General features: G+C 43.2%; 1 protein-coding gene across 2 annotated transcripts; it reads right to left on the bottom strand.

The window, feature by feature from the left end:
* Window positions 1-20,213: 20,213 nt before the first annotated feature.
* Window positions 20,214-66,288, bottom strand: PIN1AT (peptidylprolyl cis/trans isomerase, NIMA-interacting 1). Of its 2 annotated transcripts, none has more exons than XM_086528619.1 (2): window positions 66,024-66,288; window positions 20,214-20,478 (listed from the first exon to the last, which is right to left on the bottom strand). In XM_086528619.1, the coding sequence occupies exons 1-2, from the start codon at window positions 66,256-66,258 to the stop codon at window positions 20,354-20,356; spliced, it is 360 nt and encodes a 119-aa protein (XP_086384745.1). In that variant the 5' UTR covers window positions 66,259-66,288; the 3' UTR covers window positions 20,214-20,353. The 2 variants fall into 2 exon arrangements, with proteins under 2 accessions (XP_086384745.1, XP_086384746.1); XM_086528620.1 differs by lacking the exon at window positions 20,214-20,478 and adding an exon at window positions 28,309-28,466 and having other exon boundaries at window positions 66,024-66,286.
* Window positions 66,289-72,089: the final 5,801 nt, after the last annotated feature.

The following is a 72,089-nucleotide window of genomic DNA, read 5'->3' as shown; positions in this document are numbered from 1 at the left end:
TACGTTTTGTTTGCGGATGATACAACCTGTAACCTTTGCTTTCAGCACTATAACCAACAAAAATACATTTGACAGCCTTATCATCCAATTTTCTGCGCTGCACTTGTGGCACCAAAGCATATGCCAAACAGCCAAAAACACGCATGTGCTCAATAGAAGGTTTTCTATCATGCCATGCTTCATATGGAGTAATAGACTGCAAAGCTTTCGTAGGACACCTGTTAAGTACATAAGTGGCACACATGATGGCCTCAAGCCAAAAAGAATGCGGCAAAGCTTGACTTTTGACCATACATCGTGCCATTTCCGTTAGTGACCTGTTTTTCCTCTCAGCAACACCATTTTGCTGAGGTGTATAAGGCACTGTACATTGGTGTTTTATCCCACGACTAGCCAGAAATGCATTAAATTCATGAGACATATACTCCCCCCCTCGATCGGAACGGAGGGTGCCCATAGTACATTTTGAGACATTTTCAGCCATAGCCAAAAATTGTTTGAAGCACATAAAAACTTCGGACTTCGCTCTAAGCGGAAATACCCATGCATGCCTGGAGTAATCATCAATGAAAGTCACGAAGTGCAGGCAATTGCCCAAGGACGGAGTTTGCATGGGCCCACAAACATCACTATGCACAAGTTGCAACCTGCATGTGGCCCTAACTGAACCCTCCTTTGGAAACTTAGAACGCTGCATTTTACCCAGAATACAGCCTTCACAAACATGTTTGACAGGTGCTTCAAGAGGCGGCAAAGAAGCAACCACATCAGATTTCTGCAAACGCAGCAAACTGGCAAAATTCAGATGACCAAAACGTGCATGCCAAAGTTTTGCATCTGAAATAGCCCTTGAATCTGCAACAACATTTGCAAAATTTTGTCCACACTTGTCATACAAAGTGAGCTTATACAGCCCACGGCACAAAAGCCCAGATGCAACAATTTCATCACCAAAACTGAGATCATGAACTGTACATCTGTCATCCACAAATTGGACTACAAGTCCAAGTCTAGCAAGTGCGGATACAGACAAGAGATTCTTCTTGATCCCAGGTACATAAAGTGCATCAACAAGTGTGAAGGAACTGCCATTAGCAGCAGTGAGCACAATCTTTCCAACTCCCTGAACTGGATAAGAGGCGTTGTTGGCATAAGTGACTGAATTCCCATGAGGGACAAACTCGAGAGAGGTAAACAATTCACGATGTGAGGTAATGTGCTTTGTAGCACCACTGTCGAAATACCACACATGTGAATCTGCAGCAACTGACAAGCATGCATCATGGACAGCAGGATTGTAAGTGCACTCTGCGCTAAAAGCCCATTCTGCATCAACATCAGCATCACAATCTCCTTTCACAGAAGACTCAACAATGGCTGCATTTGTAGTGGAACCAGCAGTTGCAGTGGAACCACCCTCTTTCTTCTTAGCCTCTTTGGCCTTCAACTTAGGACACGACTTGATCAAGTGATCATTGGCTTTACAATAATGGCAACGCATCTTCTTTTTGCCCTTATCACCAGAATTGCCAGACGAAGTGCTGCCACCAGAAGCATTAGGAACAGAATTATTGCCACTCGCAGCAGAACCATAAGAAGTGGCTGCATTACTGTTACCACCCTTTCTTTGAGAAGCAATAAAAGCCTGTTCAACTGCACGCTACCTAGTCCTGTTTTTTCTAGAAAGTGACTCTTGCAACAGCAATGTGCATAATGCATCAAACTTGACAACTTCAGGATTTCCTTGGGTCATCAGTCTCCAAGTACTAGCAAAAGTCTGGTAGGAATCTGGTAAGGCATCAAGAACAATCTGCACAAGGGAATTGTCCGAAATGACTTCACCTGCAGAAATGAGTTGCTCATTGATATCCTTGACACTAGCAAGGAAAGTGTCCATATCATCTTCCTCATGCATAATCTTCGACTCTAGCTCTTTACGCAGCAAAGCAATTTTAGCCTCATTGCGGCTTGCATAAAGACCTGCTAGAATATCCCAAGCCTGTTTTGCAGATTTTGCTGAACGGATGTGAGGAATAACGGTGCGCTTCACAGACAACGCAATCAATGCATGAGCCTGCGCATCCTTAACATCCCAACGAGCTTGTTCTGCCGTAGGCAAAACAACTCTAACAGCTGCAATCCTTGCAGCAAGACCTGCAACATCCTCAACATCGCCTACATCTTCAGAACCAGGACGTACATCAATGCCCTGCACAATGTTTCAGACACCTTTTGACACAAGAACATGTTGCATCATATAAGCCCACATAGGGTAGTTGTCCCCATCCAACCTGTCCTCAGCAGCAAACATCTTGAACACATCTGTGTTGTTGTTGTCAGCCATGGTAAATGCTGCACCTAATGTGAAAACTGCCCGAAAATAGGAGAAATGGAGCGGGAACAACTTGTGCTATATAGCACAAACCGTAGAAGACTATAAGGCACCTGTTATGCAGAAAACGGTACTGACAGAAAATCTACACAAAATGACGAAATAGCCTGTGCAGTACTGCCTGTAGTGGAAACGGAGGCCGAAATGAGCCCAAATCAAAATTCCGAGCAGACCGAGGTGTTTGAGCTCTCCCAAAATATTTGTCGACCTGCGAACGCTCGCCAAAGCTCACTGAAATCGGAGAAAGTGAGCAGGCGTGTGCTGGAGCAGCTGGCGACTAAGCCCGGGAGGACGTGACCTGCTCTTATACCAATTTTTGGAATTAGGGTTGCAGAGAAACACACACAGCTTGGAGAAGACGAAGGAAGCTCAAGGCACACAATAGAGAGTATGTTACTTAGTGTGCAATGGAAAGATAGATAGCCCTAGAGTGATGGGCGTATATACAATGCACGGGGGAAAAAACCTCCTAAAGAGGGAAAAAATGCCCCGGCGGTCCTAGTGTGTTCACACACATCACTACCACATGTATATGGTAACAGAACCAAGGCGTTGAGAATTGACATACTCGGCCATTTCTTCAGGTAATCCTGCACAAAATTGTTGCTTTTTCTCAACAAAGTCTATCTTTTGAAAGATAGTATCCTTGAGATGTAAATCCCAAAACTTATCCACATATTTGTGGATAGACTCGATGGAGAGCAGATTCAAACTCCGCCATTCGGTAAGCACTTTGTCCTTTGCATCGCTTGCAAGAAATTGTTGCATGATGGAAACTCGTAGAGTTTTCCATGTCTTTGAGGCTTCATCGTTGCCACAAAGTCTAGCCCACCGTTGACGAGAAAATTTTTGGAAGTGCATAGCGACATGATGTAGCCTGCAGGACTCCGTGAAGCCCTCGTCTCCAAAGGCCGCATCAAACTACTGGATGAAGGCCAATACTTTGTCGGTGGCACCAAAGGTGCCATCGTAGGTGAGAAAAGAGATACTCTTTCCTCCCTCTTTGAACTTATTGAGCTTTTGGGACCTTTGCCATGCAGGGTAAGATTTGCGATGTCCTCTCCTCTTGTATTCTCTAGGAAAATAGCTATAGGTTTCGTCGAAAGAGGAGGAAGGTGAAGAAGAAGGAGAAGAGGGTGACCTCTCTCTTGCCCTTTTCTTCTTTTGTTTCCTCTCTTTCCTTTTGGAGTGACGAAGAGAGGGACGGTGGGTTGACCGTTTCCTCTTGGGAGGAAATGGCTACCGTCTAGACCGCCGTCTTTGTGGAGCCACATCTTCAGAGGAACTTAGGGATTCGCTTCTTTCTTGTTGTTTGTATTCCTCCTCTCTTATGGGAGAGAGTATTATTTTGGGAGTTTCATCTAGAGGCCTCCTAAGATCTCTCTCCTCTTGGAGAGGAAGGGAAATCCCATAAGCACGAAGTTGCTGGGGTAGCTTCCATTTGCAAAGTAGGGTTGCCCATAGCTTGATGCAACCTAGTAACAAGATAATTGACAAACATGGGGGCATCATCATTAGCACCTTCATGTGCAAAATCAAAGCTATCAATTTTCATTCTACTCTCTTGGTTATTGTCAGCCATGCTAATTAAACTTATGTATAGAATTACTTGGTGCTTTGGTACCCACAAAAATCTTAGTCGCTTCTCTTCTTTACCTTTGAAAATTAGTTCTCAAGCAGCCACACCCGTGGTTTAGAGTTTGTTGATTGCAAAGACTAGTGGAGAGGGTCTAGCATTGTGGTTGATTATGGTTCCTGTTGAGCTTGCTCGTATAGCTCAATAATGGTTAAGCCAAAGGCAATCCTCGAGAGACTCCATTATTAACATTATAGTTCCAAATGATGTACCTCAAACTCAGTCCATCTCAACCAAGATAATAGATCCATGTCCCACTTACCCTATTGCAATGAACAGGTCCAACATTCATGGACAACTTAAGGACCTCTCTTCTTAAGTAAGAAAAGAGAAACCAATAGCTCTGATACCAATGTAATGGAAATGGCCTAGAAACTTTAAGAATAGCAGAATTAAGAGAATTATAGTGAGCATTTTTATGAGATTGATAACATAGGGGGTGAACTTAATTAGCGGTACCAACAAAACCATTATACTTAATTAACTTGGCATGAACAATACTTTTGCAAGAGAGAGCATTAGAGAACATGATAACAGTTGAGGGCTCAATTTTTGTGGATCTGGTCCCCCCACCAAGGCTTTCGTATCATAGATTCTCCCACCAAGAGAGACACTTGGTACAAAACAATCTTTGTGTTCCTTGTGACCTAGGTGATGCAATGAAGATGGGAAACTTCATGCATCACAAGCATAACATAATCCTTTGTAAACGCATTAACCATCCCCAGTCTCAGCCCCAAGGCCTCAAACACTTTCAAAGGTGGAGAGAGCTAGCGGGGAATGAGGGTAGGGAAGAGGAAGAAGAAACATTCATAGGAGAAAGAAACAGTTTCTCACTTATCATCACTCTTCTTGCTTAGCATACATAATAGCATAGCAATGAAGATGGAGAATGTTGCAAGCTTTAAGCATTGGAGCGTGGCCCTTGGTTGGATTTGCATTCCATGGCCAAGAGTGTTGGTGTAGGCTCTCAACTTCTTAACAAGCTTGGAGAAGGAGATGGAGCTCTTTCACTTTGCACCTCACACATTAAGTGTGTGTGTGTGTGTGTGTGTGTGTGCGCGCGCGCGTGCGCACGCGCACGTGCACGTGCGTGCATGTGTGTGTGTGTGTGTGTGTGTGTGTGTGTGTGTGTGTGTGTGTGTGTGTGTGTGTGTGTGTGTGTGTGTGTGTGTGTGTGTGTGTGTGTGTGTGTGTGCGCGCGTGCGCGCGCGCGCACGTGCGTGCACACGTGTGTGTGTGTGTGTGTGTGTGTGTGTTGGGGGGGGGGGATATACCCCCCAAGCTAGCTCCTTGCTTTGGTTGACCCCCTCTTCTAGCTCATGATGGAAGCTCATTGGACCCCTTGAAGCCTAGCCAATCACATGCAGAGTCCATATCAAGCAAGCATGCTAGCCTTGGGACAAGTGTCCTCCTTTCCCCTTTGAGAGAGAGGGCTTGGAAAATGTTTTAGACAAATAACTAAATGCTCATTGGACCCCTCTTTAGCCTAGCCAATAGGATTCAAGCACCCCATGTGGCTAAGCATAGGGAGAGCTTGACATGTGTCCTTGTGTCCCTTCAGGAAGGGGTGTCCTTTGGGTGAGTGGGGGGTTGGTCAAATCATTCCCCTAGCTTTGGGGCTCGCCCCCTCCTTTGTAGGGCACTTTTTGACTCAAGCTCCTCAAGCACCTCCCCCCCCCCCCCCCCCTCAAGCATGGGAAGCTTCTTAAGCACCTTAGTCATCAAACGCAATCTTTGCAAGAATATGTGCTCTCTCTCACTCATGCCCCTAGCTTCAAGGGCTCTCCCCCTCCTTGTAGGGATTGATTTGACTTTTCAAGCTCATGCCTAGATTAAGCATGCACCTTAGTTATCAAGCATCACATGCATTTTAATCATCAAGCACCTCAAACATAGGCCTAGCTTAACCTAAGTACTGAGGACTTTTACACTAACCATTGGAGGTCTTTAATGAAGCTAACCCTAAGGTCTTCAAAGCTCCATTATGCAAGCATTTCTCTTTGACAGACCATCTCTCATTTGGACCCCTTTAACCTTGGCCCCGTGTTGAAATAGATCCATAAGCACATGTCTATATTCTAACCCTTGTTCCCATTTATTCTCCCACATTAAATGACCAATTTAATATGAGAAAATCATTCGGGTTGGTTAGATATTATATTTTATGACATTGGGTAACCATGATGGTAAGAAACTTTATGCAGTATGGGGAAGGATCTTTGTCTCACTATTAAAAGTGTTAAGAGTAAACAAGATGTAGCCAAAAGGATAATGGAAGTGTGGAAGATCCTTGATGAATTCTTGTAGATTTTAAGACAACAAGCTAGTACAACCACATACACACAAGACTTCAAGAGGACAATATAGAATTTGATAGCAACAATCAAAGAATCTTGGGTATCATTATATAGCACTTACTACTTGGTAAGCTTTCAACATCACTTCTTTAAGGTTATAATGAACAATTTGAATTCCTAAACTTACACTTTTTTGTTTCTTATGCAACATATACTCTACCTACATGGAATACACGAGGAATGGAGAAATCACATTATCAAGCAAAGACATAATATTTTAAATGTACAAGACATGAAATTGGTAGAGTAAGAAGCAATGCATTTGTAGAATTATTCAACTAGTTTTACATGAGACAACTACAGAGGATGAAGAAAACAAGAAATACATGGACACACACTACAAATAACCAAACCTCATCCACAAAAGATCTTGAAACCACTATCATTGGCTTTATCACCTTGTAGTTGTCACCTTTGCTTCAATAGATCATCAGCTCTTGAGTCTCTTTACATTACTTTCTTCAGGCGTGTCTCCTCTATATCTAAGGTATTTTCTCCTCTTGTATCCACCCAATAGCTTCACATCTTGGTCTTTGGAAGCCAATGAATAGCTAGAATAACAAAGAAAGTATATTGACCTAGAGGCATTAAATCCAGAAGCCTCACTAAGTATTCTAAGAGCAACAGTAGAAGCTTTATCTATTAACAAGATTTTGCTGGCATTCATTTGGAGAGGAATGTATCCACTAAATTTAGCAATAACCTTAAGCACGAACATAGGTAACTTAGAGTGTTTGGAAGATTGAGCCCTAAAAACACTAATAAAATCTTGTCAAGCTTGGGTAAGTAATGCATAAGGACATGGCCTTCCATTATAAAAGGACCTTTGCTTGACTTTTCCCTTGACCCTCTTGCTGTTCCAAGAAAGTTATCCTCATCAAGAAGTTAAATCTACAAAGAGAATAAACGAACTAATTAGCATCCAATAAGTAAATCAGTTCATGGAATGGATGTTTGAAAGAAAATAACTCACCTTTTTTAGTTTGTTCTCTTTAAGAATTGTACTTTTTAGCAAATTACATGATCCAAATCTTTCTTTGTTATCATCCCACTTGTCTTGATTTTCAAATAAAATATCTTCCAAAAGAGTCGACCACCAACTCCTTGAGCTTTGCTTCAATATCCTCATCTTTGAGGGTGGGTGCTTCCTCTTCACACAAAGCAAAAGCATCTCAAGCCTCAAGGAAAGAATCGTTCCATAGTTTGTAAATCAAGACCTAATTCTCCCTCAGTGTAAACCCTTGGCAACTTCACAATCTTCTACAATGATGGCAAGACAATAGTTTTCCCTTGGATATTTTGAAGGGCGATGTAATATTTTTCATTGAAATGGTAGAAGGGAAGAGTTGGAATAGTCAAAGAGGACTCTATGATAGGGACATTGTTGTTGGGTTCTTCAAAGATTGTTCTGCTTTGAAGAAGGAAACATCAAAACTCTCAATCTCCTCTTTTCAGTCTGGTCATCAATCTCCTCTTCTTTTATAACTTCTACTTCTTCAATTTGAGAAAATGTGGTCACATTGGCATTCATGAGAGAGAGAGAGGGGGGGGGGGGGGGGGGGGACCACTGAAAATGAAGGAGCCAATAGATCTGACTCTATGCTGGTGAGGAGAAAATCAAGGTCAGGACTATGTCCCATTGTCCATCATCCCCACCGTTCTAGGTACTACAGACACGTGCGGGGGTTTGAGAGTGCCCGGTAACGGGAGTGTCCCCCTCCACTTCATCACGTGGAGGTAATTGGGGGAGTCCGCCATGCACGGGGACTCCATGACCCAGTTTCGGGGCCGTCGGCTCGTAGCCAGCAGGTCTCATCGGCGAGCGTCGTCAAGGCGCTACACGCGGACGGGTTGTCCGTTTTGGACATTCAAGTACTCCACGTGGAGGTCTTGACTTTCTCTTCAAGCTCAGCCATGTACATTCACAAACGCGCGCCCAAGGCGCTCCTCTTTCGCAGACAAAGGCTGTCAACAGATTCATAGTCGGTTTATTTCAGCGAGCGTCGGCTCGACACTACACGCGGACGGCTTTGCATTCCATCTACTTTGAGATTTAGAAAAAATAGGAAAGCAATAAGCTTAGTAAGATTACAAGGTTTAAGATGCTTGGGACACCTTAAATGAGATGGATGGAGAAAATCATTAAACTTGTAAACCTTTTTGTGATTTTACCCTTTTCAACAACATCCTTGGAGAATTCCATGAGATGGACATATTGTTAGTCTTCTAGCAATACGATTTGATCCATGATAGAGTTTTCAAACTCTAACCACTCTTCTAAAACCATGTCCTTGCAGTCTTCAATGAAAGAAGAAATTTCAAAGAGAGTGTTGAATATCTTAACAGCATTTGCAAAGATATTTGTCGCCCTTCGAGCTTTCAAGATGGCATCAAGCAACTTTTAACTTGGAGACTCTTCCAAGATCTCTCCATTGTTTATAATTTTCAAATCAAATAATAACTCGGATGACTTAAAAAAGTAGCTCCTTGTGTTGAAATATGATATTTATATCAAAAAATGACCAAACAAATTAAAAATTTTAAAATATTCTAAACATAATACTCAAAATGAAACATTGAAAACACATGATGTCGATAACAAAATAACGGTTCTATCATTAGGAGAAACTTGGACTCACTTTTGGGCCAATGACTACCTCTCAAAGGCCGATCAGTACCTTTGACTCTGTTAGAATTTCTAATAGCTATACTCCAGATGATCAAGCATGGATACCATCTAAAAAAACTATCGGAAGTTTGTTACTATTGGACACAAGGAGGAGGAAGAGAAGGCAACACAATGATTTTGTGGAGTCTTTCAAGGGACAAGTTAAAGAGATTAAAGTGAGTGCACAAAGCAAGCGGGTGAAAGAGGTCCTCATACAATATGCAAACTTAAGGTTGCAAACATCTCCTCCTAGTTTTCCATGGCATCGACCCAACTATAAGTTTTTTTGAGCATATCTCATTTAGTGCATGATTATGTTCGCAGGTTTAGGGTTGATATCATGTTTGGTATGTTACAGATATTTATCCATTGAACAGGACGGATTGGCAACCAATTGAGAGCATAGTTGGGACTTTATATGCTTTCCATGCATTTATTGATGAGAAAATGTACCGAGGAAGATAGCACAAGGAGCTTGCAGATAATGGAATATTCTTTTATGATATGGCATATTTGAAACACTGAATATCCTCTGGTTGGGGTCATGTAATTCCTTTGCCACTTCCATCCTTTGATAGCAAGGATTGGTCTTTGCCAACTATTCAAACTAGTAAAAGCTTCAAGAATAGGTTGTTTCAGGATATATAAAAGTCCCTCAAGTATTCAATTGCTACAAAGATTGTTAGGCTCAATCTATTTATATTTGTTGAAGTGTTTGTAGATTTCTTCTTCAATGAGAAAATAAGAACTACCACAACAATGTTCATTTGCAAGTTTGAGAGCTGTTTGGACTTTTTAGATGATAATTGGGATAAGAAACAGTCACATGAAAAAATTTGTATTTTGCAAAAGAAGTCCATAATTTTGCAAGTGCATTATAAGCTCTCAAACTTTCATAGTGTCATTTTACTATTTTAGATATCATCTTCTTAGTGGGCAACTTATTTCACTCGACCAAGATATAAAGTCTAACTTTGAGAACAAACCTTTAGCAATGGAGATCTACTTTCGAGAGAGCTTACTTATTGTGATGCAGACAATGTCAAGTACAACTCTTGCATTGTACTTCACAGCTTAGGATAGATCTTACATATGAATACCTTCCACTTCTGCCAAAAGTGTATGCATTCAGTCTCAACAATAGAAAGGTACTTACTAAATGGATAAATTTCATTTGTCTTTAATGCATTAATATATAGATACTAACTCTTTCTTTTTCTCAAATTCCAAGACGCAGGGAGAAAACAACATTGTGCGCGGAGTCCCTCTCAAATACACTTCACTTGATTGCTTCTATCAAAAGCTAGGTCACATACATTGTGCACGCAATGAGTTTTAATGCCATGCAATCCAAGATGTACACTTTGAAATGACTAATACAAAGACATTTTGTGCCGCTCAAACATTGTTTCAAAAAAGTACAATTTTCATTGTTTCAAAACTTTACAAATTGTATTGTTTCTTTCAAAATGTATACAAAAGGGTGGTAATTATTGCTTCCTTCCCCTGCTACTGCTTTCTTGCCCCCTCCCCCGGTTGCTGCCACTACTTCCCTTCCCTCTCCGCCAATTGCTGCCACTCCCTGCCCTCTCCCCCAGTTGCTACCACTACTCCGCTGCCCTCTCCCCCGGTTGCTGCCATTACTCCCCTACCCTCTCCCCCAGTTGCTACCACTACTCCGCTGCCCTCTCCCCCGATTGCTGCCATTACTCCCCTACCCTCTCCCCCAATTACTGCTCCTTCTGCCTCGTCGGATGCTGGTCTTGACTACCCTTTTGTGTCATTCAAAGGCGTGGGCCTCCTCCTTGGCTTCCCATGCATCTTGCACCTGTGAAGCTTCCCTTTCTTCTCGCTCTTGCTACTGACGTATAACCCAATCCTCTACTTCTGTGGAGTGCCAATAATATTGATGGATTGCTTCTTGCCCCCTTCTTGCATGTTTTGAACCTCGTCTTGAGTCTGTTGGTTCTTCTGCATCATTTTGTCAATGCGGGCTTGTTCATACTCCTCAACTCAAGCGCTTTCCTCTCTTGACCGTCTGTGCACTGAGACTATAATATGTTGAATGGCCATTACAAAAAATTTGTGCACGTTATAGGGGCTTTAGTTATGTAATGGAAGGTCCTGTAGAAGCATGATAATAAGAAAGTAAGTAAAGAAGTTACTTCTTTCAATACAAACATTGCAGCAATACAAGCATTGAAACAACATGTGTACTTATGTTTGGTACATCCAAAATTTGGCTAACAAGGAGCGTAGCATTCATACACGTATGCCAGCCATAGTTGTAGTCATCAACTTGCATGGACACATTGACCCGTTGGTGCTGAGTGGCAGTCCCTAGATCATGTTCTAACAATATATGCTCTACACAGCATACAATTTTTTTTGCGGCACTACATACATAAGTGCTTGCTTCAATAAGGCATTACAAATAGATACTACTAGCAAACGCATAAAGATGTGCCTTATGTCTTTACACACCCATGAAACCCCTGCTTTGCTTGGAGTTTTCATAGTAGACAATCTTATCTTCCATGTCGATAACAACAGACTCCAATGTTCGCTACACAAAAAACACCAAAACCATCAAGGATGAGGAAAAAGAAGATCCTAAATTCAACATAGTTTTTACTTTTCAAGATGAAACTCATGATTGATTGTATGCAGTGACCAGAAAGCGCACTAGATCCCAATTTACTCTGCTAAACCATTCAACCAGCAGTGCCAAAAAGGAAACTCCGTTGTTCTGAAGCATAGGCAAGATAAGCAGGTCTATTAGGACAAATGTCCGCGGGTAGAAGAGAGATAGCATGCCTAGCATGAATAAATGTTAGTGATTAGATTGCTTAGTGGATTTAGGTTGGAACCAAGCAAAACGATGCCTTGAAAATTTCATTAGGGTCCCTATTCGCTTGAGTCTGGTCCTCACTGCCGCAAAGACATGGTTCAATATCAATCAAATCGGAGTTTCCTCTTCTTTAGGACCTTGCACTCGTCAAGCTTCAAAGCAAACTTGAGAATCCCATTGCACTCCACTTGAGTCATGTCAAAGAAGTGAATTGCATACCTTTGCAATGCTTCAAGATCAACAAAGAGATTTTTATGCTTGTTATATTGTACCTCTCTACCTCCCTTGCCTAAGAATGTTGCTTCAATATAGAATGGTGACCCAAGTTTCTCAAACACCTCATCGTTTACATGCCGACATGTAGCCTTTACAGGTGATGGCTTTGGCAGCCATAATCCTCTCTGTGGTTTATTTTGAGACATTTTAGCTAATTCTTTGAAGAGTGCTATGTATCCCATCTGCAAGATGCCACTCTCATCAATTATTTCTTGCACTTCCATTGGTTCTAGTTGGTTCTTCTTCATGAAGGAGGTAAGGAGCCTCCCTTTAAATTTATGAATTTTTTTCTAAGCTATCATCTCTTCAACTGCTTGTTTTGGAACTAGACAGTTATAATGTACTCAAGTTTGGAGGTGGTAAAGACCTGCAAAGATAGCACCATGTGTCATGATGAAGAGTAGGCAGTGTAACTCATATATAGGATACAAAAGTAGAAACAAGCTTTGAGTTACCTTAAAGCACTATTCTTTTTTTTAGACCGCCACTACCAGCCTTCATATTCTCTATGTTGCATAGATATCGTTTTCTTTTTTGACTCCCAAGCATGGTGTCTTTCCCACGCAAACTTATGATCTTCTTCTCAAGGCTTTGGATTGTCTCTATGTTTGATAAAATCTTCTGAGCGCAAGCCTCATCATGTTTCTTCAGCTACATGTTCTCCATCGCTAGAAATTCTCTTTGCTTTTTTGCATTCAATCCTCGCATTTTCAAATGTTGAGTGTAGCCCAATAGCCCATCCTTGCCATCGCCTGTGAAATGTAAAAGTTAGTGATATTAGCAAAGGGAGGTGGGGCATTTGTTGTAGGATATTTTGAGCAAATAGACCCATCGGTCCACAAATCCAAATGATGTTCCTTGTTTGTCCTTCTAAGTTCTTTCTCCCATTGAAAAAAGAAATACTCCCTCCTACGTTTCTGCAATGGTGCATACTCTTGCAATACATCAACGTGAAGATGATGTGTGTTCTTTCTTTGGGTAAGTGTTGAAGATGAAGGGGTCGAGGATTGAAAATTCAAATTGGTATTTCATCAGAATAAGAAGCGTTTTTTATTCCTAGAGTTGATAGAGAGACAAACAGCCACTCAAGATTGATTAAATATCTCAAGTTTTGGGAGGAAAGGTTATAGTCCCATGTTTAGAGTTGATAGAGTTCATGTAGCTTAAGTTTTTGGAGGGAACGCTTGTAAGTTGGCATTTCAAATCATTAGTCATACGGTTAGTTGGATTCTAGACAAGAGAATGAAGGATAAGAATGATAAAGCGGCAGCTACCTAACAAAGAATGTCATTTTGGCTTTTTGTTGACGCAAAAAAGTATCACGTAAAATGTATTATTTAACATTTTTATTTTCTCTTTCTGAGTTGGCGCGGAACTTCTTACAGGGTCCAAAAGTGAGTCCAAGTTTCTCCTAATGTGAGCAGTGTTGCAAAAAGTCTTTTTTAACGGTTATCTAATGTCTCTAAATAACGGTCATCTAATGGTTTAAATTTTAAAATCCGAGTTTAGACTATAAATTATGTACTTACTTTTGGTTGAAATTGCACAGTGGAGTATAGTTAAGTGCTATCTCTCTCTCCCCTTCTCTCCCTACTGGATGCAAAATTCTCTCTCTCTCGACACCATCTTCTCTCTCTCTCTCTCTCTCTCTCTCTCTCTCTCTCTCTCTCTCTCTCTCTCTTTGTGGCACCCACACAAGTGTCTCTCTCTCTCTCTCTATCTATCTATCTCTCTCTAAGCAACATTTAAAGCCTAAATAATTATATTAAATTTTGCATAAGGTAAGATAAAAATTACATTTATAATGCTATCCCGTATGAAGCGAGAGAACACAAAGCAAGATTCTCAAAACTCTATCTCTCGCTTCTTGTAGGAAGAGAAGAGGGAGGTCTCAACTGCATTCTCATTTGGCCCCCCTTTTGCATTAAAGCTGGTGTTTTTGGCAATCTTGCAGATTTTTGCATCATTTGCGCTCAACCCTTGAGCGTTTTTCCTCACGCACGGCTACTCGGAGGTTTTAATTGTCTCTCTGTGGCTGCTCTTGACACGTTATTGCTTCTCTCTGTCGGTAAGTGCTACAGCTTTTGGAGTATTGGAGAGAGAGAGAGAGAGAGAGAGAGAGAGTATTTTTGTGTGTGTGTGTGTGTGTGTGTGTGTGTGTGTGAGAGAGAGAGAGAGAGGAAGATTTATAGAGGAATGGAAGAATCAAAGACCCTATAGTGCTCATTCATAGCCGTGTATGAGCAATAAAAAATGTAACAAAATGACACATACTTTCACCAAAGAAAAAAGATAGAGAGAGAGGAAGAGACGAAGCAGGTATAGATGGTGAGACACACACACAGAGAGAGCAAAAGCAAAAGCGTGTAAAGATGGAGAGAGAGAGAGAGAGAGAGAGAGAGAGAGAGAGAGAGAAGAGAAGAGAAGGTACCATGCATAGAGTTCAAGATAAGTTTGGGAATATCTATATATTTATAGATAGAGAGAGATTTGTGCAAATACATATACATGCATATATATATATATATATATATATATATACACATACATATATATAGCTAGAAACAGAAGAGTTTTGCGCATATTCAAAGGGGGGGGGAGGGAGAGAGAGAGAGAGAGAGAGAGAGAGAGAGAGTTTATCCACTTGAAAATATTTGTATCCTTATCCTCACATCTATTTCCAACCAACTCCTTATCAACCCATCTTTGGGGTTTTAAGTTCATGTTGACCTCAAACATATGCAAGTTAATGAAGCAAGATTTCTGAGCGCTTGTACGGGACTTGTACACCATTGGATGGGTTTATCTTTTGTAAACAAACTATTGAGTCTATGAATGCCTATTATATAGCTTATGTTTTGAATGTCATGACATTTTAGTAGAGAATTGATTTAAAGACATATAATGGTCTTAAAAAAACTTGTAGACAAAAGTAGATCAAAAGTATATGCATTGATTATTATCATTAATTAAACTAACACTATCTAACTTCGCACTTTGCAATGAAGCCACAACAATGGTATAAAGTTATAAACACTAATACATCATTCAATATCACCAAATGTTTAGCTTTTGAAAGTGTAAATCATAGTTCATCTTTGATTGGCATGACATCTTATTTAAGAAGTTAGTGGTAGACATTAGGTGTTTAAATGGACACTTGCAAGCAAAATAAAAGCAAAAGTATTTGTATTGATTCATAAGTGGAGATTACATCAAGAGAAATAATGGTATTTAACTCCTCCTTGTGGCTAGAGTATATGATTCTATAACCCCAATAGATTGTCATAGAGATGGCATTAAAAAAATGCTTTAGAGGAAGACATGTGTTGCAAGAAGATGTGTTTTGCACTCTGATATCCATTATAGTGCCATCGATTTTGAATCTATAATCTGGAATAATTTCATCTAGAAACTTAAGTGATTCTCTTACATCTTGTAAGGTCCAATCTGTAGTGACAATGATCTTTCTTAGCTCATCGAATGGATGTATCTTGATTTCTAATTCAACCTCTCAATAGTTTTTCTCAGAATCAAGGGGAACCCACTTGCCTAGCTTTCTTCTCCATCTTCTGAAATCAACGCTTAAAACTAAGGACTAACAATAAATTTGGTAGGATATAGACATAGAGTTTGAGATTACCATGCACTAATAATGTCACCAAAGTGGAAAGTTTCTTTTGAGTTCCAATCCTCTCCAAAACAATATGCTATTCAGGCACATTGTCTTTGTCTTTGTAAATCCATAGGTTTGAAACATGCGCAAACATATGGAGAGGTATAAATCATTGAATCTTGATCCGCCTTGAAATTTTCCCTTGTGGCATTGCTTTGAGTATATCCACTTTGATTTTATCTTTGAAGCTAAAAATAGTACATGCATCAAGGGTTTCCCAATCCAATGACATTTTAAAGTTGGAAATGGAAAATCTTGAAGCTTGCCATGGGCACCTTCTGTTGGTGGAACCTTATATTCTGCAAAGTACAAATATCCCAGCCACTATTTGTCACTCTAAATACAAGGATATGACATTTCCAATGGTTTTTCATTTCATCTCATTTGGTTTTCTTCACTCTGTGTGCACCTTTATAAGACAGAAGCATAGTGGGGATGGGAATGGAGAGAGATTTTGAAGGGAGAATTTTCAAGATTTTTTCTCAACTGAGCAATTCAAAAAAAAATCTCGCTTCACTTCAAAATCAATTTTTGGAACGAGTTCTTTTTCTTAATCTCTCTCTCTCTCTCTCTCTCTCTCTCTATATATATATATATATATATATATATATATATATATATTCCTCTCTCCCCCTTCTCCCTCTCTCTCTCTCTCATGTACAAGTGGACATTGGTACATGAGAAAGAGGGGAGGGGGAGGTGTGTAATACAATGGATATATGAGAGAGAGAGAGAGAGAGAGAGAGAGAGAGAGAGGGGGGGGGGGGGGGGGGGGGGGAGAGGAACATACATATATATGTATATCTATATATATATAGAAAAAAAGCTCTCTCCAGAAACTGATTTTGGAGTGAAGCGAAATTTATTTTTTTGATTGCTTAATTGAGAAAAAAAAATGAAAAGCTCCCTTCAAAAGCTCTCTCCAAACCTCAACTCAAGCATAGTTACCCGGTCATTAACATGATAAGATGTGGGTTTTCAAACTCCCTATTCTCTAGCATTGTGAAAAATACAAGAATTTATTATACTAGAAGGGTGATGAGAAGAAGCCATTAAGATGTTAAAATGGTGATGAGAAAAGGCTATGGGTGAGAAGGGCAATGAGCAAAGGAACATAGTAAGGAAGAAGAAAAATGTAGAAAGAATTAAACATTTGAGAAAGGAAAGAGGGGTGAAAATGGAATCTCTAAATCAATCCTGTCGTTAAGTGTTCGAATCTCACCATGCTCAAGATCTGAATGATTTTGTTTTCTCAAATATATAAAAAGTGCCCTTGTATTCTATGTCCATTATTTGATCTTGAAAATGATCAAAAGATCATTCAACTTAGCCGTTTCTACTAGTACAAAGAAGGACCGGAATGTTTTTTTCTCAAACCAACTAAAATGGTTGCCATTTAGAAGAGACAAGAATGTCATATTTTTGTACACGTGCCAACACATTACTGGCTAGTTCTTTAATCAAGCGATTAGAAAAAAACTCATTTTTAGTCACTTTTTGCACTAATAAGGTGCAGAAGACAACCCCAAGTAGAGCGGTATTAGTCGAGGAAGAGGGAACAAGAATCGCAAAGTGGAGAGGTAGTAGTCCAAGAAGAGGTAGTGATGGTAGGCACACTAGTCCACAACCATATTAGGGGTGTTGGGAAACACCATAATTTGGGAGAAATCTACAATACCAAGGGAGATCCGCCCATTATGCCAATATCGAAGTCAAAAAATCTCATGTCTCAAGCCGTTGAAGAAGCGTGGAAGAAGCGACTGTAGATGACAAACTCTAAGAATGATAAAAGACAAAGACCACCTAGGTCACATATACATTTTTTATCGTGGTATATATCTATCATATACCACGATCAAAAATAGAACTTTCATCCTAAAGATATAAAAATAGCCAAAATACTCCTGAAATGGCCGAAGCGCAGGTGTAAATTGTAAGTGTGCCTAAAATTCCAATCATCTTGTAGATGTATTGGTGGCGAACCCACAACCAAATGCCAATGCACATGAGATGAAAAATGTTGTTACCAATTGGAAAAACATCTAGAAGATGACCTTACTACAACAATGTACATAATTCACACGGTACACGTATCAATATACTAAACATGAGAAAGAATAGAAGTCTTTCTTATAATATGGTAATATGTAAAAGGCCCCAATATGCATGTTGAAGTTCTCCACACAATATTAATCAAGACTACCAAACAAAGATCCTTCACACGTTTCATCCACATTCAGCTTATATAGCCGTTTACATATAGTATCACACTTTTCATGTCATTCAGCTTATAAAGCCCTCTACACAAGGAATCAGATGCATTAACAATATCACCAAATCAGAGATCATAAATTGTGCATTTTCCATCCACAAATCTATAAATAGAACATAGTGTTCTAATCACTTAGTCTAAATGCAAGCAAATGATTCTCTTTTTCTCGAGTACATATAACAAATCTATCATTGTGAAAGTACTACGAGTTAAAGCCAACACAAATTGACCTTTTACAATACATTAAGTGTTATTTTCTCATGCAATAGTGCTTTGATATGAGCATAACTTGGCATACCACCACTGTACATTCAATGCACATTCTACATCTTATAAACATTAGTAGGTTGTCCAGTAGGAGGAGAGGCATCTGTAATGTCCATACCAATAAGCACACCAACTTCTTCCAAGCATTGTCCCAATCGACTTATAACAATCTTTTGTACGATTGCCATTTTCCTTACAATAAGCACACCATTACTTCTTAGGCATTTGCTTGCCCCTAGTTTTATTGTTTGTATTGTTAGTTGCTAAACCTTTATGTTTCACGATTATATACATTGCAAAATTACATAAGCTGCAATTTTTCATCATGACTAGCAACAATCAGCACAAGTCAAAATAGCACGGAACTTTGGAAAATACCCGACGCTATGTACTTATAGAGAGAGGCACCCTCAAACGTTTTGCATTTAAGGATGAGATGGGCTTTAAACGAACTTTCGTAAAAGGCGAATGAAATGACCTTAACAACAAATTCTAGCAATGAAAGTTCGTTAACTATTATAAGAATATATTGACCTGCAAAGATCTATCATGATAGCATGCCCCTTTTTTTGGGCCACCAGCACTCATAAAGGCTCAACTTGTTACATGACTAGCATTAACAATCAAAACTTGCTATGTCAAATTGAAATTTATGGGTTATGGGTTGCCTATTAGGTTATTGATTCCATAGTCTATATGAAAAACTAGTTATCATGATATCCTCCAAATTAAATAATTGGGCTTTTCTTTATTCACCTTGCAAAAGAGGCCACTCGTTTAAAAAGGATTTGATTTGAAAGCCTTATTAAATACAAATTCAATTCAAGAATCATTGAATGCATCCAAAAGGGGGTCTTTTTTATAGAGAGTACAAGAACTTTAAAACACACGCACATACCTTCTGTACACTGGCCTCACAGGTAGGGAGAGTAATAGCCTATGTGCCTAAGGTCTTGGGTTCAATACCTCCTTGGCAACCTGAAGACATGTTTTAAGTCCTTAGGGACTGTTCCCATATGCGGGTGTGTGTGTGATGGGATGCCAACCAGAAGGGGGTCTTGATAAGGTAAAACTTTCAAAAACTAGGTGAAGAATCACGTTGGCATTTTACCATTTACAAACTAAAGTAAGTCTTTCAAACACAAAAGATTAAAAGAAAGTCATCAGACTCTTCAAACTAAAAAAATACATTCAACATTCAAAAATTTGTGTGTTTCTCCCTCGCTCTCTCAGGCATGTTTCAACATGCCAAAACAGCTCGGTCACTAATCTCGTATGTCCTTCAGTGCTCTCAAACATGTGCAAGCAATTACACAGACAACCTCAGCTTTACCAAGTTCACACAAAGTCCTCAAAACCTATCTTATGAAGCATATGTGAGGCCCACCAGCAAAGAATTAGGCAGTGAACGGACGCGTGATGTTTCATTCTCCATAGACTCTGCCTATACCTATACACCTGGTAATAAATATCGATGTGCAAGCCATGGCATGTTTAAACTTGAAACCCACAACATAAATCCAACCAAACGGCATGTAAGCAAAATCACGAGTGATGCCCACAAAAGACCTACAACAGCCCACATCAACAATTTCAAAGCTAGCTATTCCAGGTGTATGTGCAGTTGCTTTTGTAGGGTGAATCATTATTTAAAGAGTCTTGAAGGGAACCACCAAAAAATGTGAATGCATATTTAAATCTCCTAATGTGAACTCCAACACTGCCAAAAAAAGACAATTCATACCCGAAGTATAAATGTTTATGCTGATAGCATAAACAGAAATGTTTTAACACCAAATCACAAGGTCCAAGAGATACACCAAAGAGAAGCCTTAAATTTGAAACATTTTTTAGAGCACAATTTATATCTGCTTGTCTTGAAATCTGTTGATATTCAAAATTTTCCACTTTACTATAGATTCACCGAAATTTGTGTAGAGAACATGTTTATTACATCAACCAGTTCTTAGAATTATATGAGCACCACTATCAGTGTCCACAATATCACTCATATCTCCCACATCCAACGCATATGTTGCATCTTCAAAGGGTTTCTGCATTTGCCCCCGAGAAAACCACCCTGCACAAATTATGGAGAAAAATCTCTCTCTCTCTCTCTCTCTCTCTCTCTCTCTCTCTCTCTCTCTCTCTCTCTCTCTCTTTGTGTGTGTGTGTGTGTGTTTTTTTTGGTGGGGGGGGGGGGGGGGGGGGGGGGGGGGGATGTCATATCCGTACAACGTACAGAAATCCCCAACGATTCTAAGAGAAGCTCGTCTCATGGGGAGTACAAAACTGTATACATGGCCATCAAAAAATAAAAGGCCTAGGCCATAATCAAGCAATACATCACATGAATGGAGTAGAAACCACCGAGGCACCAAGGTGGGAGTGTACTGTCATTGTATCTGACCTCTGCCAAAGTAAAAAAATAGACCTAATCTGCAAATGTCGCCGCTTCCTCCCTACGCTCGAGGAAAATCCGCTCCCTAACTGCTTTGGAGGAAAATTAATGTATTCTGCTGACTCCGAAGAGTGGATAATGTCAAAGCCAAATGCTAGTGTTAGGTGCAGCGGAATGAATGTTGTATTTTCTCAAGATTAGTGATCTTTATTGCTCAAGGTTCCTTTTAGTTCTTTAGGGAAAGAGAGAGCTTTCCGTCTTGTAGAGTGTTGTGGTCACGAGCAAATTGAGTGGATATTGTGCGTGCAAGTGAATGAGACTGAGAGAAAGAGAGAGAAGAGATACGACACCAAGAGGTTGTAAAACCCTCCTCCGAAGGCCCCACTCTCGTCGGCGAGAGTGGTCTACTTGATTGCACAAAGGTGTACAATGCGTATGCAATGGGACTATGCCGATGACGACGACGATGGTGACGACGGCGACTTGATGGCTGAAATCTGAGATCTTCTAATCGCTGAATTTCGGGACTGTTTCGGTGGCTGAAAATGACTGTTTTGGCTGCGTTTTCTTGGGCTAAAGATGGGGGAACTTCTGCAACCAATCTGGGATGTATCTGCTACCTTGCTAAAGGCTGAAAATGCTGTGTATCTGCGGCAGGTTGGGGCTGAAAGTCAAAACGCTGCAGCAATGCAAAAACGCTAGCAAAAAACACTAGCTTGGCTGAAATTGCTGATGTCAAAACGCTGATTCTGCTGATGCTTTGCAATCCCAAAAACGTTGGGCTTTGGGGGCTGCCTGAAGGGGGAACAAACACTAGAAAGGGTTGGACTTGATGGCGATGGCTGATGCTGAGAAAACGCTGAGGATGGGAACTTGCCCGGCGAGGATGGGGATCCAAAACGTTGGGGGTGCTGGGGGGTACTGCTGAGAAGTTGCCTGTTGAGCGGGAAGCTCCTGTTGCCTCTTCTGCCAAAAGGTGCTAACATGGGTTTGCTTATATATTAACTTAGCAAAATTGCCCTACCTACTTTTGTTGGAAAGTCACTTAAAAATAATAAGTGAAAATCCCAATAAATAGGAAAATAGGCTAAATGCACCGGAAAATTCCCCTAACTGATGCTAATGGATTCTGATGGGAATTCCGATGATCATGCTGTGTGCAACCGGAGGATTGTAATAAAAAATCATAGCGAGCGAGTCTTGCGAGAGAGGATAGAGACAAAAAAGGTGGGGGGTAGGGTGGTAGAACAAGCACAGTTATACACCAAACGCGTTTCGCTATCATTAGCTCCTCAGTGGTGTAAACAAAAAAGGAGGATATGGAGGGGTATAAATAGTGAGGTGTGGTGGGGCTCAAAAAACTGTAGTGGTACCATATTTCAAGAGGGAGAGGCTAACTTCAAGATAAGTTATTGCTCCTCCTAAGTGGGTACTTCTCTCTAACACCCCTTCTTCTTTCGCCAAACCCCTTTCCCTTCCCCCCCCCCCCCCCCCCCCCCCCCCCCCCCCCCCCCCCCCCCCCCCCCCCCCCCCCCCCCCCCCCCCCCCCCCCCCTCTTAAAAAAAAAGAATTCCACCCGTAACTGATAAAACCTTACCTCCGCTATCTTCGGCCTCAACCACTCTAAACTCCACCCATTTCCCTATACTAAGTCAAATTCCTTTGTTGACTAGTCCCTTTCTTGTACAAATTTTTCACTACTTTAAATGCCCTAAATAACTCTCCACCTTTCCCTCCTTTTTTGTAAGTACCCACTTAAGAGGAGCAATAACTTATCTTGAAGTTAGCCTCTCCCTCTTGAAATATGGTACCACTACGGTTTTTTGAGCCACACCACAACTCACTATTTATACCCCTCCATATCCTCCTTTTTTGTTTACACCACTGAGGAGCTAATGATAGCGAAACGCGTTTGGTGTATAATTGTGCTTGTTCTACCACCCTACCCCCCACCTTTTTTGTCTCTATCCTCTCTCGCAAGACTCGCTCGCTATGATTTTTTATTACAATTTTTGGTCTAGAGGAGCTTTAATAATCCCTCTATGATGTCCAGCGTAGCGCTTGCGTTTTATCAATTCCTTACTTCCTTACTTCTCTTGTCCTCTCCTTTGTTTTTCCTCCCCCCCGACAGGAACCACTCGTGGAACCCATCTCAATGGAAGTTTTTTTTTCCCGCGGGAACCACCGGCGGGAACCCATCTCAATGAAAGTCCTTAACTTTTCATAATAAGCCTTTCCCTAGGCTTTGGGTGTTTAGGACAGCTCTGACGGCTTAAAGCCTTGCTACTTCACAAACTTCAAAAAATTATTTTTTAGTAAATCTCGAGTTCTCCCCTGCGCTCGAAACCCTCCCTCCTCATCCTATGCTCCCAACACGATTACTCACTCCCCGAGTTGCTCAACTCAACAAGCTGCTCACCATAGCTCCCCTTCTCCCACTTTTGCAAACATGCTCGCTACCTGCTCCCCTTTCCAGTCAATTATGCCACCTCGCACTCCGTTTTTCTGTCCACCCCCTCCACTCTCTCTACCATCCCCCTCGCTCTGCGCTTTCCCCCACAACTAGCCGCTACTCGAAATTCTGCACCTTTCCCCCTTAGCCAGTCATTGCTCGAAATTTTGCGCACCTTCTCCCCCATAACTAGCCGCTGCTCAAGAATCTCCCACATCTCCCGGTTTGCATACTGCCTGTTCTTACAAATCTCCTACAAGCTACGTCCGTGGCGTTATTGCAGAAGCAGCGCTTGCTTCTCCCGGGTGTACCGGCCCTCTACGCGGTGGTCGCTTCCTCTTGGACTCCTCCCCGGCTTCTCGACAACTTCACACACCTCTCAACAAACTGCAACAGCAGATTGCTACGGCTCCACAGTACGACGCTACTATCTCGGGCTGCTACGCAGCTACTGCTCCGTCAAGCTACTCCACCGTCACGCTACTGTCTCGGGCTACTATGCAGCTACTGCTCCGCAGATACTGCTGTCCCGAGCTGCTCCGCAGCTACAGCTACTGCTCACAACAGCACTAACAGGACTGGGCCATGAGTGCGTTCTCATTGCCGCAACGCTACCGTGACTGCCGACTTCGCTGCAACGCTGCCGTGACTGCACTGACTGCACCGAATGCGCCGCAAGGATACATATCAAAAGGCAGTAGCGGGGCAACTCTTGTCCGAAAGGCAATAGCGGCGCTACTCTTCCCCGATACCATCCTTTACCCTGCGCTGACATCCAGTGCTGTCTTCGCGTCCCAGCGTTTCTACTAAGTATTCTACAAAGTCTCAATAACCGACATCAACTTTTTCAAGCACCCTTTAGCTAGGCCGCATTCCCACACAAACTCTCCGATCTCCCACCCTTTAGCTAGGCCGCACTCCCACCCGAACACTCCAATCTCCCACCCGTAACTAGGGTACAAGGTATTCTTCTTATCGAGCTTTTCCTTCCTTTTTAATCCTATGGCGGCTCCTTCCCCCGCTTCGGCTTCGACATCGACGTTGGGATTAAACCCTACCCCTATGACAATAGAGGGTAACCCTAATGCCTCACTTTCGGCTCCGGCTCCGTCCATTCCGGCCTCCCCTATCCCCAATATGGCGGCCCTCACCACAAATCTTACAACACCCACATCCATTTCCCCGGCCCTTGTAATTCCCTTGAAACCCAACACCCTCTCTACCGGTAAATCTACTTTCCCCGGCTTTACCACGACGGCAAACCTCATCAACCTACCCTCTCCAACGTCATCTCTTCCTACCTCCTCGAAAAAGACCCTATTTAGCTCGGAAGAAATCTTCGGCCTCACCGCTAACCTACCGCTTGAAGATCTTGATCAACTCTCCCTTCCCGTAACAAAAAACATCGGCATCACTAACCCCTCTCCCGTACATCATCCCGGCCTTACTCACTCTCCACAAAATATGCATGGTGGCGTCTTCTCCAACATCTCTCAAGGCGGTCTCCTCACTAGTCCTCCCCTTGCCTTCCCCTCCTCTTTGGGTTCTCTCTCCGCAAGCTCTTCCTCCCCGGCGTTTGCTCCCTCTCCCATTCTACCCCAAATTGAAAAACCCTTGGAATTCAATAAAATTGTTTCCCTCTCCTTGGTAGAGTTTAAAGCCCTCAATCATAAGCTTAGCAAAGCCAAAACACACCTTTCTCATTTGCAAAACCTTCACTCCTCTCAAAAAGCTCCGCATAGCCTTTGTATGAAGCCCCCTCGTCTCACCTTGGATGACTCTCAAGCTCAAGCACTCTTTAAGCGCCAAGCTTAACGCCCTCAATATCCAATTCCAACTAGATTGCACTAAAGTTTACATCCAAGCCCAAGATGTACTTTTCAATAACCTCCAAAAAACCTTTGATGAGTATCGTGATCTTGTGGAAGAGAGACTTTCGGACTTGACCAAAAAGTTGGCACCCATCTCCTTCCCAAGGGTACTACCCACAACTTGGGAGAATCAACTCTCTCTTTGGAAGCAAACCTCCCTCAATGAATTTGATGCACATCTTCAAAATGAGATACTCCAAGCTCATCTAGCCTCTTCCTTGAGCTTAGCGGCACACAATGCTAGGAAGAGGTTCCAATCTTCCATCTTGGAGGAAGTGGAGTCGCTACCGAAGGAAGAAACGATAGGAGAATTGGTACTTCATGAAGTCACCACCCAAATGAAAAAGCTTCTGTCACCCTCTCGTAAGAAGCCCTCTAACCAAACCCACTCAACCACCTACAAGCCCTCTCCTCCGAAAGTTGTTTCGCACAACACTCAACAGCCTTTCAAAAAGCCTCTCCCTTTGAATAAATCTTCCCATGTAAATTCTACCTATCAACCCTTTAAAAAGCCCAAGCTCTCTCCCCCATTAGGTCACCCTTGCACTACCTCCCCCTCCTACTATCCTCCCATTTTAACCACTCCAAAGAAATCTTGCCCTACTCCTTCCTCATCAAACATCACCCCCTTACCCTCTCTACTTAAAGCTCCCCATTACCCCCTCAACTCCTTCACACCACAACCCAAGCCTCTACACCCTAAGTATAGCTTATCTAAAGCTTCAAAAAACTTGCAATGGAGGAGGGAGAAGTAGGGAAGGAGCACCCTACCACTTGGGTCCATTTGCTCTTCTCCAAAGCCCCTCTCTTTCCGCATATTTGGACCCCTCCTCCTTGTTTGCTCCCTTTTCTTTCCCACCCCCCCTACATTGGTAGGAAGCGTTGTAAATTTTGGCTACCCCTCACTAACCTCCACCTTTTTAAGATTTTGACTCTTAGCAAAATTACCACGTTTTCCCTTGAAAACAAGGTTACTAACCTCTCCTTCCATAACCTTTCTAATCGTTCCCTCTCTCCCTCCGAACAAAGGCTAATAAGCCTTGGGCTCGATTATATTCCCCTCTCTTCCCCACCTCCCCTCTCCTCTGTTCTTCAAGCTTATTCTAATTTAGAAAGAAGTTTGCAGCTTAAAATGTTTTTTAATAAAGAACCCTCTCTTCCTCTCTCCTCTTTCTCTATTCCGAATCCTCGTTGGAATCCTCCCTCTCCCTCCACAACCCTTAACCAAACCTTTAGTCTTATCTATTCTCTCCTAAAACCTCTTCTATCCTCTCTTCCTCCTTTTCACTCGAAGCCCCTTTTAATGAATTCCATCTCTTCCTTAAAAAATGATCGTAACATCATTATTAAACCAACAGATAAAAATCTAGGACCAGTTATCCTTTCTAAATCTTGGTACTACAATGAAGCTTTTCGTCACCTTATGGATCCCCTCACCTACTCCAAAATCTCCACAACTCCTTTACCCTTTGTACAATCCCTCCTTTACTCCGTCCTCACCAATTACCCTCTCCTTCCCTACAATGAAAGAGTTTTTATCCTCTCCTCCTCGCAAAAAACCCCCAAGCCTTGCCCTTTCTTCCTTTTACCTGAAATCCACAAACCCATTCTCGTAGGCCGTCCCATTTGCTCATACAAAGGTTACATCTTAGAGAACGCCTCTAAGTGGCTCCATGCCCAACTTTACCCCATTCTTCTGTCCAAAACACAGCACCTTAAAAACTCTCACTCTCTTGTTTTAGACTTAGCTTCTACTACTTTCCCTCCCAACATTATTCTCTTCACCTTTGATGTTGAACCTATCTACCCTAGTATCCCAATCCGCGAAGGCCTCCTTGTCCTTAAAAGTTCCATCCAAGGTTTCTTCCCTTTCCCTAAGGTCAACTTCATCTTATCCTTAGCCTCTCTTATCCTCAATCACCATTATCTCTCTTTCAATGGAGAATTTTGGAACCAAATTAAGGGCACCGCTATGGGGTCAAACTTCGCAGTTGTATATGCTTGCCTTTTCCTTTGCTTCTTAGAAGAAGGCATGAATCTCCTATCTTCCCCTTCCCTTCTTTACTTCAAAAGATTTGTAGACGATGCCTTCGGAATCTGGGACGGCCCTCGCTCTAGCTTAATCAAGCTCCTCCAAGAGTATGGGCACCCTCTCCAAGAGTATATCAAAATTTCCCTTTCAATCTCCTCTCAAGAATCCATTATTCTAGACATCCACTTTTTCAAGGGACCCTATTTTACCGCTTATGGTATCCTTGATACCCATTGTCACCAAAAAAACCTAAACTCCTACAACTATATCCCTTGGCAATCTTAGCACCCTACTCACCAAAAGATTGCTTTTACTCTCTCAGAGCTTAGGAGGTACATTATTAGGGAAAGCTCTCTCTCAGGCTTTATCTCTATTCGTAACCTTTTCTATTCTAGGCTCAGAGCAAATGGATATCCCTCCCCCCTATTGAAATCTTGCTTTCTCTACCTTTCCTACGATCTAAGACCCTCTCTCCTTCAAAAACTGTCCAATACCAAACCTTCTCCTACCATCGTCAAGATTCCTTTCTCACCTTTTATCCGTCATCTCAACTTGTCTCGCTCCATTAACCAACCCCTCACTAGTCTGCTTAAATCCAACACAGACCTTGCACATTTGCCTAAACCTTTGTTATGTTGGATAAATGCACCCAATCTCGGAACCCTTCTCTCAAACCCCCCCCCCCCCGAAGGAATTCCACCCAAAAAAACCTTCTCTCTAACACCCCTTCTTCTTTCGCCTTCCCCCCCCCCCCCCAAAAAAAAGAATTTCACCCGTAACTGATAAAACCTTACCTCCGCTATCTTCTGCCTCAACCACTCTAAACTCCACCCATTTCCCTATACTAAGTCAATTTCCTTTGTTGACTAGTCCCTTTCTTGTACAAATTCTTCACTACTTTAAATGCCCTAAATAACTCTCCACCTTTCCCTCGTTTTTTGTAAGTACTCACTTAGGAGGAGCAATAACTTATCTTGAAGTTAGCCTCTCCCTCTTGAAATATGGTACCACTACGGTTTTTTGAACCACACCACACCTCACTATTTATACCCCTCCATATCCTCCTTTTTTGTTTACACCACTGAGGAGCTAATGATAGCGGAACATGTTTGGTGTATAACTGTGCTTGTTCTAACACCCTACCCCCCACCTTTTTTGTCTCTATCCTCTCTCGCAAGACTCGCTCGCTATGATTTTTTATTACAATTATATGAGCACCACTATCAGTGTCCACAATCACTCATATCTCCCACATCCAACGCATATGTTGCATCTTCAAAGGGTTTCTGCATTTGCCCCCGAGAAAACCACCCTGCACAAATTATGGAGAAAAATATCTCTCTCTCTCTCTCTCTCTCTCTCTCTCTCTCTCTCTCTCTCTCTCTCTCTCTCTCTCTCTCTCTGTGTTTTTTTTTTTTTTTTTTTGGGGGGGGGGGGGGGGGGGGGGGATGTCATATCCGTACAGCGTACAGAAATCCCCAACGATTCTGAGAGAAGCTCGTCTCATGGGGAGTACAAAACTGTATACATGGCCATCGAAAAATAAAAGGTCTAGGTCATAATCAAGCAATACATCAAGGTGGCTCATGTGATGAATGGAGTAATAACCACCGAGGCACCGAGGTGGGAGTGTACTGTCACTGTATCTGACCTCTGCAAAAGTAAAAAAATAAACCTAATCTGCAAATGTCGCCGCTTCCTCCCTACGCTCGAGGAAAATCCGCTCCCTAACTGCTTTGGAGGAAAATTAATGTATTCCGCTGACTCCGAAGAGTGGATAATGTCAAGCCAAATGCTAGTGTTAGGTGCAGCGGAATGAATGTTGTATTTTCTCAAGATTAGTGATGTTTATTGCTCAAGGTTCCTTTTAGTTCTTTAGGGAAAGAGAGAGCTTTCCGTCTTGTAGAGTGTTGTGGTCACGAACAAATTGAGTGGATATTGTGCGTGCAAGTGAATGAGACTGAGAGAAGGAGAGAAGAGATACGACACCGAGAGGTTGTAAAACCCTCCTCCGAAGGCCCCACTCTCGTCGGCGAGAGTGGTCTACTTGATTACACGAAGGTGTACAATGCGTATGCAATGGACTGATGCAATGGGACTATGCCCATGACGACGACGATGGTGACGACGGCGACTTGATGGCTGAAATCTGAGATCTTCTAATCGCTGAATTTCGGGACTGTTTCGGTGGCTGAAAATGACTGTTTTGGCTGCGTTTTCTTGGGCTAAAGATGGGGGAACTTCTGCAACCAATCTAGGATGTATCTGCTACATTGCTAAAGGCTGAAAATGTTGTGTATCTGCAGCAGGTTGGGGCTGAAAGTCAAAACACTGCAGCAATGCAAAAACGCCAACAAAAAACGCTAGGTTGGCTGAAATTGCTGATGTCAGAACGCTGATTCTGATGATGCTTTGCAATCCCAAAAACGTTGGGCTTTAGGGGCTGCCTGAAGGGGGAACAAACACTAGAAAGGGTTGGACTTGATGGCGATGGCTGATGCTGAGAAAACGCTGAGGATGGGAACTTGCCCGGCGAGGATGGGGATCCAAAACGCTGGGGGTGTTGGGGGGTATTGCTGAGAAGTTGCCTGTTGAGCGGGAAGCTCCTGTTGCCTCTTCTGCCAAAAGGTGCTAACATGGGTTTGCTTATATGTTAACTTAGCAAAATTGCCCTACCTACTTTTGTTGGAAAGTCACTTAAAAATAATAAGTGAAAATCCCAATAAATAGGAAAATAGGCTAAATGCACCGGAAAATTCCCCTAACTGATGCTAATGGATTCTGATGGGAATTCCAATGATCATGCTGTGTGCAACTGTCACAAAACGGGAGCGTACACGAGCACTTGAAAACGGGAGCGTACACAAAACGGGAGCGTACACGAGCACTTGAAAATCTGAAAATTAAAATACTTTGCAAATGTGCGAGAAGGGAGAAGATCGACACAGTATTGGGGACCAGAAGATGGGCTGGTCCCCCCCGTTAAGAGTATTCTTTTATTCAGGGAGAATTCGTATACAAGCACGAGAACCCGAGGAAACCCCTCCGTTCTGTAATCTTAGACCCAAAGGTCGTGCTTTCCCGTAAAGGGCTTGGACACAAGGCCGTTCTTTCCCGTAAGGGACTTAGGCGCGAAGCCGTACTTCCCGTGAAGGGCCTTCCCATAGGACGGGAGATTCCTGCAAAACAAACCACACAAACACGGGACAACAATTCGTATAGCGAATCCACAATAGATACCTGTCGCTCTTGCGCGGGAAAAGAGGCTTCCGTGCTTCGTAGTCTCGCGATCTCTTGCGGCAAGAGTCTTCTCTTGCTGATGTTGGTACCTCCCGTGAGTGAGGGCATGTGGTGCTTTTATAGCTCCCTCGCCACGGCACGAATAACTGCTCGCGTAGAGATCACGGCCGTTTTTTTTTTTTTTTTTTTTTTTTTGCACTGTTCTACCCGAAATAGGGAGAGAGAATTCGCTGGCTGGTTTTGTTGCTTTTATCTTCTAAGTGGCTGCCCACTTATTAAGTGGGCAGCCGGCATATTTTAAAATTGGTCTGAACCTGCCCAAAAACTCAATAAAACCTTATAAGTTAAAACCAATGCATTTAACAACACTTCACAGGCGTCCCTGGATGCAACCACATGCACGAATGCAATGCAAACATAGATTCCTCACGGGAAAGCGTCTGCCTTCCCGCGATTGTTCCTGCTTTTCGTAAAAAGCTTCATTGAACCCATCTTTATTCTTGTGCTTGCGTTCTTACGCGTATTTTCTTACTCAGTTCGGATTTCCTCCTTAGCCTACGGAATGCCCCCTTTCTGATGCACCCGTCACCCATCATGTGACGCATCAGGGGCACCCGTAACCCGGCCCTTTCCACCGAACTTACGGAAACTCCTTCGCGATGTTTACCGTCACCCATCAAATGACACATCAGAGTTGTCCGTTCTTGATGGCATTTCCTGTAGCTATAATCTTTTAACAGTTCTTAGTGTACACATTAAAATATCCTAATTTCATAAAAAGAAATTAATCATTAAAAATAAGAAATAGTCCAATTAGCAACATCCCTCTGGCTTCTAAACAGTTGACCTCAACTGTAGTGCTTGGACATATATCTCCAATATCTCGGGATAAGCTGCTAATTCCTCCTGAGTCATCCACTGAGCATCTAGTTCGAATAATTCTTGAACTTAACCAAATTCTTCCGTGTTATCTTTCCGGACTTAAGGGGCCGCTCCTGATGACTTACAATCTGCTCCGGTTGGAATTTTATTCTTGTGCTTGCGTTCTTACGCGTATTTTCTTACTCAGTTCGGATTTCCTCCTTAGCCTACGGAATGCCCCCTTTCTGATGCACCCGTCACCCATCATGTGACGCATCAGGGGCACCCGTAACCCGGCCCTTTCCACCGAACTTACGGAAACTCCTTCGCGATGTTTACCGTCACCCATCAAATGACACATCAGAGTTGTTCGTTCCTGATGGCATTTCCTGTAGCTACAATCTTTTAACAGTTCTTAGTGTACACATTAAAATATCCTAATTTCATAAAAAGAAATTAATCATTAAAAATAAGAAATAGTCCAATTAGCAACAGCAACCGGAGGATATGTATCTATGCTAAGTGACTGGGCATGCACGGTCTACGAATAGACTCACAAAAGTGCCAGATCACTGCTAATCTAACTTGATCGGACTGACTGAACCCTGCTGTGGTGTAGCTTGTCCACGGACACATAGGGTTGGGATGTGTCACGTGACAGCTAGTGAGCACCTCCTGTAAGCCCGGTGGTGCAGCACTAAGAATGTGGAGGCAACGAGCCTCTCTCTCTCTCTCTCTCTCTCTCTCTCTCTCTCTCTCTCTCTCTCTCTCTCTCTCTCTCTCTCTCTCTCTCTCTCTATGGATAGTTTCCTACGACGTTAAAATACTATTCTTCTTCTTCTTCTTCTCTCTCCCCGTGTGTGCAAAGAAAGAGGCAAAGAAAGAGGCTGATTTCTATTACTTAAAATATCCCTCCAAATGCCCAAATGGTGTTGATTCCGAGGGCAAGTACATCACTGCCTCCAAAGCAGCCCGGAAGGCGAGCTCGGTTCTTCAATGGCTTGACACGTCCACAGTTTGTGACATCCCCCCTTCTTGAAAGAAGAGTAATCATCCGCGATTACCGTATATCTGCAAAAGAGCTCAAGTTAGCTCAAAAATTTCCGAGGGACATTCCAAGGGACAATCAGTTTTTTCATTCCATATTGGAACTCTTGATATTCTGGCATAGCAGAATAAGCCATCATACCCAAACCGCATTGATTTGTTACGGGTGCTCGATGCACATACGCACGCAATCTCACCCAATTAGGAATACTCAGTGGTTAGCACATAACAATGCAACACAAATGCTCACATATGCATGTTACAACACACAAAAACATGCAATCGCCAATGAACTGTCACGTGACACACCCAACCCTATGTGTCCGTGGACAAGCTACAGCATGACCAGGGTTCAGTTCCGTCAAGTCAGTCTAGAATAGGAAGTGATCTGGCACTTTTGTGAGTCTGTCCGCAAACCGTGCATGTCCAGACACTTAGATTAGATGCATATCCTCCGATTGCACACACCATGATCATAAGCATTCCCATCAGAATCCCTTCAGGGAAATTTTCCAGTGCATTTAGCCTATTTTCCCTATTTTTGACATTTTTCACTTATTAATTTAAGTGACTTTTGTTGGATAGTAGGTAGGGCAAATTGAGTAAGTTTGTATATAAGCAAACCTAGGCTAGTACTAATTGGCGGAAGAGGCAGCAGAAGAACCTTGCTCAACGGGCAACTTCTCAACAGAACCCAAGAGACCTAGCGTTTTTGCTCCACAACAGCAACCTAGCATTTTGGACCAGATCAGCCAACGCTTTTGCACTTGCAGATTCCGGCGACAGCAGAACATCAGATCAGCCTAGCGTTTTGCATTTGCAGGACAATCGGCAGCAGCAAAGCAGAATTCAGCCCTAGCATTTTTGGTTTGCATCACAACCTCAGCGTTTTTGCAGATCATCGCGACGATCTGCATCAAGAACCACCAGCGTTTTCAGTTTTCAGCCTTTAGCACTCGCAGATCAAGTCCTGAACCTAGCAGATCTAACCTTCCCGCAGCAGATCCTCGCCGCACGGTCAGATCTAGCGAAGTTTGCAGATTCAGCCCGGAAAACGCAGATTTCAGCATCTGCGTTTTCAGCGCGTAGTCGTCGCCATCGACATCGTCACCGACATAAGTCAGAATTTAGCAGATAAAGATTTGCATATTTCAGCCCTTAGAGTTTTCAGATTTCAGCCCGTCTCATCGTCGTCGACATCGTCAACAAGTCCAAGCGTTGTAGAGATTTGTGCAATCAATAGTAGACCGCTCTCGCCATAGAGAGTGGGCCTTGGGAGGAGTCTCTGGTGTCGTATTCTCTTCTCTCTCTATCTCTCAATCTCACGCACTTTCACGCACAATGTCCATTCACTTTGTTTGTGTCCCTTGCACTCTCTCATTAAGAACGGAAGGCTCTTTCTTCCATAAGAACAAAAGGAACCTTGAGCACAGTTCGGAGCACTCATCTTGAGCAAAGTTCAAACATTCATTCCACTGCACCTTACATTGGTATCAGAGCTTTGGCAGTGTTCTGTATCACTCGAGGAAAGAACCACAAGAATCACAGAATTTTTTGCTTGTTGAGGTCGCACGAACCCAAACTCGCTTGGGCGTGTCGACTCCTAATCGTGTTTTTGAAGAGTGACGGGAATCCCAGGAAAGAAGGGCTTGTCCAGCCTCCCTTGTGCCTCTTTTCACTCATTGACAACCGACCGTGCACTTAGCGGCCGGCCAATCGACGTGAGGTGGGAAAAAGCAACCTTGGTGTGAGCGCAAGGCCGCCAAGGGGTGCACCCGCGGAAAAGAGTAGAACTCGGGTGAAGAGAAGATCCTTCTCTAACACAGATTGCAAGCGAAAGAAGAACCTCAAGAACTCAAGAACCCCAAGAACTCAAGTTCCTTGTGAACTTAAGAACCCAAGACCACAAGAACCCACAACTTCAGTGGATGGTCATCACTCGAAGCGGAATGGATACTTCGCTTGGAGGTGATGAGCATGAGAGAGGCGGCGAAGAATTTTCCCCACCAGGAGGTTTTTCCGACCCTCCCCCTTCCCCATCTACACCAAGGATTGCACTAACTCCTATGGAGGAATTGGAGCAATTGGTTATGGAAAGACAGCTAGAACGCGAAGAAAGAAAAGCAGAAAGAAAGGCCTACGAAGAACGAAGGGCAGCCATAGATCGTGAATACAAAGAAGGAATGGCAGCCATAGAGCGTGAGCACGAGCAAGCACGCTTGGAAGCCAAAGAATGACAAGCAAAATTTGATCGCGAGAACAACGAAAGACAAGCAGAATATGATCGCGAGAACAAAGCAAGACAAGAGAAGGGCGACCAACACATGAAAGAGTTGTGGCGACTTTTTTCTCAAGTGCAGGCATACTTTGCACAGAATCAGGAAAAGGAGCCTCTCTGACTCCCTTCTTCTCCCAAGCATGATACACAAGATTTGCATGATTATGAGAAGCATGATGAATTGAATGATAATGATGAGCATGATGATTTGAATGCCAATGATTTGCATGATGATTTGGATGACAATGACAAGCATGATGATTTGCATGATCAAGATGTGATTTCTCACAAGCATGATGATTTGCATGAAGATGATGTGATTGTTCACAAGGATGATGAGTTAGTTGATGCTTTTTCTAGCGAAGCTAACCTGGTTGCAGATTCGATCAATCACGAAGAATCGATCTTGGCTCTCGAGCCTAGGTCCAAAGCACCCTCACAGGAAGTAATATGTGTTCGGATGATTCGTCAACACGCATTATACGAGTGTTTCATTCATGATCGTTTTCTGTATTTTAGTCAACGTCTTTATGTGATCCCTTTTTCTAGGCATAACATATTGTACGTTGAGCACGATTCACTCATGGATGAGCACGGATGTATGCGGATTTCTCATGAAAAGCTGAAAAGTATGCATTCAAGGAAGTCACATTCCCTTTCAGTATTTCTTTATATTGCTTTCACAATGCCGCTACTCGCGCTCAGCACCTTCACTCGGGAAGAGTACCAAAAATTGAGCCCTTTGCACATATTTAAAGGCCCTAGGCCTATGAAAAGCACTTACATGAAAAGCATCAAACTCAAAAGCATCTAGTCTTCAAAAGCTCTAGCGCCAAAAAGCTGCCAGCCAAAAACAGGGAATTCCATACAACTACCACGTCAGCAATCCAACGTAAAACGCGGAAGTCAGTACAGCCTACCACGTCATCGACGTAAATTGCGAGCGTCCGTACAACTACCAAGTCATCATCTTTTTCGCAAGAGATTAAGTGTGTGTGTGGTCCCACTTTATTTTAAGGGCTTTAGGTCTCCTGGGCCCCATCGGACGAGGTCCCATAAGTTGGTGGGAACTCTTCTTTAAAAATAGGCCACTCGACAAGACTCTGTAAGTTGGTAAAACATCTTTTGTTGCTCTTGCTTCTTCACTTAGGGTTTAGGCTCCTCGGCCAAGAACTCCAGGTTGGCTCCGTTCTTCAGTGGCTTGACACATCAACAGTTTGTGGCATTTATTCTCGGTTGCATCAATTTAACACTTATTTTGCTACTAAAAGAAAAAAGTAATAGTACAGTTTTGATTGTTGCCATATATTTGTCAAGTGATGCCATTAATTGGTATGAGGCTGGCAAGAGGCACAAATGGCCGAGCACCTTGGACGTGCCCCAGATGGTGAGCCATTGTCTTTCAATTGGGTCGACCTCCAAGACGAGATCAAGGCTCATTTTATACAGTTTGTGACATCCACCCTTCTTGAAAGAAAGTAATCGTCCGCAAATACCGTATACCTACAAAACCACTCATGTTAGCTCAAAAATTTCCGAAGGACATTCCGAGAGGCAATTTGTTTTCTCAATCTAAATCAAAGCTCTTGATATCCTAGGTCGTTGGTTTCCCAGAAGTATCTCATCCAATAAGGAATATTCAATGGTTGGCACATCACATTGCAACACAAATGCTCACATATGCATGTTACAAGACATAGAAACATAAAGTCATCGATGAACACTCCTCTCACAAATAACCATCCAGGTCCGGGCCAAGAGCTATATACCTAGATGAATCCAGGATAAGCCCGGATTCACCCTTGAAGGAAAGTGCAAGGTATAGACCCATGGTAGTCACCCACAAGACGATATAACCATCAGCTCCATCATACATAGTATTGACTAAATACCACGACATCCCCACTTAACTTCGTCAGTGCCCAATAGTGGTTGTAGAACTAGGTACTAACATATGCCACCAACACAACACACACCACACGCACACACACATGAGCATACATCAACACAAAATTCAGTGTACTGAGTTTCTGTCAAGCTCGGGAGATCAAGGGCAGACTCAGCCATAATGAAGCCTAGCACTAAAAGAAGCATGAAATCGAAAAAATTAGCACAAATGAGGTAGTTGATAGGGCATACGCACAACAAAAGATAGAAAGAATTAGCACAATATCAATTGGTCGTAACTCGGACGAAAACTTCACAATGTGAAGTTTGCATGTCCGCTATACGACTAAAAAATATACCTAGATGAATCCAGGATAAGCCCAGATTCACCCTTGAAGGAAAGTGCAAGGTATAGACCCATGGTAGTCACCCACAAGACGAATAACCATCAGCTCCATCATGCATAGTATTGACTAAATACCACGATGTAACCGGCCTGTTCAATCCAAAAAGGGCGGTAGACTTTACTTCAAACCTTGATTTAGCTTTCACCCATTATTAGTCTTCTATTTTACCTGTACTTTCAAGACACAACAAAGGGGAGAGGGATACAGGCTGCTAGATTGCACCTGTATGAGTAGACCGACACTAGATTGGCCCCTAACTTAGGCGCCCCTTTCGGTATTTCTTTATTGTTCAAAAGAGGGAATAAACGCTGTGGTTCCCTACAAGCTGCCCCGCACAAACTCGGCTGAATTTCCATTGTTCCAGCCCGATTTCGGTAGCATAATTGTACTAGAACCCTTCACAATCAGTATTCCCACGCATTGGCCGACTTTCCCGACGCATACGGGCACTTTGCAAAACCTGGCGAGAATCTGCAGCACGCTGAATTCTCTGTTTTCAGCCCTGAAAATGCGCCAGATCACCTGTACACAGATCCCCTTGCGTCCCCGAACCTCCTGGGGGTATTAGGGTCCATTTAGGGCCAAAACCCTAAACCTGCAAAAATACACAGCAGGCTGTAATTCACTGTTTCGGGCTCCGTTTCGCGTGCCGGTCGCATCCGTAGCAAGTCCTCGAGCTCCCGCACCTGTAGGGCTACTTGCCCTTTGAATCGGACGAGATTTCTGGCGTGAAACCTCTCCGAATTCACCTGTACCTGCGGGGGGATTAGCCGCTAGCTAATCCAGTACCTGTGCAAGAGGCTCTTGCCTCGGCAATCGCGCATGAACCCACACAACTGTACATTGGTCAAATGAAGAGCCCACTAGAGGGGCATAACAAACTACCAAAGGGGAGAGAGAGGGCAGTGCGTAGCGTGCAGGGCATCAGTCCTGGCACCGCGCTGTACATAGGAGGGAAAGCAAGCAATCCATAGCTCTTAACCTATGACAAATCTGAAAATGAGGCTCTCCCCCTCCTAAATTCAGCGCCACTTCTTGTTGCATGAGGCAAGTGCACCAGAAGGTGCCACTTGGCACATTTATAAGCATTTTCCCGTTTCGGGGTTGCCGTCTAAAAATATCCCAATCGGTTGCCCAGTTGACTTCACGGTAGAGTAAGAAAATGTTCCCCTTGTCATTCCGGAGATAATGACGTCAACACATTTTCAGGTCCCAAAATAGCAATTCCCTAAAATTTAGGAGATGCTGACATTGTATCTTTCTAGGTCATCCGACCCTCTTTGTACACTGCGGCCACATCCAAAACTGAAATGTAGCCTCTGTAGCAAAGGATTCCACTTTGGCTAGTCAATGACCCCACTTGGCTAACCATAGTCCTTGTCCAACCTTAGTGCTCTCTTGCCCTCACGCCTGGACTCCCTCTGGACAATTCCACACTAGCTATGCAATGCAGGGCAGTTAGATTTCCCGAGGGGTGTTTCCAAAAAGTGAAAGTAAATAGATAATAAGAAAGAAATCAACAAAAAGGATAGATAGTAGTCACATGCTGGTGACATACCCCCCTCTTGAAATCTCAAACGTCCTCGTTTGCATCTATGTCGTTCATGCTCCTAGTCAACACTGATGTATTCAACACCTGTCGACACATGTACGACACATATATGCTCATTGTCAACCCTGGTGTATTCAACACCTCGTCGACTCATGTATTGCTTGCGTGTGAACCCTGTCCCAACGACATAGTGGGTATTGCTTACCCAAACCGACAGTTTAAGAATGCAGTTACACATGTACTCTTCAATAGAAGCAATCACTGTATCCTTGACAAACTGACAAGAAATACTCACTTCTATAGCACTAACCAAACTTTTGGACATTCCATAAGAGCAATTGCCAAACTGACAATTTGTACAGCTCTAACATTCATGTAACAGGTATTTGATTTGAGCTCACTTTAAATACCATGTACATCATTTGTTTCAGAATCCATTGTCACACTGACAATCCATTTAGCTTTGAAACTCAAGGGGTCAAGGTAGGTTGCAAATCGAAGGCTTCAAGGTAAAGTGATAACACAGTTGGTGACTCTACAAGTTCACCTTCTTCCATCCACTTAGCATCCATTGGTGGATAGTTTCTGAACTTTACCAAGTAACGCCTAGCAACCTTGCCTTTCACTTTCCTTTCTTTGTGTGCCAAAATCTGTTCCGGGACCAAGATCTCGTCAAGTTCCTCGACTTCCGGCTGATCTTCAGCTGGCATATCTTCTGGCACATCACCCACATAGGGTCTGAGAAGACTCACATGAAACGCATTGTGAATCTTCCAACTGTCAGGCAATTTCAGCCTATATGCAACATCACTGATTATGTCGCACACTTGAAAAGGCCCATAGTAACGCATGCTGAGCTTTGGAAACAGTCTTTCCTTGCCCTTCATCTTCTTTAACCTTGCCTTTTCAAAGCCTAAAAGCACCCAATCACCAAGTGAATATACCACTTCACGACGGTGACGATCAGCTGCTTTCTTTTGCTTTGCCTGAGTCCTTTCTAAGGCCACTTTTACCTTCTTGTACATTTCATCCATGTCCGGAACATACTTATCTGCTTCAAATATCTTGTCCTTTGTATGCAGTATGGGAGGAACTTTCTTGCCACCTTCAACTATCTCAAAAGGTGCCTTGCCAGTTGATGAATGCACTGTATTATTGTATGCATACTCCACCAATGGCAAATACTGCTTCCACTTTCCTTTATGCTCTGACACATAGCACTTGAGCAGATCTAGGACAGTAGAATTGGCCTCTTCTGATTGCCCATCTGTTTGAGGATGAAATGACGAAGAGAATTTGAGCGTTGTGCCCATATTCTCAAACAAGCCTCTCCAGAACAAACTTGTCATGCGTGGATCACGGTCGCTAACAATCGATTGTGGCATGCCATGATACTTGAAAATATTGCTCATGAACAAGCGTGCCATCTGATCTGGCTTTATCTTCTTCCTGACAGGAATAAAATGAGCCTGTTTGCTGAATCTGCAAATAATGGTCCAAATACCATCGTTTCCTGTCTGCGTTCTCGGAAGATCAAAGATAAAATCCATAGCAATACTTTCCCATGCTTTATCTGGAATAGGTAGTGATTGCAATAACCCTCGTGCCTTTTGCCTGTCAAACTTGACCTTTTGGCATATTAGGCATTCTCGCACAAAGGCATCCACATCCCTTCTTAATGTAGGCCAATAGAAGAATGTCTCAACCGCTTTAACTGTAGCATCAATACCACGATGCCCTGCATACGGTGGGACATGACTCTCTTCCATAACTTTGCATCGCAATGGCTTTGTGACACACAATCTGCCATGCATCATCATGAACCCGTCTTTAAGAAGATAGTGTTCATGACGTTGTCCATCCATTAGTTGCTCGAAGACCCTTGCAAAATCTTCATCATTTGCATACTGTTCTCTCATATCATCAAGTTCATGATGATAAGGAATCGACACAGCTGAAATTTGTGGCTTCCTTGACAAGGCATCAGCCACAACGTTCTTCTTGCCTTCCACATGCACAATCTGAAAATGGAACATGGACAAGATATTTGCCCATCGCATATGCTTCTCAGATAACTTTGTTTGTGTCAAGAAGTATCGCAAGGTCTGATGATCCATTTGGACAACAAAGTCTGCACCTAGCAGGTAGTGTTTCCAACTTAGGAGCGCATGAATCACAGCCAGTAACTCTTTCTCATAGACCTGCATGGTCATCTCTGGCCCTTGCAAAATTCTGCTCTCATAGGCTACTACCCTGCCATCTTGCATTAGCACTGCACCAATGCTACTACCGCAGGCATCACACTGGACCACAAATGACTTCCTAAGATCTGGCAACACAATGACTGGATCTGAAGTCATCTTTTCCTTTAAGAGATTAAAAGCTGAAATCTCTTTCTGTGTCTATCTAAAGGTGACTGCCTTCTTTTGAAGAGCATGTAAAGGTGAAGCAATCTCAGCGAAATTTCGGATAAACCTTCTGTAATAGGAGCATAGTCCCAAGAAGCTTCGGACATCATGCACCGTCTTCAAATTTGGCCATGACTTGATCGCTTCAACTTTTGCAGGATCCATTCTGACACCATCCTTTGAGACAATGTGTCCCATAAAGTGAATCTCTTCCAGAAAAAACTCACTTTTCTTTGCATTAATGAGCAACCTATGACTGCGTAGCTCTCTGAACACAATGGCCAAGTGATGCCTATGCTCCTCTTCATTCTTTGAATAGACTATCATGTCATCAAAGAATGTACCAACAAACTGCTGGTGTGGACGGAAAATTCTATCCATCATCCTATTGAACGTAGCAGGAGCATTTGTGAAACCAAAGGGCATCACTAAAAATTCGTAAAGGCCAAACGTCGTTCTAAAAGCAGTCTTGTGCACATCCTCTGATCTAATGCGGATCTGATGGTACCCACTCTTTAGATCTATCCTGCTAAACATAGCTGCTGCTCCTAATTTGTCCATAATATCATCAATTCTAGGTATAGGGAACCTATTCTTGATGGTATTCTTGTTCAGTGCACGGTAGTCGATGCACATACGCCATGAGCCATCCTTTTTCTGCACCAACAACACTGGAGAACAGAATGGAGATGAACTGGGCTGAATCAGCCCCTTTTCTAACAGCTATTGTACTTGGCCCATTATCTCTTTCTACTGAGCTGCACTAACCCTGTACGGAGGCTTATTTGGTGGGCTACTGCCTGGCACCAAATCTATCGCATGGTCCTCGGGTCTCTCTGGCAGTAATTGAGACGGTAATGAATCGGAAAAACAGTCACTATACTGTTGTAAAAACACTGACCTTTCTTTATCTAGCACAGATAAATTTGATTCATCACAATCTGACACTTCACGTGCAAAAACCAAGTACGCAGAAAGATGCTTTTTCATTACAGAAGTAATAGCAGAAGCTGATACAGTGGGAATAGACTCCCCTTTAAGCTTTACATCCAGAATGTGAGTCTTTCCCCTACTCTGTACAGTGATCTTTTTGTTGTAGGCATCCATGATTCCCTGTACACGAAACAACCAAGGAATACCTAACAACACATCACATCCGTCCAATGGCATGATGTAAAATTCTTCAGCATCTACATAGGACTGGATATGTAGACGCAACTTTCCAATGATGGGTGTCACAGCCTCTGTATGGCCAGGACATGCCAAACCTGCCTCTGTTGTATACCCCATCTCTTCAGGTCTGATTCCCAACTTTGAAGCCAATTCTGGGGAAATGAAGTTGGCTTTGGCACCTGGATCAAAGAAGATAAGCATTGTTTGATCCCTGACCTTTCTCCATGCTCTGCAAAGCTCACTTGCATCTGAATTTGGCTTGTCGCCCACCATATCTGGCACTAGACCAGCCATGGGCTTCTTTCCTGTCTTGTCTTCCTTGTCATCAGAATCAGCTGGCCTTTTCTTTGTAGGACAATTGTAAGCAATGTGGCCAGGCTGCTCACATATAAAGCATTTGTTCTCTGTCCTCAGGACCTTCTTTTGCTCTTCTGACTTGCAAGGAAAACGTCTTTTCCATTTCTTTGCTGGTCCTTTTTCTGATTCAGCCGTAGCTTTGTCTTTCCCTGCGTTGGCTGACTCCTGAGTCCCTTTAGGAGCTTCATTGGGAACGTGCTTCTTGGCTGAATTTTCCTTGCCTGATCCTGCCTTGACGCCAGTGTTAAATTCACAATCTTCTCCCTTGAGCAAACCATTGCCAGTGTTTGCTACCTCGATGAGCTGCGTCAAAGTAGTGACTTTTGTCTTCGTGCAGTATTTTCTCAATCCTTTAGGTAGGCCACAACAGTATTTTTCAATCTGTTCTGTCAATGGCACAAACCTATAGGAAGTTACTGGAAGTAGAGCTTTCCAAAACTTCCGATTGTAATCATCCAGATTTCTGCAAGTGGCAGCATTTAGCTGGTGCCATTCTGTCATGGCATCAGCTTCAAAGTCATCAAATAACCATGCTGCTGCAAAAATCTGCTTGAAGTAAATCCATGTGGACGGAGCTTGCCCTTGAAGCAATAAAGTTGTCCACCATTGTCCCGCATTCCCTGTCAAGAAAGTGGCTGCCTTGCGGACCTTTGAAGCCTCTGTAAAGTTTCCCCCTGCATAGGCCTTGTCAAACTGCTGGAAGAATGAGAGAGCCTTCTTCCTGTCATCAAACCCTATAAAGGTCGTGAATGACACACCTTTGCCACCTTCTTTGTACGGAGTTGGCCTCTCCAGCGGCGTTAAATTGTCATATGGAAGTGACTGAAACATGGGAACACTATTAGGGTTCATCTGTGTTCCTTGGCCGCTATTAACTTGATCTGAAAATGCCATATTTGGCTGCTGATTTGTAATTCCAGCCATACCAAAATTTGCTTGTGGCATCCCAAATTGGCCCTGAGTGCTCTGAAACCCTGGTAGCATGCCTGTGACACCATACATGGGGTAAGGGATCATCGTTTGAGCACCCCAAAACACTGTTCCTGGCGTATAAAACTGATTTCCAGGTGCATGACCAGCCATGCTCTGGAATACGGATCCACCTCCAAAATAGCCAGGGTGTACTGAAGGTGGTGGGAAGACCTGTTGCATAGCCTGTAGGTTGCTTCCCTACCCATTAGAACCAGCTATAGGCTGCTGAAAGGTGGCGGGCTGAACTGGTACAGCTTGAAAGACTGGCATCTCAGCCACCTGTTCTTGCACCTTAGGCATAGGTTGTGGAGACTGCATGTTCTCCGTCAAGTGTACAGGTGTTTCCATTGATTGTGCGGTATGAATCACCTATGCTCGAGCCTTAACAGGCTTTTGAATATGATCCAGTGACCCAACTTGCTGAGACGGAACAGGAGGTCGTAGAAAGGCTAAAAACCTCGGGTTCTGCATTTCTTGTGTGAACATAGCCACAGCAGTAGCCAACTGGGTCCTGAATATATCGTCATCTGTCTGTGGTGGTCTTGAGGACTCACCCACTTCATGTGTCTGTTGACCCTGTGAAGAGGAAACCTCTTCAGTCACATCATCTAATCTGTCAGCCATAATTGCAATTCCCTGTGTCTGGTCTATGATCCCCTGTGTCTTCAAGCCCAAAACTGACCAAGGCTCACTTCTATGGGAAAAAGTGATTTAATCCCGTCGATGGAACCATGTATCCGGCCTGTTCAATCCAAAAAGGGCGGTAGACTTTACTTCAAACCTTGATTTAGCTTTCACCCATTATTAGTCGTCTATTTTACCTGTACTTTCAAGACACAACAAAGGGGAGAGGGATACAGGCTGCTAGATTGCACCTGTATGAGTAGACCGACACCAGATTGGCCCCTAACTTAGGCGCCCCTTTCGGTATTTCTTTATTGTTCAAAAGAGGGAATAAACGCTGTGGTTCCCTACAAGCTGCCCTGCACAAACTCGGCTGAATTTCCACTGTTCCAGCCCGATTTCGGCAGCATAATTGTACTAGAACCCTTCACAATCAGTATTCCCACGCATTGGCTGACTTTCCCGACGCATACGGGCACTTTGCAAAACCTGGCGAGAATCTGCAGCACGCTGAATTCTCTGTTTTCAGCCCTGAAAATGCGCCAGATCACCTGTACACAGGTCCCCTTGCGTCCCCGAACCTCCTGGGGGTATTAGGGTCCGTTTAGGGCCAAAACCCTAAACCTGCAAAAATACACAGCAGGCTGTAATTCACTGTTTCGGGCTCCGTTTCGCGTGCCGGTCGCATCCGTAGCAAGTCCTCGAGCTCCCGCACCTGTAGGGCTACTTGCCCTTTGAATCGGACGAGATTTCTGACGTGAAACCTCTCCGAATTCACCTGTACCTGCGGGGGGATTAGCCGCTAGCTAATCCAGTACCTGTGCAAGAGGCTCTTGCCTCGGCAATCGCGCATGAACCCACACAACTGTACATTGGTCAAATGAAGAGCCCACTAGAGGGGCATAACAAACTGCCAAAGGGGGGAGAGAGGGCAGTGCGTAGCGTGCAGGGCATCACTCCTGGCACCGCGTTGTACATAGGAGGGAAAGCAAGCACTCCATAGCTCTTAACCTGTGACAAATCTGAAAAAGAGGCTCTCCCCCTCCTAAATTCAGCGCCACTTCTTGTTGCATGAGGCAAGTGCACCAGAAGGTGCCACTTGGCACATTTATAAGCATTTTCCCGTTTCGGGGTTGCCGTCTAAAAATATCCCAACCAGTTGCCCAGTTGACTTCACGGCAGAGTAAGAAAATGTTCCCCTTGTCATTCCGGAGGTAATGACGTCAACACATTTTCAGGTCCCAAAATAGCAGTTCCCTAAAATTTAGGAGATGCTGACATTGTATCTTTCTAGGTCATCCGACCCTCTTTGTACACTGCGGCCACATCCAAAACTGAAATGTAGCCTCTGTAGCAAAGGATTCCACTTTGGCTAGTCAATGACCCCACTTGGCTAACCATAGTCCTTGTCCAACCTTAGTGCTCTCTTGCCCTCAGGCCTGGACTCCCTCCTTACACTTCCACACTAGCTATGCAATGCAGGGCAGTTAGATTTCCCGAGGGGTGTTTCCAAAAAGTGAAAGTAAATAGATAATAAGAAAGAAATCAACAAAAAGGATAGATAGTAGTCACACGCTAGTGACACACGACATCCCCACTAACGTCGTCAGTGCCAAGAGCTGTTCAACGACTCCCTCATCACTTCTCCCACATAACCTAAAAAGGTCCGGGCCGAGAGAGATAGAGGCCTCTTACAACCCAACACCCCCTAGACCACAGTCTGCGTCATTTGGAGGCGCCAAGAGTAACCACTGCTCAAACTTCTCAATACTCCCCCCGTATATTGTTAAGACCTACACCACTCTGCTGCTTCACATAGGTCTAGGGCATACTGGTACGGCTAATATATCTCCGAGCTGGCCACCCATAGTCTAGGTTGTACTTGGCCCGGCCGCACCAGCCGGCCCACCTTGTCTCGGCGCCCTCATATATTTCCATATATCATTTTCAATTGGGTCGTGGGGATTTTTCCAGTCTTTGCCCTACCTCCCCTTGGGCACCTGTTTATGGGGCCACGGGGGTACCCACTTCCATCATCTGGTTATTGTGTATTGGGTCTTCTGCTCATGGTAGTCATGGGGGGCTAATCGCCCACTCTTCCACCATACCTTGCGTTTGTGTTCCTCTCTCTCTCTCTCTCTCTCTCTCTCTCTCTCTCTCTCGTGCACTCTCACATGGTATCAACAGCTTCAAGCTCTCGATGATCCAAGGGCGCATCAGGCTTTCTACCCAAGGGATCAGCAACAGCCAGCGTTTCTGTAAAAGGAGCACAGATCTGCCATCGTTTTTGCATGCACCAGGCAAGCGATGGAAATTTGCGTGTTTCTATCTGGGGGGAACCTCCTCAACCTTCGTTTTTGCATTTACACCTAGCGTTTTTGCTTCTGGCTGCCAACGCTACTGTTTTTGGGCAATTTCGTCGCGGAAAACCTCCTCCTTCCATTAGCCTTTTGGCTGCCATCTGCGTTTTTGCAACAGAGGGGGCAACGCTCAGCTTTGCTCCACCAGATCTTGCCTACGACACACAACCTTGCATCCGGTGCATTGCCGGTCAAAATCCTCTTCAAATCTACTGTTTTCAGCCACAAACACCTGCTGTTTTCTCTGTTTTCAGCCCACCTGGGGCTGTGCCATTGATTCACCGCCCTCCCCACACCCTTTGCATCGCTCCGGACCCTGCCAGGAGCATACGAGCACGCTTAAAATCGCTGGACAGCAGCGTTTTCATAACCTCGCAGTTGCGTTTTTGGGTGGACAGCAGCCTCTTGGTTTGTGTTTTTCAAAGAGGATGAAGTTACCTCCTACAACGACACCATCCGCGGTGGTGGTTCGTGCGGTCTCTCAATGACTGCTGCAGTACAAGGTATCTTCGAGATCGGCTTGATCATCTACGGGCGTACGATCCTTGGGAGATCCATTCATTCCAGCCATCATTCGGCAGTTGCGCACTCCAAAGGGGGTGGTTACTTGTGGTTTGCTATGGACACACCTATGCACTCATCAAAGGAGTTCACACGAAATGGGCATGCTCATGGCATATGGGATTCCGACATTCCCAGAGAAGACACCACCATCTTTGGTGGACAAACACTTACAACTTGACCTCGACACATCAGATCACTTGCTTACACAGGAGCATCTGCAGGACCTAGGGAGAGGATCTTGGATCTCTTCTTGAACAGGTTCATTGCTTGGATCTACAGACTGGAGTGGGACTTCGGTGCTTTGAACTCACTTGGAGAGTTTACCCGCGAAATGGGGGAGATCAGGCATCCCGCGACTACATCTGGAGTCACCCGGAGCTTGGCTTGGATGGTCGTGTAGTTTCTCTTCTACACTCCTGATCATTTAGATTGCTACCTCCAGAGTTGCTTACACTCACCCTCAATAACCTTACACTTCTACACTCCTAATCATTTAGATTGCAACCTCCAGAGTTGCTTACACTCACCCTCAATAACCTTACAACAGACTTGTCCCCCGACCTATGCAGTAGGCCACTCCCAACTCATTTACATTGAGAGCCACACCGAGCTGCGGTTTGGTGCCGTTGTTAGCGCAGATTCTGTTTTGGTTAACACCGGAGGATTGGAGGCAAGAGATACAGGCAAGACGGCGCAGACAGCTTGGTTTGGCCTTTCCTCTTCTCAGAGGTTATTCACAGCGCAAAATGCTCAGTCTAGCTTCCCTTCTTCATACACAATGATTACGGTGCAAACAGTTTGGTCTGACCACACCTCTTCTCACAGGCCCTTCACAGCGCAGACTGCTGAGTTTGGCTTTCCCCTCATCTTGGATTACCCTATCTACCGAGATAGGACACCATTTGGTGGTGGTCCGTGCGGTCTCCCGGAGACTGCAACAGCTTCCGATAGCTCCTACAGTGCAGACTATTTAGTCTGGCTTTCCCTGTTTCGGAGGACGTTTACGACGCAAATTGCTATATTTGACGTTCCTGGAGTTTTCCACAGTTTAGCCACCTGGCCACACTGGGTTCCAGGTTCATGCATTGACAAGCTTCCGGTCATTCTCATGACGATTCCTAGGCTTCCCCATTTTCTCCAGACGGTTTGACTACACACACCACAAATCCTATTGGGCAAGACACTTGCAGGCCTATTGGCACTTCTTTTATGACAAGGAGTAGTTTTCAGTTCGGGACCTTCACGCAGTATCTTCAACCTGTATCGGCGGAGTACAACAATTTGCTACACTGCTCGTGACGGCACTTTACCATGGAGATCTCTTGGGGGTCGGGACACCCCAGACTGCTGCTACACTCGCGGAGTTCGTCGGAGTATTGTCCTTCAATGGACATTGCAGCAAACATCTTCATCATTTGCCTCACATCTTCGGCTTCACACGGTTTGTTTAGCATCAAATGTTGAGATGGGGTGTTAGACTTACACCACTCTGTTGCTTCACATAGGTCTAGGGCATACTTGTACGGCTAGTATATCTCGGCTCTGGCCACCCATAGTCTAGGTTGTACTTGGTCCGGCCGCCCGAGTTTGGGACAGGCCGCCCACCCAATCCGGGCATCCTCATAAATTTCCATACATCATTTTCTGTTGGGTCGTGGGGATTTTTCCAAGCTTATTTATGGGGCCAAGGGGGTACCCACTTCCATCATATGGTTATTGTGTATTGGGTCTTCCGTTCATGGTAACCATGGGGACCAAATCGCCCCCTCTACCACCATAGCTTGCGTCTCTCTCTCTCTCTCTCTCTCTCTCTCTCTCTCTCTCTCTCTCTCTCTCTCACACACACACACACACACACACGTGCATTCTCACATATATAACCACAACGTCCGGGCCATGAGTATAAACAAGCATTCTCAAACATTCAATACTCCCCCCCACACATAACCACGAGGGTCCGTGCCATGAAGAAGCATTCTCAAACATCATTTCTCGGTACTCCACTTGGGAGTAAAATCACCAATCATTGAAACCAATATTAAAACCAGAGTCAAACAATTCAAATCGGTACAAAGACAGGTTCAAAACAAATACCATCCTTTTCAAACAAATTCCAAACACGATCACCAAACAAGTTCTCAAATAGAACTCAAATTTAAAAAGCAATCTCAACATCAGTCGAGCTCGAGAAGACAATTGGCTTTCCATCCTGAAACTTGCACCAAGTTTAAGGTTAGATTTCTTCCATAAGGTTGTAGCCGGCCGCGGCATGGTCCATAAAGTCTCAAATAGTCGAAACAAGCCTCGACAAGCAATGTTCCTGTATCAGAGATGCTAGTCCCAAGACCTGGCAATCACTCCAAGGTTTTTAGCGCGAGAAGAGACACTTGATGAGAGATGTCGAGAAATTTCAAGTTGTAATCTGCAAGGGTTTCTATGGATACCCCACTCTGCCAGAAGCTACCAAAAACCATATAACTTCGGGCAAAAAATTTCTTGAAAGCTTGCCAAGTCCTTGGAGTCTGCGGCAGCTATAGACATCCACCATTGCATAGCACTGCCTCTAAGAAAAACGGCAACTCGAAAAAAAAAGTTTTGATCCTTCTCTGCAAGTGATCTTTATGGCTTATGCACTCTTAAGACAGAGCGATGCAGACAGGAGCGCGCCCGATGCGCGATGAAGTAAGAGTGGGAGTGGTTGTATGCTTTCAGAAAAGCACACACTTGAAGCTCTAATACCATTGTCACGAGTCCGAGCACCACATGCCAACGAAAAAGAACAGATTGAACACTGTTAGCACTTCAAATAACATTGAATCGAAAGAGAGAGTGCACAACACACGAGACGAGGAGTGGCAGAGTTTTACCCCGAGAGAGCATTGGCCCCAAACCTTGGCGCCCCTTTCAATATTTCTTTATAATGCTTTCACAATGTCATTACTCGCGCTTTGCACCTTCACCCGGGACGTGCCAAAAACTGAGCCCTCTGCACATGTTTAAAGGCCCTAGGCCTATAAAAAGCAGTTACTTGAAAAGCATCAAACTCGAAAGCATCTGGTCTTCAAAAGCTCTGGCGCTAAAGAGCTGCCAACCAAAACAGGGAAATCCATACATCTGCCACGTCAGCAATCCAACGCAAAACGTGGAAGTCAATACAACCTACCACGTCATCACCGTAAATTACGGGCGTATGTACAGTTGCCATGTCATCACCTTTTTCGCAAGAGATTTAAGTGTGTGTGTGGTCTTGCTTTATTTTAAGGGCTTTAGGTCCCCTAGGCCCCATCGGACGGGGTCACATAAGTTGGTGGGAACTCTTCTTTAAAAATAGGCCACTCGACAAAACTCTGTAAGTTGGTAAAACTTCTTTTGTTGCTTTTGCTGCTTCACTTAGGGTTTAGGCTCCTCGGCCAAGAACTGTAGGTTGGCTCCGTTCTTCAGTGGCTTGACACGTCAACAATTTGTGGCATTTATTCTTGGTTGCATCAATTTAACGCTTATTTTGCTACTAACAAGAAAAATAGTAACAGTACAATTTTGACTGTCGTCATATATTGTCATGTGATGCCATTAATTGGTATGAGGCTGGCAAGAGGCACAAATGGCCAAGCACCTTGGACGTGCCCCGGAGGGCGAGCCATTGTCTTTCAGTTGGGTCGACCTCCAAGACAAGATCAAGGCTCATTTTATGCCACGGTCGAGAGTTTCACCCGCAACAGTGAAGGCCAAATCACCACAAGTTGGTTGGGCCAGTCGGTATTGGAATCCGAGTAGTAAAAGGGTGGTTAGGCACATGCGTATGGCAGAGAACCAATCAGACGTATCTAAAACACTACGCATGAGTGCATCAATCCATTATTGTTGGTCGGATCATGGATAGGATGTGTTCCACAATTCCTTATCTTGGAGTAAAAGGGTGGTTAGGCACATGCATATGGCAGAGAACCCAATCAGACATATCTAAAACACTATGGATGAGTGCATCAATCCATTATTGTTGGTCGGATCATGGATAGGATGTGTTCCACAATTCCTTATCTTGGAGTATTATATTTTGGACGTGATGTGTTTCACAGTTCACGAATGGGGAATAATTGGACGTAGTGTGGTCTACAGTTCAAATTTTCTACAAAGGCAACCAATGCTCAAGATGGTATTCTTCTCAGGTACAAAGTTGAGTGGAGCAACACCGAGGTGTATCCAGTTGGTGGCCACTTCGAGGGTGTCCATGGTTAGCTTCTTCATCGACTTGGTCTCACTATTGATGTCCACTATGAGTTGTAGAGAGAGTGTTAGTTTTGGCATCTCAAGTGGACTGCCCAATGTGATCCCATTATTTAGTTTGGCTTTTAGGTATTTATTTTACTTACTTGTCAAAGTCTGGGTAAGGCAATTTACTGAGGTTGCTATACAAGCAACCCCTTGCCTCCATTGTATACACATTCAGTTAATCATTGCCAAGGTTGATTGGTTCAGGAGACTCTGTCACGATTGTGACTATGTTGCAGTATTACATACACTCCTAGGTGCAAATACGCAAAGTGCCATGCCAAGGAGAACCCCTACGCTTGGATGGTCACGACCCTTCGCTCAAGAGACGTGCCTCTTCGCCAAAAGCCACACTCCTCCTACGATTGGTCACACCCCTTCGCTCTACGGGTGCGACTCTTCGCCCAATGGTTGCAGCTCTTCGTCGAAAGGATGTGTCTTACATCTAAAGTCATGTCTCTTCACCAGGAGACATGTGTTTTCATTTGTGTCTCTTCGTCTCCTATATAAGGAGCCATTGTATCACACATTCAATCAATCAATCGACAGAGAGTCTTCTGAGTCTTGTTTCTGAGTACAGTTCAAATTTCTTAAGTCTTAATCATGAGTTTAAGTAATTAAAGAAGGATTAGCAACTAGAATCCTTACAGTGGTATCAGAGCAAATTTTTTTCCGGAACCCGAAGGTTGTGAGCCTCTCACCCTCACCTCTATCCTCTCCCCCCCTTCCCGGAGTTGCATGGAAGCAGAAGAAAGGTGGTATACACACAACTATGAGCATGAGATAACTTAAATTTCTTCTGTTCCAATTACATACATATAGAACAAAGGACAGAGATACAGATGTGGTGTGCACGAGGGCCACGTACTCGGCCTCTTCAGTCCCTGCGGGATTGCGCTCGCACCTCTTCATGTGAAAGGACGGCACCTCTTCACCCTGCTGGCACCCTTTCGCATACGGGTGTGTCTCTTCGCCTGTATGCCCCTTCACTCGGCAAGGGGCTAAATTCCCTTTGTTGGCTACTGCAAATCCAAAGGGCACCTCTTTGTGAGAGGGCACTAAGGAAAGCACCCTTTCTGTCACAAAGTGATGACGTGGCGGACAGCAGAAACCCTAATTTCTGCCAGAAACCCTAAAATTCCTGCAAACCCTAATTTTTTCCAAAAACCCTAAATTCCAGAAATTGCGGAGGCGGATTTTTTTATTTTTATTTTTTTTAAATTATTTTTTTTTTTTGGAAAATGATGAGCGACGCAAATTTTGCTTTTGCTTTTTTTTATAAAAAAAAGAGAAAAGACTCTCAAGAGAGAGAGAGAACTGATGCTTTTGATTTTAAAAGCTTTTGGGGCTCTGCTTTTGGGCATCCCTTGTAACCTTTAAATTAGTGGTGAGGGCCTCACTTCTCAGAGCATCTGGACGCAGAGTCTGAGAGTGAAACCCTAACCGCTCTCTTGTACTTTGATGATTGATTAATATAAAAAGAAATATCGAAAGGGGCGCCAATCTTTGGGGCCAATATCTCTAGGCACGGAACTCCGCCGGGCCAGTGCAAATCTATTGTGATCTGTGAATTGTTTTGAAGTGGTTATTTGGTGCTGTCGCGGTTGATTCTTGACTTGGAGTGTCCAAGTTTGTTACAGTGGTATCAAAGCACAGCCGATTTCTCTTTTACGGGAAATCCGATCCCCGAAAATTTTTTTTCCGCGGCACCTATGGCTTCAGGCAATGATCAGTCGACTCCCTCTGCATCTGGAGATGCGGGCTGGAATCACAACGAAGATTCAGACAGAGAGTATGGCCCGCCTCGGCCTACTCAGGCGGAGCAAAGAGAGATGGAGCGTCGTCAATTGATTGGTGATGCAACAAAGATTATGCTCAATTTTGCCAAGGACCCGAAGATGGCAAAATATATGAACCAGACCTCTTTGAAAGAGGTACAGATGGAGTGGCAGAGAACCACAACACCACTCCCGAAACCCGCTCTCAAGAAACCTTCTGCCTCCAAGAAATATACGGAGAAGGAACTGGAGAACGTGGTTGATGCACGGATTGCTCAGCTTTTCGACGTGCAAAAGAAAGGCAAAAAGCACGGCAAAAAGCAAAACAAAGGTACTGACTTCCCGGGATATTTGGGTCGTCAGTCGACATTCGACAAAGCAAAGAAACGGAAGAAGCGTGTTCGATTTGAAGGAGTACCCAGTTCTTCTTCTTCTTCTTCTGACAGTTCTTCTAGCTCCTCGGATTAGAGCGAAGAAGACAGAAAAAAGCAAAAAGTGAAGCAAGACACAAAGCTTCGGAAAGGGCAAGAAAAAAGGCAAAGAAGGCTACATCTCGCCCAGAGATTGACAGTTCTACTAAGGACTCGTCTACTTACAGCTCAGACTTCGATGACGGAAAGTTTTATGCGAACAAGAAGAATTTTTTTTTACAAAGCCAACCAGTATGACTTTCTCGAAGATAAAAGCAAGAAAGTCCGAGAGTTTAAGGAAGGTGGCCACTCGATCAAGTTTGATACTTTTGAGGATACTCAGATGCTTCGAAGGCTTTGTCTTTTATACAGCAGTTTGACATCGCTTTCGCGGGAGGACGCTATTCAAAGCACTCCAAGATTCGGAGAGCTGCCTCTTACTTTAAGGGGAATGCTCGTACTTGGTGGTCCACGCTTCTATTAAGCAAGACTGTGCCAGTTACATGGCTGAAATTCAAGAGGCTTTTTATTTCTTCTTAATTGACTCAAGAGTTTGAGCGAGATATACGAGCTGCTTGGAACCATCTCCGGATGACCAAGAGCGATACAGTGAATTCTTATTGTGAAAGATTCTGGAGTTCTTTTCTACCCGCCTCTTCATTCAAGAAGATCTCGTTCAGAGAACAGATTGAGCGGTTTACCTTGGGTCTACCTACAGAGATCCGAGATCACTGCTTGGAATAGAAGTAGGCTTCTATTCAGGAGTTGATGAGTCATGCGAAGCGGGGCTTTGCCATTCACTCTGGCAGTCTGACCTACCCCACAGATGAGGCCATGACACAACGAGCCGAACAGACTTCTGGGAATGAAAGTAGAATGAAAAAGAGCAACCCAGAGAAAAAAAAGGATGCACGACCCAAGCTTACTCCTGAGGAGAGAGCTCGCTTCATCAGAGAGGGGAAGTGCTTTGGATGCGGGGAACATGGACATATTTCCGCAAAGTGCCCTAATAAGGCACAGAAAGAACAGAATGATAAAGACGACGACAGGTCTGAGAGTTCGAGAGCAGCTGAGGAATGTGGCAGAAAAGGCAGATAGAAAAGCAGAACTGGTACCACATGGCGTGGGACCTGCACCGAATCTAATGAATGAAAGTACAAACTTTGCCGCTTTCGGGGCAAAGTGAAGGATCAGGAAGCTTTTTTTAAGGAGCCAAGGCCAACTTCTTTTCACTTGGAATTGGCGGCTCGATTTGGAACTGCGCCCGACAGACTGACGCCACAGGCGGAGGTAGTTCGACTGGCACCCGGATGGGATGTTGCCATTACACCGAGCATTGGCAAACTTCGTTTGCAATGACAGGGGTGTTCAGGGCACGTGAGTGACGTTCTACTCGGGATCCCTTGGTACCACAAGAACTACGCCGTGGTTGACTACCGGGCCGAGAAAGCGACTTTGATAAATGAAGGGCTTAGAGATTGTACTTGATGAACTTCAGTTTTCTTACTCATTCTTTTGGGAGAACTGAACGATGGATAAAGGTTGAATATGTTTTGACCCGAAGAAAAGAACGCCAAGATTTTTTTTCTCCACGCTCATGCCGATTGCTTTTGAGAGGGCCTGAAGATCATACCATTGATCTGATATCTGGAAGCACGCCACCGAATCAGCCACCTTATCGTGTGAACCGAGTACAGAATGAAAAGATTATGAACTCAGTGAAAGACCTCTTGGAAAAGGGTCTTGTCCAGCTTAGTACTTCACCGTATTGCTCTCCAGTGTTGTTGGTTTTGAAGAAAGACAGATCTTGGAGAATGTGCATCGATTGTAGCACTCTCAACGAAATCACCATCAAGAACAGATTTCCGATTCCTAGGATCGATGATATACTCGATAGGTTACAGGGATCCTCGTGCTTTAGCAGGATTGACTTGAAGAGTGGATATCATCAGATCAGGATAGCGCCAGGAGATGTCTACAAGACAGCTTTTCGGACGACTTTTGGGTTATTTGAGTTTTTGGTGATGCCTTTTGGCTTAACCAATGCTCCTGCGACATTTAACCGGATGATGGACAGGATTTTTCGAGAGTACAGGCTATTTGTTGGCACTTTCTTTGACGACATCATTGTTTTCTCCAAGAATGAGGCAGAACACAGAGATCATCTACTTCAAGTCTTTCAGGCATTACGAGATCACACGTTAGTGATTAATGCAAAGAAAAGTGAATTTTTTTTCCTACCAGAGATACACTTTTTGGGACACATTGTGTCAGCAACAGGAGTGCAAATGGACCCGGCCAAGATAGAGACTATCCGTGATTGGCCCGATTTGAGGAATGTCCATAAAGTTGGAAGCTTCTTGGGACTGTGTTCGTACTACAGGCGGTTCATACGAAAGTTTGCAAAGGTTGCTTCCCCTTTGCATACCTAGACACAGAAAGGAGTACCTTTTTCGTGGGGACCCACAGAGGTGACTGCCTTTCGGACATTGAAAGAGAAATTGACTACGGGACCTATTTTGACTTTGCCGGACTTGCAGAAGTCATTTGAAGTATTTTGTGATGCTTGTGGTCGTAGTCTGGGTACGGTCTTGATGCAAGAAGGCCATGTCATAGCTTACGAGAGCCGTTTGTTCTCTAGGCCGGAGATAACAGCACAGATCTATGGGAAAGAGCTTTTGGCGGTTATCCACGCTCTTACTCAGTGGCGGCATTACCTACTCGGAGCGGATTTCATTGTCTTTACAGACCATCAGAGTTTGCGCTACTTCTGGTCACAAAAGCAGTTTTCGGAAAAGCAGATGCGGTGGGCGAACATCTTGTCACAGTTTCACTTCCAGATTGTCCATGTGCAGGGACAGAAGAATGTGGTGGCAGATGCTTTGTCTCGAAAACCATTGGTTCTGGCTATTTCCGCGATACATCATAGGAGCTTCGAGGATATGGTCGATCAGTGAGCCACAGATACAGATTTTGCAGATATTTTCACACGGATACGGGATGGGAGGACAGTAGCTGGATACTCCCTTCGGGAAGGCTACTTGATGAAAAAGACTATGTTGTGCATTACACAGCCGTTGAGGGAAAAGGTTATGACTGATTGCCACTGTCCACCTTTTACGGGTCACCGCGGCATTGCTACCACCATGAAAGGGGTAGAGAGAGATTTCTTTTGGCGGAGACTAAAGAAGGATGTGGAAGAGTTTGTGCGCAGTTGCTTGGTATGCTAGAAGGTCAAGTTTGACAGGCATAAGGCACAGGGATTGTTACAGCCTTTACCCATACCCACCCGCCCCTGGGAAAATATTGAAATGGATTTCATTTTTTTTTATCTCCCGAGAATACAGAATGATCACGATTGTTTTCCAATTACATGGCACGTCTGAGACGATTCTCTCCGACATAGACTCCAGATTTATGAGTTGGTTTTGGAAGGCAATTTGGGAGAACATTGGCACGTAGTTGCAGTTCTCGTCATCGTTCCACTTGCAGACTGACGGGCAATTTGAGATTGCCAATTCAGTGATTTTAGATTTATTGAAGTCTTGTATCTCGCATCAGAAGACTCAATGGGAAAAGAACTTACCTTTGGTGGAATTTGCCTACAATAACACGATACACTCTTCGACGGGGAAGACGCCATGTGAGATTGTTGAAACTGCTGCGAAGGTTCCATCCTTCCTGAGCACGAAAGATTAGAAATTTGAAGCGGATGAATATTCGCGAGATTTGGATACGGCTTTTGCCAAGGTTCGCGAGACTTTACAGAAGTCTCAAGAACGACAGAAAAAGGCAGCGGATCGCCATCGTCGCGACTGGAAACTGAAGGAGGATGATTGGGTGCTCTTACTTTTGAGAAGGCACGCCTAAGAAAGAAACATGGAAAGGAGAGGCTTTTTCCAAAGCTTAGTATGTGATACTACGGACCTTTCCAGATTACTGACAAGATAAATGATGTCTCCTTCCGATTGAAACTGCAAGATACTTGGAGGATTCACAATGCATTGCATGTGAGTCTCTTGAACCCTGTTAAGGGTGATGTGCCTGATGATGGGGAGCCTGATGAGCAACCCAAAGTGGAAGAAAACGAGGAGATCCTTGTCCTGAACAGATTTTGGCACATAATGATACGAAGAAAGGTAAAGTCCGAAGGCGGTTCTTGGTTAAGTTCAATAACTTTCCTGCATTTGATGCGAAGTGGATGGAGGAGGAGGACCTAGCAGATACTCCTCGGATTGTGAAACTTTACCTCGATGTTTTGGTTTAGCATAGTCTACTCCAAACGGAACCCAAAATTCAGCTTGGCCGGAGATCTGGTGCAGTGGGATGCACAAGAGGGGAGTCACTCCACTCCTTTGTCAACAGATGCCTCGATTTTGATACTAAAGTCACTGATGTCTCTTTGAGCTTCAGGGATACTGAGAGCTGACAGTATTCTGCTGGATGACTTTATGAAATGGAATTCCTGATTATGATACTGATTTGTTCTTGACTTCTTGTGAGTGCAGGAACTGATAGCCGAAATGACTGCAGCATTTTGGTCTGATTGATCTCGAATAGACATGGTTGCAATAGGGGTTAGTCAATCGGACATCGATGAGGTCCCGATTGGACCTAGATGTGATTGCTAGCTACATTGCCGATAAATCATGGTCTAAGATCCGAATGAATGTTGAATGTCATGTGATGTCCTGTGATGTCTGGTGATGTCCTGTGATGTCGTGTGATGTGACTGTCGATTTTGTACATGTGCTAGATGTGTGTTCCTAGTACGTAGGTACTAACAGTCAGTGTCTGCTAAGACGGTTTATGGCTTTTGTCGGTTTTGCAGGCGTAATCGCGGTCGATTACAATGCTTTCAAGAGGGGGGTATGTCACAAAGTGATGACGTGGCGGACAGCAAAAACCCTAATTTCTGCCAGAAACCCTAAAATTCCTGCAAACCCTAATTTTTGCCAAAAACCCTAAATTCCAGAAATCGCGGAGGCGGATTATTTTTTAAAAAAAACTTTTTTTTTTTTTTTTTTGGAAAATGATGAACAACGCGAATTTTGCTTTTGCTTTTTTTTATAAAAAAAAGAGAAAAGACTCTCAAGAGAGAGAGAGAACTGATGCTTTTGATTTTAAAAGCTTTTGGGGCTCTGCTTTTGGGCATCCCTTGTAACCTTTAAATTAGTGGTGAGGGCCTCACTTCTCAAAGCATCTGGACGCAGAGTCTGAGAGTGAAACCCTAACCGCTCTCTTGTACTTTGATGATTGATTAATATAAAGAGAAATACCGAAAGGGGCGCCAGTCTTTGGGGCCAATATCTCTAGGCACGGAACTCCGCCGGGCCAGTGCAAATCTATTGTGATCTGTGAATTGTTTTGAAGTGGTTATTTGGTGCTGTCGCGGTTGATTCTTGACTTGGAGTGTCCAAGTTTGTTACACTTTCCCCACTGATCGCAATGCACATCCCTTCAACCTTGCTCTCGCACCCTTTCCCATCAATGGCTGCTGAAAACGTCATCAATGGTTGCTGAAATTACCAAATCGCTGGGCTGAATTCTTAAAACGTTGGGTTGGAAACTCTTCGCACGCTGGCTGGCTGCCCCTTAGTCAAAGTCTTCGCAGGTTGAATAGCTCAAACGTTGCCTACTAAATTCTTTTACACTGGCCAATTTTGTACGCTGGTTTTTTGTTTTATGCTGGCAGCACCCTTATGAGTTACCTTATTAAAATACCAAGTGGCCGGTCAAAGTGGGCTGGCCTGTCCCAATTTTTGAAGCCAATGTGAACTGTTATAAATTAAAATGAACACAAATACCTAGCTGCTGCGTGAGAATTATAAGAGCCACGATTTGCAGAATTTCAGCACCCCCCTTCTCCTCAAGGGTTGCCCCAGGCTTCCTACGTGCACGTCGCACCACACATTTCAGACATTGTTCTCCCAAAAAACTCCCCGGCACCCGAAGAGGTAGTTCATTCAAGATTATTACCGGACCCCAGAGCCGAAAACCGTTCTAAACATAATTTTCGCTCCCGGAGTACTCGTACCAAAACTTGTTCCCAAAATTTGCACCAGTTCGTTATTCCCTTTGAGGCATAACCATGCCGAATTCTCGGGACGGAGGTGGTCAATTTGACGATGCCCTTTCTTTTATCAAGGAGCAGATGGCCACACTTTCCACAAGCCTCGCATCACTTCACACTCGCTTGGATCTGATGCAGACGCAAAACACTTCTCGAAGTCGTCCTGCTACTTCTCGGACTACACATGCAACATCTTCCACACCTTCATCTGCAGCTTCAGTGGACGAACCAAACAAACCAGACCCAACTGAAGAGATAGACAATCGCGAACTTCATTTACTTTATAAAAATTCTAATGCTGCACAGAGGAAGAAGCTTGATGTTAAACTGTCAGAACCGTACAATGGTCGCCGCGACAAGCGCGTGTTGGACAAATGGCTATTCAAAATGGAGGTTTACTTATCAAACACAGACTTAGTCGAGAGTAAAAACGTTGCACTTGCTAGTTCTCTACTCAAGGATACAGCATTTCTTTGGTGGCAATGACGGGTTGCTGATGGTAAACACACATCTTCTTGGGATAAATTCCGGCATGCTATTCGCAAGACGTTCAAACATGCAAATGCGGATTTTCATGCCCGGTCCTCTCTTCCCCGCCTGAGCCAAACAGGTTCCTTGGCTGCATACATCACAGAGTTCCAAAGGCTAACTCTGGAGATAGAGACCCTTAGTCCCTCTGATAAACTTCACAGTTTTATCGATGGACTCGAACTGAACCTGAAGGACGATGTGCACAAATACAATCCTACCACCTTGGATGATGCAATTGCCTATGTGGAGCGTCTTGACGATAATTTGCGCCCTACACGGTATTTTCTCCCTGGTGACAGATCTTCAAATAGCGCTCGCTTTTCACAACGCGATCGCAGAGACAGCAATAGCCAAAGTCAGCAACATCAATCTCAGTTCAGACAGCAAGCCACAACATCTTATTCAACTTCAAGGTTCTATTCTCAAGATCGACAATCTCAAAGCAGATCTTTTTCAAATGCTCCACTTGATCGTGGTAAAGGATGTGATTTTTCTAAAGATCAACGTTCCACTAGTCAGCAAGGCTCTTCCTCAAATGCATCTTCGACTTCGAAGAAGGAAGGATTATGTACAATTTGCGATGGTGACCATAGATGGTATCAATGTCCAAAGAGATCAAATCCGTCTAATTTGAAAAGAAATTCCAACGCGAAAACATCATCGAATGCTGAACAACCAGATTCTGCTAAGGATAAAGGAAAATTTGTGGTCAACACAATTCGTGTCTCAAAGGATACGACTATTCTTATAAAGCATGCTCAGTGCAATTCTTAAGTTTTGGACCCGCTTTCAAAGCAAGTTTTGAGCCTTCTTGGAACTCTCAATGGTTGTTCCATCAACATTTTGGTAGACAATGGATGCTCTAATAATTTCGTCAACACTCAGATAGTTCAACAGCTTGGTTTGCCAACTCTGAAGACATCTCACTTATATGATGTGGAATTAGCAGATGGATCAATTTTGACTTGTGATCAGCCAGTTCGACAACTGCAGTTCAAGATCCAAACTTATGCAGATCAATTGGATTTTGAAGTCATGCCTTTGTCTTACTACGACATGATTCTTGGTCAGCATTGGTTATTTCAGTATGATCCCGCAATTAGCTTTCGAGGACATACTATCAATTTGTTCAAAGATGGACGTGAATTGATTTTATACGGGCTTTATCATGCAGAACAAGTGATTCAAGCCTCACGTGTACTAATCAAACAGTATGATACAGTGGATTATGAACGAATATGATTTCCAATGCAGACGCAGACATTATTATTGATGAAGAAGTTTTTCCAAGTGATACTTCGTTACCATACAAAAATAAGGACATAGTTGCAGATTCCGAGTCTGAAGACAATTATGCTTTCTTTGATTCTTTGTTGGATGATGATATGCCAATTACAAGTCACGAAGTGACAGTTTCTGAGGACGATTCTGAAGAATTTTGGGATTCATCAATGGAAGATGATTACAGTCTCAATCCAAAATCCTCTACAGTGATTCACAAAGTTGAAGTTACCCCGTTTGAAGAGTGCCTTGAGAAGATTTTCTCTTCACCAAATAATTTGCACCAGAAATCTTACATCGCATGAAGAATTTTGAAGATCAACCTCTTGTTGCAATCAACCTGATTATGCCAGATTCCTCTAAAAGGTCTTTGAATAATGCAATGACATGGGATTTAGCAGTTAAAGCAAAAAGGTTTCACAAGAAGCAAAGGTTCAAGACAAAGGTTTCCGATAACTCAAAGATTGAAGATTTTCGAAAATTCAATGCTTTTCCAGAGTTCGATCAACATCAAAAGTCATTTCTTTGACATGGGCTCTTATTTTAAATGGGAGGGTATGTCAGGATTGTGACCATGTTGCAGTATTACATACACTCCTAGTTGCAGATACGCAAAGTGCCATGCCAAGGAGAACCCCTACGCTTGGATGGTCACGACCCTTCGCTCAAGAGACGTGCCTCTTTGCCAAAAGCCACACTCCTTCGACGATTGGTCAGACCCCTTCGCTCTACGGGTGCGACTCTTCGCCCAATGGTTGCAACTCTTCGTCGAAAGGAAGTATCTATACGTCTAAAGTCATGTCTCTTCACTAGGAGACATGTCTTTTCATTTGTGTCTTCGTCTCCTATGTAAGGAGCCCTTGTATCACACATTCAATCAATCAATCAACACAGAGTCTTCTGAGTCTTGTTTCTGAGTACAGTTCAAGTTTCTTAGGTCTTAATCATGACTTTTACGTAATTAAAGAAGGATTAGCAACTAGAATCCTTACTCTCTCTCTCTCTCTCTCTCTCTCTCTCTCTCTCTCTCTCTCTCCCCTTGGTCTCTACACTTCCACATCGTCGACTTTGACACTTTCATGTATGTATTGTTAGAGACATGTAGAGAAAGATGATATGTCAGCACTATTTTGTCTAATGAATGATTTGAACTTAGTGCATCTAGACATCTGTTAGAGATCTTGAAGTGAGATCTCGATGTGATGGATAAGTGAACTGAATGTGGACTAAATGAGATTCGAGTGCATCGAGATGTCTATCTGAATGAGACGACGACTTGATACTGGTGTAAGTGCAGCAAGAGTTCCAGAAGGATGAGATGACTACAAAGTGATCTAGGTGCATCAAGAGTTTTGGTCCTTGGACAAAATGAGATGGCTAGATTGAATAAATGGAACACTGTGTTCAATGTGAATTAAGTGTGTGATTTTGTGAATTGCATACATATGACATACTGTCTTGTGGGGATAGTCATGGGCATGGTTTGCTTGATTGAAATGTAAAAAAAAAGGATATGAATTTGATAGTAACAAGATTTAGTAGATCGAGACATCCATGAAAAGATCAATGCGTTCTGGTTGTCATTGTTAAATGGTTACAATAATTAGGATCTCTCTCTCTCTCTCTCTCTCTCTCTCTCTCTCTCTCTCTCTCTGTGCACAGCCTGCCCACACAGTTCTCGCCTTCTCTGCACAACGCCGACTTGACCGCCTTGACCATGACTTCTCACCCTCGCCCGCGACCTGGTGTTCCTCCGCCAGTAGCCCCATTTGAGTGTAAGTTGCAACCTAAGAGAGAGTGGTGCTTTCCCACCACTGCAAAGTTTGTGGCGACATTCAGCCATGGTTTCACTGTCGGTTACCTCCTAGCCGAAGCCCACCCACGACAGGAAGCTCACTTTTTGTCGTTTACCCCCTAGCCAAAGCCCACCCACGACAGTAAGCTTTTGTCGGTTGGCCCCATTTCCACCAGTGCAACCCAGAACAACAATCATGGCTACCCGAGCTTCATCCCGCAGCAAGGCCACCTTTGCAAGGATTGTGGCAACGCCACCCAAAATGGACAGCACCATCCGACTTCAGAATGAAGTCGAAAGACTCCGCAAGGAAAATGACGAGCTGAAACAAAGGCTCGTAGTGATCGAGACTCGGCTCACTGCAATGGAGAACTACAATAAGGAAGAAATGGAACAGATGGAAGCCAACCTCAACAAAACAAAAGAAGAAGTAGAAACCACCCTCACAAAGGCGGTCAAAAATCAAGTACAGGAAGTCATTCTCCACAAAGTTGAGGATCGCGTGGCATCCACGCTACGCGAACAACAACGGCAAGAGAACCTCGCCTTCAATGTTCGCATTGACGGGCTTCCAAGTGAATGGAAAAGAGAGGGAGACCTCAAGTTCCAGGAGTGCTTTACTCGCATCCAAGCAACAACCCCCATGATAGAGTGGGACCCAGCCACAATCACCTTCCTTACACATGAGCAACGCACCAACCATGCAATCTTCACTTTCAAGACCAAGGCGGACCGAATCAAAATCCTTGAGCAATCAAGGCTCCTCAAGGACACTAATATCTGGTTTGCAGAAGACCTCACACCCACCCAACTCAAACACAAGAAGGTAGAACTACAAAAGGTACGAGAAGCGCGCGTAGCAGGAAAATGGGCAGTCTATCGAGGAGGTAAAGCCATTATCCAAGAGTTTCGAACTCCCAAAATGGCTTCCCCCTCTCTCTCTCTCCCCCTTAGGGTTTTTGATTCTGTTTATCCTATCTTCTCCTTTTGTTCACCTCTCGTTGGACCCTCAGTCCTTAACTGAGATGTAACGTTTTGCTTTTCGGTCCCATAGGTCATATTTGACCTCCGTGGACGATAATTCTCTCTATCTCTCTCTCTCTCTCTCTCTCTCTCTCTCTCTCTCTCTCTCTCTCTCTCTCTCACTCACACACATGGATGTTAACAATTGCTTATACTCTTTGTTGAAATCACCTAGACACACGTGGATGGTGCCAGTGTAAGACGCTTTGAACTTTAATGTGACATGTAAAAATTCATTCTTGCAAACAGCGCAAAGTGGAAAAAAATAGATGATATTTAGCTTTCTTAGGGCTTTGGATGTTCAATTGTTTAAAATAATTAATGATGAATGTTAATGTTTTACATCTTGCTTGTAACATTACTTAAATTTCATTTCATGTTTTGCCATTTATTCTCAGGACCGAAACTCGTTTTTCAACCGTTTCCGTTTCTCCATTTCCGACTATGGTGAAGCAAAGCAACCCCCTTAGAGGTGAAGCGCACAGAGATGAGAGCATGATTAAAAAGGACTGTCCCGCGCATACAAGAGGTCTCTCTTCCCTACATAGTTCTCTCTCTCTCTCTCTCTCTCTCTCTCTCTCTCTCTCTCTCTCTCTCTCTCTCTCTCTCTTACACACATGGATGTTAACAATTGCTTATACTCTTTGTTGAAATCACCTAGACACACGTGGATGGTGCCAGTGTAAGACGCTTTGAACTTTAATGTGACATGTAAAAATTCATTCTTGCAAACAGCGCAAAGTGGAAAAAAATAGATGATATTTAGCTTTCTTAGGGCTTTGGATGTTCAATTGTTTAAAATAATTAATGATGAATGTTAATGTTTTACATCTTGCTTGTAACATTACTTAAATTTCATTTCATGTTTTGCCATTTATTCTCAGGACCGAAACTCGTTTTTCAACCGTTTCCGTTTCTCCATTTCCGACTATGGTGAAGCAAAGCAACCCCCTTAGAGGTGAAGCGCACAGAGATGAGAGCATGATTAAAAAGGACTGTCCCGCGCATACAAGAGGTCTCTCTTCCCTACATAGTAGTCTAGTCCCCAATATAAAGTTTGTCTAACCTCTCCAACAAGCCACCCCTTGGCGAATAAAGCCCTACGAAAAATAGTCACGTGAGTGCAAAAAGCAAGCATATGCCATGTATCCATTGCAAAGATCACAAAGACAAATCTATCCCAACAATCTTGCTCAATAGGGGGAAGCAAGGGGTATCGACTTGATAATCCTCATGAGACTCGGTGATCTTTAAGTCTTCACCAACAAATAGGCACTACATCCACAATCTGTTGCCAAACCAAGAACATGCACCAAGAACTATAGGTGCATAAACAGCCATGATCCAAAGTAGGGTACTCAATAACTCCAATAATAACCACATGACCCTACAAGGTACCAAAGTGCCATGATCACGAACTGCTGAAAACCATTGACTTGACTCCCCACAAAGATACATACTCCTACACTATGAGACATCGTACGAACTGTCAACTCCCAAAAAGCATAGGAAGCTCCTGCAAGCAGCTTCTCTCTTGCACCAAGAAAATATCCACATATAGAAGGAGAAAAGCCAGCTCTCTAAATAGAGCATAGCAAATGAGAAGCTACCACACAATGCTGGAGCTACCAATTTTTAGCAATGAAATTTGGGTCGTACAGCATCTGATGTTCTTGATCTTTCAAGAATCTGCTGGACCAATCTTGGGAAAAGAAGTCTACAGATCGGAAGGGCTACAAATGGATCCATCTCTTTAGTGTTAATTCTTTTCTATCTGTTTCAGCCAGTCTCCCCTGGGTTACCCAATTACAAATGTAGGCATTAAGTTGCTGGAGTGGTCCTTAGGGGCACTACAGCCATCCATCTCTCTCTCTCTCTCTCTCTCTCTCTCTCTCTCTCTCTCTCTCTCTCTCTCTCTCTCTCTCTCTCTGTGCGTGTGTGTGTGTGTGTGTCTGTGTGTGTGTGGAGATTAGGCGTACCCAGGTCTCCATTTCGTTTAGCGGAGGAGCAGTCGGAGTATCGTGCAGCAATAACTTGAAAATCAACCTTGCCATCGGCAATGGCGTCGCGAAAAGCCTGCAGGATGAGGACAGCAGCATCCCTGCTGGTGGCCTTAATGGTCACGCCCTCCGCATCGCGATGGGAAGCAGGCCTCCTGGAACCCTCGTGCTTCACTAGGATGTGCGATGCTCTCACTTTCCCAGACGAGCTCATGGCGGTCACTCAAGTAACAGTATGCTTTGATAGGTAGGTCTTATAAGGTCATCCACTCTTCTCCATTTGTGTGTGTGTGTGTGTTGGGGGGGGAGGGCGAACAAAATCCAATCTATCACACAAAAGCTTAAGGGTGATAATGACGAAGGGGTTGAGATGGCCAAGGTTTCTTATGCAGCAGATTTTGAATAAATCCTGGCAAGAATCATCGAGAGGCAGTTAAAGTGTAAATGATACAGTGAAGTTGTGCATTTGCTTTGGAAGCAAAGAAGTATGTGTAAGTTGGCTACACAAACACACACACATAATGTAATGAATGTGGACAATCAAAGGTCTACATTGGGCTATGTTTTTACAATCAATAGTGGTGGAGTTTCATCAGATCTTGGCTACATGTCTTAGTCCACCAAATCATGTGAGTATATTGCTACATTGAAGACCAATAAGGAAACTATATGGCTTGTTCATCTAATGCGAAAATTGGGCACTACTACTGAGTTTCTAATTTTCAATATTATAGTCAAAATGATATCTACCTAGCGCAAAATCCTAGGCATCATGCAAAGAAAAAGGACATACATTGATGTGAAGTATGAATTTATTCGCAAGAGGACAAGCACGACGATCTTGTCAAAATTCACACTAACGATAAGCATGTTATCTTCCTGCCAAAAGGTCTACCCTTTGAGCAATTTGAGCATTGCATGGTTCTTATGGGAATTGGGTAGCGATATGGACTCGACATAGCTTATACATATGTCCAAAACTTCTTAAAGACACATTGGCGTGTATGTGGGAGATTGTTAGGTGTAAAGGCCTTATGCCTTTTGGGTATTCGTCAACATAGCCAACCACCCACACTCACTTACTAACAATACCAATAATTACAAGAAGAAGTTTTGGGGCTTATCATCATGGGGTGCTGCACCCAAATCTTGGTGTACTCTCTCTATTTTGTCCATGTGCCTCCATGACTCAAAAGTGCACATAAAGCAAAGAGAAGATTCTAGGTCAAGATGGAAAAGACACCAATGCAAAGCACCATCGGCAAGGTGGAACAAGTAACATAAGTCTTAGGCCAATTGCATTCAAATGTTAACAATTGTAGTGAAACCAAAAGCTCTTATCAGGCAATACTTTGTTGTCATCAAAGTATGATGTTCTTCAACCACCCAGATAAGTACCCCATGCTTTGAAAAGAGCTCTCAGCTGCAAATGCCGTGCGAAGAGATTAAAAGATTCAAAATTTGAACAGAGAGGAAGGGGTAGGAATGGTGGCTAGGGACATGATTTGTAATGGAGAAAAGATCATAGAAGCAACCCGTGCTTTAGACCTACAACTCAATGTATGGTTGTGAGGTATAAGGTTGTTACAAAGAGCAATGCAGAGCTCCAATGCAAGTACATTGGCTTCATCCAAGAGGGGAGAAAGTGTAGATTCCAAACTTAGTTTGCAAGAAACAAGTTTGGATGGTAAGGTGAGGAAGAGGAAGAAGATAGAGGTTGTAGGGCTGGAATGGAAAGAGGAAAGACAAAGTGGAGAAAAGCATGCATGTTATTGGAGGGAGCCCAACTAGCAAAGAGAGGGGGGGGTACTATTACATTCAAAAGGGAGAAACAATTGGCTTTTACTCGTACTATTGGAGGAAAGAGTCAAATTTTCATATTCTAAATAATTTCTAGGTGCGTATTCACCTATATAATAATTTTCGGGTTAAGTTTGTGTAGGGTGTTACATATTTATATTTGAAATCATGCTCAACTATGCTTGCATACTATCTTAGAAAGACATGAAGTAGTGGATGAGATGTTGACGAAGAGTGTGTGGTGCGTGCGGAGTGAGAGGGAGGAGAAGAGTAGACACAGAGTGTTGATGGAGCTCTGAGTGAGGATTTGAATGCCTCACTACTCCTCATTGCTCTATATGATCAAAAGAATAGATAAGATTAGTACAATCAGTGTGATGGGTGTCCGGCCAGTTGGCCTAAACCCTAACAATCTCCCACTTGAAAGCCAACATGGCCCAAGTGGCCTACAACCTATACAATTAGGAAGCATCCAAATGGCTTCACCCTACACCTATCATCTCCATGCAATGTACAAAATGCTTTGGGGGTAGGCTCTTTGTGAGAGCATATGCACGGTTGTCATTTGTATGAACCTTGACTAGCTCAATGTGCTTGCTAACCAATATGTCATGTATCACATGATAACTGACTTCCATATGCTTAGACTTGGAGTGAATCTAGTGCAATCGCACTCTGATTATCACAACACAACACTGGAGTCTAAGTAATGTCAAGATCTCCCACGAGGAGAGCTAACCATACAACTTCCTTGCTAGCATCAAAAACTGTCACATGCTCTGCCTTTGTAGTGGAAGATGATGTACAGTTTTTGAACATGATCTCCATGACACGGCTCCTCCAGCAAATAGAAAACATAGCCAAACATGGATCTTTGACTATCCACCGCAATCTGCATAATCCGCATTCCTCTAACCCACAATCGATGCATCACTATTCCCAACGCGTAAGCACACACCTTTCACATATCTCAATGCTACAAACGGGAGCATGGAGAGCCCTGTAAAATACCGAGGATAGCACACTACAAGTCATAAACGAACAAATCTACATACCTGACGACTCGCTCAAATCCATAATCGAGCTCAACACGAACAGAGAGAGACAAAGAGTGAGATAGAGTGAGGGAGCACGTGCAGGTGCACCTCCTAGAGCGGAGTGCTACGTCGGAACTACGAGAGAGAAGAGAGAAGAGGAGAGAAAAACAATGCAGACACTGGGTGCAATCTCCCCCGGTGCAAGAGTGAGCGTTTTCCTCTTGCACTTATTTACTTATAGACTTTTGAATGCTAAAAAATGAATACACATTGTCCACCTACACATAAAGTGACTATAGCTCACAAAGAGCTCTTTTAATAATACAATGATAATGAATCTGCTATCCTTTGCACATTCCATAAAGCAGCTATGCATTTTCCACCTGTCACAACTGCAGTAAATAACAAAACATCAATTCCATTACATACTTCTCCGTTAGAAAGCAATTGTCGTCAGTTGCGAAGATAAGGATCTGTAAACCATACTTGTCAAAAATAGTGATTAGTGTTCTGTGTCATAAATATCACATAAAAAAAGAAAAAAATTATGAAACTAAACAACATTGCTTATGCCTGTCGTCATTCACATACTACCTATTCTAGTGTCCCATACCACTAGAATAAGCAGTATATGTCATACCCTGATGTATCGGGATATCATTGATCGTACTCATCATTCAACAAGTTAATTCATATCAATGTCAATTTCAATTCCGTTAATACTGTCGCGACATAAAATCATAATATATCCATTTGAAATCCAATTTCAAATCCAAACCCAAATATCTACCAACATATACACGGGTAACAAAATCATACTAAGGACAGTGGTGGCCAGCTGCAGCATGATTTTGTGATCGATGTTGCCTCAATGGGCGAATCTACACCAATAAGACATGCTGCCTAAATCGGTGAATCTGCACTAATACTGCCTAAATTGGCGAATTTGCATTTGGTATTGTTTAAAAATCGTGAATCTGTAGTTTGTAGTTGTGCTACCTAAATCGACGGATCTGCACTAACAAGTGGTGTTGCCTAAATTGGTGAATCTACACCAAGATGAGCATTGACACACTGCCTAAATCGACAAATCTGTGTGCATGTGACCAATGGACCAGACAACAGAAAAATATTTACTATTTGTGTGACACCACTTTGGAGTATATCAAAGGACATACAAACTGTTGTTGATTAATGCAAAGTACCTCAATTCGTATGAGTATCTACATAGCTTATTGGATGGTATATTGCATTTGAAAATATACATACCAGTGTGTGCATGTGGATAGAGGCAGAAGTAAGAGAAAGCTGCAACTGTCAAACTTACACCAAAGTATAGTTAACAAATCCAAAATGTGGTAATTTTGTGTTCGTAATTTGCAATGAAATAAAAGAATATCCCACCTATCTAGAATTTGATTCAATATTAGTCCTTGACTCGACAATCACAAAGTTAAAAATAAATTAAATGGGAATACACAAAGAAAAGTTATCCATAACCTCGCTGAAACTAAAATGTGAGACAACTTAGCGAGAAGAAAAACTCTGCAGTTTGACTTAATAGCATCGATTATTACTATAACTATAATTCTCTGCAATTTTATGATAATTGTTAATTCAAATTTTTATATGCAATGACAATAATAGTTTCTTTATGAATTGTTGACTATAATATAATCTCTAATGTTATTCTTCATATAATACACTATTAAGGTATTATGAATATTTTATTTATCTACTTATTAGGAACTAATCTTTTATCATTTATTATATATATTAATTAATATGTTGATATATCATATTTATATAATGTAATTATGATATACTATTACTATTTCATCTATAAAACACATAGTATAAATAAATAATGAATTATTGTTATGTAATATTCCCTTATTGTATTATAATATAATGTAAATTTACATTGTATGCTATATATTTTTACTTTATATCTACATTAATTATAGTATCTACAATCTCGGTGGATCTAATACAATATATGGGTACAAAATAAAATAAAGTAAAGTGAAAACCGTCTTGCAAAGGATAGACTTCACTGAACAAAGGAAACAATTTTGTGCGGTATTACCTAAAGAAATGGCCGAGTATGTCAACTCACAACGGCCTAGCACTATCATTGGAGCCATCCACCACACTATGGTTGCTTCAAGGATCAATTTCCAACAAGGGGTGATAAGAAATTTCAAGCCCATGGAAAACAAGGATCGAAATGAAGCTAAATGGAAGAGCAATGCTCAAAACTCTTCCCAAGGCAACACCACCAACAACAACAACAACAACAAGACCAAGAAGAAAGGAGCTTACAAAGGTAAAAATAAGCTCTCTCTCAAAGAATTAGAGTCCTTTCATAAAGACCATAAATGCTTTAAGTGTGGGGAGCAAGGACACGGTTATCGTTCTTGCCCCAAAAGAAATGTACTCAATGACACTCCTAGAGCTTCCATGGTTGAAGCTCCAAAAGAGGATACTCATTGAAAAGGCTCAAACCTCTCCTATGCTTGGGGAAAAGTAAGGGAGCATGATGCCCTTATTCTCTTTGACCCTGGCTCTACTCACAACTTCATATCAACGGAGTTGGCCACTAAGTTGGGCATTCAGGCTTTCGAGATGGGAGATATTGTAACTGTCGATGGAGATTTCAAGGGATAGCAAGTCTCTGTTACTCCCTTGATTGGGAAGTTGAGGCTTCATGTCCAAAGCTACGTCGACAAAGAAGACTTTTTTTAATCTCTCCTCTCCAATATGAGGATGTCATCCTAGGGGCACCATGGTTCAACCGCATGGCTGCCAACATGAAGTTCCCTGAAAGGAGAATCTAATTCACCTACAGGGAAAAGAGCATGTACATAGATGCTAATGATTCGGGGAACACCATATTCCTGGTAAATACACTTGCTTTTGATAAGTTGCTCTATTTTTGCGTATATGATTTTTGTTAGAGAATTTGTAAATGATTCTAATGTTTTCACAAGTAGCAATAAACGGAATCAAGAGGAATTAGAGTTGTCTAATTTCCTAAATGGATTCCAAGATGTTTTCATTGATGACATCCCTAGTGAGCTACCTCCAAAACGAGGGGATGATGACCATGCAATAGAGCTTCTACTAGGAAGCTCACCGCCTAATAAACCTCCTTATTGAGTTTCACAAGCTCAACAAGAGGAGATCACAAGGCAAGTGCATGAAT

This window comes from Adiantum capillus-veneris, chromosome 14, assembly GCF_014529385.1.
Source record: "Adiantum capillus-veneris isolate H3 chromosome 14, ASM1452938v2, whole genome shotgun sequence".
In the NCBI taxonomy this organism is placed as follows: domain Eukaryota; kingdom Viridiplantae; phylum Streptophyta; class Polypodiopsida; order Polypodiales; family Pteridaceae; genus Adiantum; species Adiantum capillus-veneris.
Note: the sequence above shows the minus strand (reverse complement) of the source record. Positions and strands in the feature narration are given on the sequence as shown.

Bases quoted from the DNA above. Each gene is read 5' to 3' on its own strand.
- PIN1AT (XM_086528619.1), bottom strand. From the start codon at position 66,258: ATGAGCTCGTCTGGGAAAGTGAGAGCATCGCACATCCTAGTGAAGCAC. The intron at 20,479-66,023 runs GTACGCCTAATC...TAATTTGTGCAG, and splicing joins TAAACGAAATGGAGACCTGG to GGTGGTTTTCTCGGGGGCAA.